General features: G+C 46.6%; 2 protein-coding genes across 2 annotated transcripts; one reads left to right on the top strand and one right to left on the bottom strand.

The window, feature by feature from the left end:
- The first annotated feature begins 18,986 nt into the window (after positions 1-18,986).
- LOC148222975 (TOG array regulator of axonemal microtubules protein 2-like) lies at positions 18,987-32,119 on the top strand. Its single transcript, XM_088168644.1, has 10 exons — positions 18,987-19,174; positions 20,844-20,949; positions 21,682-21,917; positions 23,415-23,567; positions 24,768-24,885; positions 25,846-25,949; positions 27,302-27,506; positions 28,083-28,299; positions 29,383-29,469; positions 31,656-32,119. Exons 1-10 carry the CDS (start codon positions 18,987-18,989, stop codon positions 31,889-31,891), a joined length of 1,650 nt encoding a protein of 549 aa, XP_088024770.1. The 3' UTR covers positions 31,892-32,119.
- A 6,495-nt stretch (positions 32,120-38,614) lies between these two features.
- LOC148222976 (TOG array regulator of axonemal microtubules protein 2-like) lies at positions 38,615-42,924 on the bottom strand. Its single transcript, XM_088168775.1, has 3 exons — positions 42,726-42,924; positions 40,097-40,549; positions 38,615-39,638 (listed from the first exon to the last, which is right to left on the bottom strand). The coding sequence occupies exons 1-2, from the start codon at positions 42,829-42,831 to the stop codon at positions 40,314-40,316; spliced, it is 342 nt and encodes a 113-aa protein (XP_088024901.1). The 5' UTR covers positions 42,832-42,924; the 3' UTR covers positions 38,615-39,638; positions 40,097-40,313.
- Positions 42,925-70,653: the final 27,729 nt, after the last annotated feature.

A 70,653-nucleotide genomic window follows, 5' to 3' on the forward strand; every position in this document is an offset into this window, starting at 1 on the left:
CATGTCTAAGTCTTGGTTTTGGTTTGCTGTGTCTGGTTGGGATGGAAAAATGTGTTTGCTGGAAGAGGCAGTCCTGCAAAGTCAGTTTCAGGTTGTCTCAGCTTCTGAGTTGTGCAGCCATGGCCTTGTGCACAGTTGTCTCTGATGCTGTTTCTAGAGTTCATCAGCTTCTGGGCAGCTGTGTGCTCTGGCACGGCTTTGTCCAGAGGGAAGGGATGGGAGGTGGCCATGGGGAGAGCAGCCCAGAGCCCAAACACACGATTGCCTTTGCAGCAGGACCAGCACCTGCAGTTGTTTTGGGTTTGCCGTGGGGTGCAGGAGGATGCAGATGAGCAACAGCTTTGGTAAACAGAATGTCCAATCAAAGGCTTGTGTACTTGAATTTACCTTTCCTGAGAAAGGGCTCAGTCTATCCCTGGCAGGACCTGATCCTTTCATAGGAGTTTGAACAGGTCCTGATTTGGCTCTTTAGCTGTGCCAGAAAGGATGGGATACTAAGGAAGAGTGTGCATCTGCCCCCTCTGCCTCCACCTCCCTTCCTGGCCAAGGCAAGGGGGCCCTGGAGCAGCTTGGGCAGGCAGAGACCTTCCAGAGAGCAGCAGGGTAGGGAGCTGTGCTGAACTTCCTGAATGCCAGTGAGCTTGAGATGATGGAGGTGTGGGAGCTGGAGAGCTCTGAGCATCCTGAGAGTTCAGCAGCTCCTGGGCTGAAAGGCTGCTGGGGAACTGTAAGAGGGAAGGGCAGCAGCAGAAGAAATGAGGGGCTTGAGAAAAGCAGGTTTTGACATCCTGCAGAATGGCTTTGTGGAGACATAGAAGGAGATGAGCAGTGGCTTTGAGGTGCCTAAGGGACAGGGAGACAAAAGTGATCTAAACCCATTCCCATACCATCGAAAAGGCCAGTGGACGCATTGGCGCCCCTGAACATCTTGATGCCAAACATGTGGATTCCACCCAGGAATCTAGCCACACTTGTAGGAAAGTGGGCATGAGGCAAATCTGGGACATGGCCTCTCCTTCACCACTTCACGTTCCTAGGCCAACTTTGCTCATTCCCTGGCCAGGCTGCTCCATCAGTCTGCCTCGTCTTTTCCTGCAAGGTCCCAGCTAAAAGCATGGCTAAATGTCTTGAGCCATGAATGAAGGCAAGGCTGGATGCTATCTCTGAGCACTGTGTTCTACTTTTTCCAGGCTTCCTTGCTGTATCCCAGTGGTGGGGATATGAAGAAGGCGTCATTGGGACTGCCTTTGATCCCCCCTATACACAAGGCAGCAAGTCCTCATCTTGGCAGTGCTGCAGGGTCTCTGCTCAGCTCTGTGCAGCTGGATGTGCAAGACTCCCAGGAGATGAGGTAAGCCAAGGTGTCTGCTGCTCCACATTGCTGTTCTGCTTGCACTTCCCATCTCATGAGGTTGTTTTGCACAATCAGCTCTCCCATGTATTTAAGCGAACCTCTGTGTAGTCATCATTTTGCCATCTTTGATGATCCAGATCCATGTCAAAACCCACACCAATATGTCCCAGGAACAGAGGTGGTGGGGGAAAGAGGAGACAGGGCTTAGAAGCATCTCAAGACAGGTCTCTGCTGGACTTGTTGATTGATTCCCTCTGTAATGTTTGTGGTGTCATTTGGGAACTCTGTTGCATGGGTCTGGATCCAGCACATCATTGAATACTGTGATCCTTGACTGTCACCTTCAGCATACACAAGAATATGTTTGGACAAATATTGGCTACTGGAGAGGTGTCTGCAAATTCTCTTGCTGCTTCTTTTAATTTTACCATAGGGTGCCGTCGTTTATGTGCCAACATTTCCTTTATTGTAAGGAGAGATATTAACAACAGACCAAACCCAACCTAAAACAGAGCGGTGTAGTTGTAGGTTTGGGGTATTAACCCTTTAGATGTGGTGGAAATAAGACACAGCTACAGAGTGGGAGTGAGAGAAGCAAAAGCAGCTTTGGAAAGCAATGACTTCCTGGATGTAATTGTCCAATTCTGGAGATCACTGTGGGTTGCCAATTGCTTGGAAGGAAAGGGATCCCCAAGTAAATGTCAGGCGTAACTTCTCTGTGCCTGGGCCTCCACTCTGAAATGAGATCCCATCAGTTTTGGGGTATAGATATATAATCAGATGGATATTTAATTTTTAGATTTGGGATTAAAATCAAAGAGGGCAAGGTGCAAGGGAAGAGTTATAGCTCTGTAGATGATGGGCAGATGTTGGCTTGGATATGTGTGAGAAAATGTAGCTGTCAAGATTATCTGAGTGATAACAATAAAGAACGATTCACAGAAGTATTATTCCAATTGAAAAGCTTAGGTAGGTCTTTTAAAGTGCAATCTTGATATCCTTGCCTAGCAGCTGAGTTGGAAAAAGCCTCTTTCTTCTAGATAGAGTAAGGAGGTGGAATATCCTCAGAACACAGCAGTGCTCTGACCACATGCAGTACAAGACTGACACCAGTGTCAGGCACGAGCAGGCAAAGTCAAGCTTTCTCAGCAGTACCAGAGAAGCTGCCCTCCATACAGACTCGTGTCTCAGCTTAGCAGCTCTTGCTGCTGCAGAAAGCCTGTAGGAGCCCCTTGGCTCCAAAAGGAGAGACAGCAGAATTGGGGAGTTGGGATGCAAGTTCGAGAATGAGTGCTGTGTTTCAGATGAAGCTTGGCGAGCTCTGTCTGACTGCAGCAACTGAAAGCTTAAGGACAATTAATCAGCTTTGCATCTTGTTGGGTTTCTATGTTACATTTCCTCCTTCATCAGAGTGACCAAACTAGGAAGGTTTGCCTCCTTTCATGCTACACCTCTTGTATCACTCTCTTTCTCCATTCTCATATGTTCTTTTTTCCTTCATTTTCTCAAGGCCAAGATCCAGCAGCAGAAGCAGAGAGAACTCAGAGCATGCCGGTAGGTACAGGGCATGTCTGTCCTAAAATGACCATTGGAATCTTGAATCAGAGGTGACATTTTGAAGGATAGCTTAAAAAACATTTTTTCAAAAACATCTGTAAATTCATTTCAATTTCTTGATGGGCTCAATGGACTCTCCCAGAGCCCAGTCACTGCCAGTGTGCTCCGGTGGTGCAGTAAAAATTCCTCCAGTGTAAAGTGCTGAGTGGCAGGAGCTGGAGTGGGACCTTGGGGCCTTGGATAGGCAGCGCAGGCAAAGGATGTATTCCTCTCCATCCCACACATGCCTTTTATTTCTCTGCAGCCTTTCTAGTGTCAGAATTACTATAGAATAAGAAGGCAGTTAGCATGAAATGAGAACGGTTCCCACTACTTCCTCCTACTTTTGAAGGAGAACACCTTTCTTTGGGGCAGCTTCTGAGCTGAACTCTTTCAGATCTGAAGGAAATTGCCTGGTTTTTCACTGGGAGAAATAGGGAAACCTCCTGTGACAGAAAGACCTTATGAATTTTCCAATTAAGGAGAAGCAGACTTCCAAATGGATGCAGCCTATGCAGGGTCTGAGTTTGTCATCCTCTGACAGCACAAGCCCAAAGCCACCTATGGCAGATTGACGATGACAAATCTCTTGCCTGACTCTCTCTGTCTGTGTCAGTGTTGCAGGCTGAGGCTGGGGGAGGAGATGCCTTCTGCCTTGTCCCCCCATCCCTGCCTTGGCTGATCCCTGAGAAGTAGAATTGTGGCAGACAAAATGGGGTCTCTGGTGCATCTGTGTCAGCCAATGCTTTCGAGTTGAAAGCCTCCATGAAATTTTGTTGTCATTCCTTTGCCATCTCTTGGCAAGTAATGATAGAAGAGATGAAATTTGAAGAAATAATTTTGCTGATACAGAAAAAAAGGTATCAGATCCCCTGGTCCCTTTGCTCAGGGTTAGTTCTATCAAATCCTGGGTATAGCCCCTTTGGGATGACTCCTTAATTGCTGATACACAGCTGGAATACTTTATGCAGCTAGAGAGAAGTATTGCTCCGTAAGGAAGGTGACATTTTTGCTGGACTCATTCTGGACTAGAAATGTCCTGTCACACTAGACCTTTCCTTTCTGTTTTTTATTACTGACTGGACAATTCTACAGGAGAAAATAACCCAGTTTTCAGACCGTTATTCCTCTCTTACTGCTTGGCTGAGTTACAGTTTTATCCTGTGCAATGCCATGTGAAGAATGAGTAGTTCTCCGAGTTTTAACACCTCACTTGAAGAGTATTTCAAAATGACCTGCCCTCTGCTATTTCCATTAAGAAAATTTGGTATTTTAGGTATTCGCCAAGATCAGAAATCTTCTGAGGCAGATGATGTTTATCTTGGGTTTGGATATCTCTGTAGAAGAGGAAGCAGGCAGTAAAGCGATGGAGGAATGAAGCAGAGCAAAAGTGTCAATTTGCAATTGGATGGTCAATTTGTTCCCTGCAGATTTGGGCTCCTTGAATACTGGGGATTTGTAATGGGCAGTGCAAAGATTCTTTTCCTTCTAACACGGGATGCCAATGTTTATGTGTCAGCACCTCCGTGTTGAGGTGACCAACTAAAGGCAACCCAGAACTAAGTGGGAGTTAGAGATAGAAAGGCCGTGAAAACTAGTGTTGGAAAGCAATTCTTTCCTAGTTGTAATTGTCAAATTTAGGAGACCACTGTGGGTTGCCAGTTGCTTGGAAGGAAAGGGATCCCAAAGTAGTGGATGGGTAATGAGCAACACATAAGCAAATAAGTAGAAGCTCTGTCTACTGGCTTGCCAGCTCCAGATTGCTCAGAGGAATTAGAGTGGTGGTTGTTTCATGAAAAATAAAAACAAAGCGATTTTCTGAATAATTCGAAACCCCCTTGGATTCCTCACCCATTAGATGGGTTGATTGTAAAGGTTTGAGTTCAGCTAATTCACTTGTTCCCTTATGAGCATGGCTCAGCCTCACACAGAGATAAGGTGGGAGCTGGGCCGCTCTCTGGCAGGAGGAAGGCTCTTGTGCCAGCCTGGAAAGCCTGTGCACATTGCCAGGGAACAGTCCTGCCCTGCAGGTGCCCCCTGCCATCAGCTCTGCTGCTCCCAGTGCCGCGTGGAGCTGTAGGGCTGCTGAGCTGTGGGGCAGGGAGAGGAGCAGGAGGCTGCATGTGCAGCTGAGCCATTGCTGGAAAGCACAGGGCTCTGGGCTCCCTGCTGTCCCAGGGCATCCCAGAGGCCAGGGTGTTCCCCTAGGAGCTCTGTGCAAGGGGGGTCAGGGTGTGCCCCTGTCCTGCCTCAAGTGACTGCTGGCAGGAGCATGTTTCCATGTGCAGCTATGTAGAAGTTTCCAGGAAATGTCTTCCATGCAATATGGAGCTTCAGATGCTTTAGGTTTGCACTGTGGCCTCTGTTCCATTTTGTGTCTCTACTTTGCAGGTCTGACTGGCTACAGTATTGCCAAGAATCTTTCCAGGTCACCTCCCCCTCTGCTCCTAACATCCAAGCCCTTGCCTCCCATCCCGAAGAGCTCTCCTTCCTGCAAGCCAAGCACAATGTGCAGTGGAGAGGAAGAGGGAGGGAAGAATGTCATCGGCTACAAAGATACCAGTAATAACAAACAGGAGCTGAGTTCAGAGGGAAAAGGGAGTAAGGTAAGGAGACCAAGCTAAGTCCTCTGTGATAGATTGACACTTTATGAACTCTAGTAATTCCTAGAGAGGATGGTCTGGAACAGAGACTAGACAGAATTAAATAAATACAGTAGATATTTCTTAAGAAGCTTTCAAAGGATACACCGTGGGCAGTTCAAGAGCTTGGCCAGGATACACTCAGGATAGATCCAAGATGGATCCCACCCACGAATTTTCACATTTTTATAAGTTTTGGTCCATTTACATATTGTAGATCAATTGTCCAATTACAGCTTCATGTCACGAAGTTCCATCCTCCAGGTCCATTTTGTTCACTTTGCTGTTGTTTATGCTTTTTCTGGTAATGGTAGTCCTTGATTCTGAAGCTGGAAAAGCATTTTTGTGATAAACTCCCCTGTGAAGAGAACCTAACAAGACTTAATATGAAGTTCAGAGTCTCAGCAAAAAAAATCAGCACAGAATCTGAGAAATGTGAAGCCTTAAACTTAAGGCATCAATAGAGAAGGACTCTGGGAACTTTTCCAGTGGTGTGAGCCCAGGGAAGCAGCTGATCCGAGGAAGAGCTCAGCTGGACACCGTGCTTCAGGCTGTCTTTGCAATGGGTGTGCAGTGCAGACTGCACATCCTCAGAGTGTAACAAGAGCAGGAGAGGTCTTTGAATGGTTTGTGTGCTCAGCTGTGGTTCTTCCTCTGTCTTTTGGCTGAGAAAACCCCAACAAGCTGTCACAGCTGCTAAAGTTGTCCAATCTGGCCAAGCAATCCTTCTACATTTAGTAACCTATGGATATCTGTGAACCATGTCTAAGTCTTGGTTTTGGTTTGCTGTGTCTGGTTGGGATGGAAAAATGTGTTTGCTGGAAGAGGCAGTCCTGCAAAGTCAGTTTCAGGTTGTCTCAGCTTCTGAGTTGTGCAGCCATGGCCTTGTGCACAGTTGTCTCTGATGCTGTTTCTAGAGTTCATCAGCTTCTGGGCAGCTGTGTGCTCTGGCACGGCTTTGTCCAGAGGGAAGGGATGGGAGGTGGCCATGGGGAGAGCAGCCCAGAGCCCAAACACACGATTGCCTTTGCAGCAGGACCAGCACCTGCAGTTGTTTTGGGTTTGCCGTGGGGTGCAGGAGGATGCAGATGAGCAACAGCTTTGGTAAACAGAATGTCCAATCAAAGGCTTGTGTACTTGAATTTACCTTTCCTGAGAAAGGGCTCAGTCTATCCCTGGCAGGACCTGATCCTTTCATAGGAGTTTGAACAGGTCCTGATTTGGCTCTTTAGCTGTGCCAGAAAGGATGGGATACTAAGGAAGAGTGTGCATCTGCCCCCTCTGCCTCCACCTCCCTTCCTGGCCAAGGCAAGGGGGCCCTGGAGCAGCTTGGGCAGGCAGAGACCTTCCAGAGAGCAGCAGGGTAGGGAGCTGTGCTGAACTTCCTGAATGCCAGTGAGCTTGAGATGATGGAGGTGTGGGAGCTGGAGAGCTCTGAGCATCCTGAGAGTTCAGCAGCTCCTGGGCTGAAAGGCTGCTGGGGAACTGTAAGAGGGAAGGGCAGCAGCAGAAGAAATGAGGGGCTTGAGAAAAGCAGGTTTTGACATCCTGCAGAATGGCTTTGTGGAGACATAGAAGGAGATGAGCAGTGGCTTTGAGGTGCCTAAGGGACAGGGAGACAAAAGTGATCTAAACCCATTCCCATACCATCGAAAAGGCCAGTGGACGCATTGGCGCCCCTGAACATCTTGATGCCAAACATGTGGATTCCACCCAGGAATCTAGCCACACTTGTAGGAAAGTGGGCATGAGGCAAATCTGGGACATGGCCTCTCCTTCACCACTTCACGTTCCTAGGCCAACTTTGCTCATTCCCTGGCCAGGCTGCTCCATCAGTCTGCCTCGTCTTTTCCTGCAAGGTCCCAGCTAAAAGCATGGCTAAATGTCTTGAGCCATGAATGAAGGCAAGGCTGGATGCTATCTCTGAGCACTGTGTTCTACTTTTTCCAGGCTTCCTTGCTGTATCCCAGTGGTGGGGATATGAAGAAGGCGTCATTGGGACTGCCTTTGATCCCCCCTATACACAAGGCAGCAAGTCCTCATCTTGGCAGTGCTGCAGGGTCTCTGCTCAGCTCTGTGCAGCTGGATGTGCAAGACTCCCAGGAGATGAGGTAAGCCAAGGTGTCTGCTGCTCCACATTGCTGTTCTGCTTGCACTTCCCATCTCGTGAGGTTGTTTTGCACAATCAGCTCTCCCATGTATTTAAGCGAACCTCTGTGTAGTCATCATTTTGCCATCTTTGATGATCCAGATCCATGTCAAAACCCACACCAATATGTCCCAGGAACAGAGGTGGTGGGGGAAAGAGGAGACAGGGCTTAGAAGCATCTCAAGACAGGTCCTCTGCTGGACTTGTTGATTGATTCCCTCTGTAATGTTTGTGGTGTCATTTGGGAACTCTGTTGCGTGGGTCTGGATCCAGCACATCATTGAATACTGTGATCCTTGACTGTCACCTTCAGCATACACAAGAATATGTTTGGACAAATATTGGCTACTGGAGAGGTGTCTGCAAATTCTCTTGCTGCTTCTTTTAATTTTACCATAGGGTGCCGTCGTTTATGTGCCAACATTTCCTTTGTAGGAAACAGAAATATAAACAACTAAACCCAGCCCAGAACTCAGTGGTAGTTAGAAAAACAAAACTAGCCATGAAAACTAGCTTTGGAAAGCAATGACTTCCTGGGTGTAATTGTCAAATTCAGGAGACCACTGTGGGTTATCAATTGCTTGGAAGGAAAGGGATCCCCAAGTAAATGTCAGGTGTAAATTCTCTGTGCCTGGGCCTCCACTCTGAAATAAAATCCCAGATAGATTTGGGGTATAGATGTTTAATCCAATCGATGTTTAATATTAAGGCATGAGCTAAAAAAACAAGAGGGCAAAGTGCTAGAGAAGATTTATAGGACTGTAGCTGATGCACAGATATTGGCTTGGATATGTGTGAGAAAATGTAGCTGCCAAGCTTATCTGAGTGATAACAACAAAGAAGGAGTGACAGAAGTATCATTCCAATTGAAAGGCTTAGTTAAGGCATTTAATGTGCCGTTTGAATATCCTTGTGTAGTGAGTCTAGTGCTGGCTAAATGTCAGTATACCCTCTGGAATATATTTACTCATTTTTCTGCTGTGAGATAAGCAATTTGGAGGAGGTTAAAACAGGTACAAAATTTAAAGAGTGTAAAGAAAAACTTCATTAACAGAAAAAGGATAAGAAAAATCAGAATAAACTTCCAGAACACTTCTTCTAACCCCCATCTATTTTTCTTTCCCACTGACAATGGACAGACACAAATCAGTCAGTTTATCATCTCTAAAATAGTTTTTCTCCAGTTCACTCAGGGAGGAGTTTCTCTTGCTGTGCTAGGGATACTTCTCCACAAGAAATAGTTCTCTCCTGGCTTTAATGTCACAGCGAATCAGCTGCCCAGGAAAGGAAAATCTTCTCACAATGTGAGAAGTCTCTCCCATACCTCACAGCTATCCCACACCTGCTTTCATGGGCCATGGTAATTTACCGGGCTGCTATTTTAAGAATGAGCTGTTCTAGTATCGAACGAAAGTTCTCTTCGTTCACTTCTGGGAACAGAGATTTTTCTACTGCTGTCACTGGGGCAAGGTTTCTCATCTCTCTCTCCGTTCAAATTTCTCATTGAATCCAAATTACTTCAACATCTGCTCACTTCAGCCCTGTTGCCTCTGTTCATACATGTGGTTAGAACGCTACATTCTCTCAATGTATTTTCATGGGTTACCCAGAAAAAATGGTTTGATGTATCAATTATACCTTCTCTATAGCCTTGCAAGAGGATTTCAGCTTCAGACTGAGGCATCTCCTCAAATTCCCCCATCTCGAATTTTACTCCCTCTTCACTGACTTCAGTGTCCATGTTGTTGTCTCTGTGTCCTCACCATTCCTTTTTCTGATTCGGGAGACAATGGATGTTCAGAGGTTTGTTGGTTCTCAAGCTGTATCAATTGAAACAGTTTTACAGAGTCCTGCAGCGCTGGAAGGTTGATCTCATGCCGGCTGTGCAGCGGAGAGATCGCTGGCCGTGCCTGTGGCTGCTGCTCAAGGGACTCCCTCCGGCACTGCGCAAAGCCACGCTGGCTGCCGGCGCCAGCCCTGCGCCTTTCCTTCATGCCGGGGCCGAGAAACAAGAAAAGCCGCTGCTGCCGCTCTTGTCCTGCTGTTCTCTGCAGGGCTGCTAAAAGCGGCTAAACGAGCCAAGTTCATTGCGAGCCCTGCCGAGGCAGCCACGGCCATGCAGTCCCGGCCGTTCCTGTCGCCCGCGGAGGCTGGATGTTCCCGGTGGCCTGGACATTCCCGGTGTCACGGCCCCGCGGCGGCAGAAATCTCAGCCGAGCCGAGTTCTGACCTGGCCGCGCATCCATGTCGGGACTGGCCAGTTACCTCCTCAGAGGGCAGCCAAGAAGCTTTCCTGGGCTTCCTTAGTTTTTAAATGTGCTTTTCCACAGGGATGTGCATAGCTCTTTCAAGTGGTCTAACCAGATGCCAATCCCCAAACTTAGCCAGCTCAATGGCCCTTCTAAAGCAGTCAGTACTTTGGCTCAGGCATGTCCTAACAGGGAGTCACCCCCGACGCTCTACTGAAAACCAGTCTTTCATTAAATCACGACAACCTGCTTAGCAGCTGAGTTGGAAAAAGCATTTTTCTTCTAGAAAGAGCAAGGAGGTGGAATATCCTTCTCAGGACACAGCAGTGCTCTGACCACATGCAGCACAAGACTGACACCAGTGTCAGGCACGAGCAGGCAAAGTCAAGCTTTCACAGCAGTACCAGAGAAGCTGCCCTCCATACAGACTCGTGTCTCAGTTTAGCAGCTCTTGCTGCTGCAGAAAGCCTGTAGGAGCCCCTTGGTTCCAAAAGAAGAGACAGCAGAATTGGGGAGTTAGGATGCAAGTTGAAGAATGAGTGCTGTGTTTCAGCTGAAGCTTGGCCAGCTCTGTCTGACTGCAGCAACTGAAAGCTTAAGGACAATTAATCAGCTTTGCATCTTGTTGGGTTTATGTGCTGCATTTCCTCCTTCATCAGAGTGACCAAACTAGGAAGGTTTGCCTCCTTTCATGCTACACTGCTTCTCTTTCTCCATCCTCATATGTTCTTTTTTCCTCCATTTTCTCAAGGCCAAGATCCAGCAGCAGAGACAGAGAGAGGAAATCTGAACATGCCGGTAGGTACAGGGCATGTCTGTCCTAAAATGACCATTGGAATCTTGAATCAGAGGTGACATTTTGAAAGCTTGTCTAATACCATTCTTTCAAAAATTTCTTTAATTTCCTTTCAATTCCTTGCTGGGCTCAGTGGACTCTCCCAGGACCCAGTCACTGAGAGTGTGCTGCAGTGGTGCAGTGGAAATTCTGCCAGTGTGAAGTGCTGAGTGGCAGGAGCTGGAGCGTGAACTTGGGTTCTTGGAAATGCATTGCAGGAAGAGGAAACATTCCTCTCCATCCTGCAAATGCCTTTTACCTCCCTGCAGTCTTTCTAGTGTTACAATTAGTAAAGAAAAAGAAGGCATTTAGCATAAAATGAGAAATGCTCCCACTCCTTCCCCCTGTCCTTGAAGGACAATTGGGGCAATTTCTGAGGTGAACCCTTTGAGATAAGAAGGAGATACATTTACACTACTTGGTTTTGCTCTGGGAAAAATAGGGAAAACTCCTATAACAGAAAGTCCTTTTAAATTTTTCGGTTAAGGAGAAGGAGATTTCCAAATGGATGCAGCCTATGCAGGGTCTGAGTTTGTCATCCTCTGACAGCACAAGCCCAAAGCCACCTATGGCAGATTGACGATGACAAATCTCTTGCCTGACTCTCTCTGTCTGTGTCAGTGTTGCAGGCTGAGGCTGGGGAAGGAGATGCCTTCTGCCTTGTCCCCCCATCCCTGCCTTGGCTGATCCCTGAGAAGTAGAATTGTGGCAGACAAAATGGGGTCTCTGGTGCATCTGTGTCAGCCAATGCTTTCGAGTTGAAAGCCTCAAAGTCTGTTGTTATTGTTTTGCGTTCACTGGGCATGTAATGATAGAAGAGATGAAATTTGAAGGGATAATTTTGTTGATGCAGCAAAAGGGATCAGATCTCCTGGTCCCTTTGCTCTGGGTTATTTCTCCCAAATCCTGGCTACAGCCCCTTTGGAATGACTCTTTAATTGCTGATATGCAGCTGGAATGCTTAATGCAGCTAGGGAGAAGTATTTCTCCCTAAGTAAGGGGACATTTTTGCTGGATTCATTCTGGACTAGAAATGTCCTATCTCACTAAACCTTACCTCTCTCTTTTTTTACTGACCGGAATATTCTACAGGAGAAAAGAATCCAGTTTGGAGCTCGTTATTCCTCTCGTACTGCATGGCTGCAATATGATTTTAAACTTTGTGAGGCCATGTACAGAATTAGTTCCCTTATTTCAAACAGCTCTCTTGGAGAATATTTCAAAATGACTTGCCCTCTGCTACTTCCCTTTAGAAAAAATTTGGTTTTTCAGTATCAGCCATGATCAGCAATCTTTTGAGGCATGTCATATTCCTGTTGCATTTGAATGTTTCTGTAGGAAAGAAGGCAGGGATTAAGCCCTTGAAACAGTGAAGTAGAGCAAAGATGAAACTTGTGGATGACCACTTTATTCCCTACAACTGCAGGCTTGCAGATTACTGGGGACATTGAATGGGGAAAGCAAAGTTTCTTTTGCATCTAACACGTGGCGCCATTATTTGCGTGCCCGTAATTCCTTTGTTGTAAGGAGAAATAAAAATTCTCTCAAAAGTGCAACACCCAATGTAGAAATGAGTGGGAGTTACAGAAACAATGGTCTTGAAAACTACTTTTGAAAACAATCACTTCCTAGACAGTGTCAAATTCTAGAGCCCACTCTGAGTTTCCAACCCTTTGGAAGAAATGGGATCCTGTAGTAGTGGGGAGGCAATGGGCAACACATCAAGTCATAGAACCCTTCTCTCTTGGTTTGCCAGCTCCACATTGTTCAGAGAAATTCAACTGATGCTAGTTTCATGAAAAATGAAAAACCAACCAATCTTTTCAGTAACTGCATTTGCTTTAAATTCCACACCCATTAGCTGGGTTGATTGAAAAGGCATGAGTTCAATTAACCCACTTCTTCTCTTGTACCTGATCTACAGCTTCTTCTGAGTCTACTACACAAACCCAGATGACGAAGAGAAAGAGCCGTTGGTGTGTAATAGGGCCTGGGATGCCTCTGTTCCCAAGGAAACTTGCTGACCTCTTCGGCATGGAGGCCGATGTGCGGAATCCCAGCCTTAGGAATGGAGGTCTGGGCTCCCGGGCGGCTCAGGGGGCCTTGGGCCAGGAGCCCCAGCAGAGGCAGCTGAACGGCGCTGCCCTCAGGGTCAGTGCCAGGGACGAGGACAAGGGGAAAACCCAGCATGGCTCAGCCTCGCACAGAGGTAAGGTGGGAGCTGGGTTGCTCTCTGGCAGGAGGAAGGCTCTTGTGCCAGCCTGGAAAGCCTGTGCACATTGCCAGGGAACAGTTCTGCCCTGCAGCTGCCCCCTGCCATCAGCTCTGCTGCTCCCAGTGCCGCGTGGAGCTGTAGGGCTGCTGAGCTGTGGGGTAGGGAGAGGAGCAGGAGGCTGCATGTGCAGCTGATCCATTGCTGGAAAGCACAGGGCTCTGGGTTCCCTGCTGTCCCAGGGCATCCCAGAGGCCAGGGTGTTCGCGTGGGAGCTTTGTGCAAGTGGGTCAGGGTGTGCCCCTGTCCTGCCTCAAGTGGCTGCTGGCAGGAGCATGTTTCCATGTACAGCTATTTAGAAGTTTCCAGGAAATGTGTCTCTTGATATATGGAGCTTCAGATGCTTAAAAATTGCATTGCAAACTCTGTTATATTTTGTGTGTCCATTTTTCAGACTTGACTGGCTGCCATGTTCCCAAGTAGTTTACCCTGGGGTCAGGAGTTTCCCTGCCAACTTCCCAGATGCCCTTATTTCCCAAGACCTCGCCTTCCACCCAAATTGCCCTCCTTCCTCATGAAGCCCATATCTAACTCCCTCTTCTGATTAAGCTGGCCAATCTGCACAATGAAATAGTATTGATTTAGAACACTGGTTTTCTTACACTTTGCAGCCACTTGATTTCAAGTTCTTAAATGTTAAAAGATGTTGTATAGAATGAATAATGGTATGAATTTTAACAGTTGTTTTGGAGAGTATTTCAGAATGAGCTACATTGTTCTACTTACAATAAGAAAATCAACCTTTAGTCAGGCTGGCCCGAAAGTAGCCCAAGCTCATAGAGTTTAGAAAGAAAATCCTTGGAAGAACTAATTATCTCGTGTCAAGAAAACAATTTATGTTTGGGTAACACTCCTGCAATCCTAAGTTTTTCCTTTCATGTCCTCTAAAACATTCCAACAAAGTCAAGAAGATGTTGATCTAAATGCATAAGGTATTAGAATCTGGGAGTTCTTTTAGGAAACGGAAAGAAGATGTTTACTAAAATCAGCATAAGGGCAAATAAGAATATTTGTCAAGAGCAATCTCCATCTCTGCCCTTCCCTATCAAACACAGAGGCTCTCCAGCATTGGGGCGCTGAGGCCTTCATCATGTAGCAGGTTTCAGTCTGCTGGCCAACACAGTAATGTCATGTCTGCTGCCAGTAGCCCATCCACTGGGATAGGGTCCAGGCATATGTACCTTGCTGATCTCATGCACCATCTCAGTGTCTTATGAGAGCTCTGCAATCTGAAACCTGTCTTGCCTGTTGCCCAGCATGATGTTTTTGAGGGCTTGAGTCTGCCAGAGATTTACAGGAACCTTTGCTTCCAGTAGCAGGCCTCCCACTGAGCCAGGCCAAGGAGATGGATCATCCCACGAGTCCTGGTCTTACAAGTGACAAAGACCTGAGGGACGGCTTTGGAAAGGTAAGGGATAAGCACAGGGATGAGCAGAGTTCCTTTCCAGTGGCTGTTTAGTGCTTGGCCCAAAATGTCACTGCAAATCATCATCTTCCACTCTTGAAGGATGGGGATTTTCTTGGGAATGTATTTGACTGCTACAGAGCAATGAATGGCTTGGCTGTTTCCAGTGGTGCCAAAGTCACTGGTTTGGAGATGGTGCTAAGGTCATGGCTGAAGCATTCTTTATGTGCAAAGGCCATTTTAGAGAAGTGCTGAATGGCTGAGCAAGCTGCACATCAGTGAAGGTGGGCAAAGGGCACCCTGAGAAGCAGAGAAGCAAAGATTCTAATGCTGAATATAAGCAATGCTGCAAAATAAAATGGGAGCATTTGTTTTTCCTGGTTACCTTTCTGGCTGTATCTCACAGCTCTCTCATTGTCAAATTTTCTGCTCATCAGTATCAGTGGTCCTGCACCTTGTTTTCACATGTTCCTTCCTTTTGGTCTCCTGGTCTCAGAGACCAAGTCATTCAGAGTCCTTTGGAGCTGAGTCCTTCAGAAGCCAGGAAGTGAGAAACAGCTGCAATTCCTGGCCAGGAGTGTTAAGCAACACCCAATTACTCCTTCTTGCTGCATATTGCACATGGTTTTTATTCTCCTGCCATGGTATGTAGGAACTGAACTGTCTGCTCACTGGTCATGGGAGCTCTTCATTTGTCTTGGAGCATTCCTATGATTTTCATGCATCAAGCAGGGCTTCCTATCATAGATGGCATTTGGAGCAGTGTAAGGTTGTGGCACCAAAGTGTTCCATCTCACTGTGTGTAATTGTCATAGTGAGGATGGGAGATATTCTCCTCAAACTGTTGGAAAGTGTATGGAGCTGGATTCAAGACTATGGCACTCTATGGACTCTGTGCTCCTGATGAGATGTTGTGCCTGGTTTGTTAGTCTCTGCTTACAGGCTGTGATGTATTTCCATTGCAACTAGATCCGTGCTGCACTGTGCATGTTGGCTGAAAAGAACTTAGAGCCAAAGGATGTGGAGCATTTTGAGGAAGAGATGAAGAAAAGAAGAGAGGAGAAAAAATCCTTGCAGCTGCCTCCACAGAGAGTTGAGCCCAGGGAGGCAGCTGAAGCAAGTAAGTGGTGCCTACACTTATGGTCCTTTTTGACCCCTTGCTTGCCCTTTGCAGTGTTGCAATCAGACTGGGTGGCTATTCCACTTGCATCTGAGTGGAAGCTTGCATGGATTGATTTCCATTGTCCAAAGAAAAATCCAGAGGCATGAAGTGTCTTGCCCATGGCCTCACAGAGTCAGGAACAGAATATCAGCTTCCCACCTTCACCTCTAAAGTCTGTCAGAATGGAGAATTCTCTCTTGCAAAGTCGCCAGGGTCTTCAGTCTCTCTCTTGGAAAGAGGCATGGAGAGACTTGGGCTTCCAGGGAAGGTGAGTCCAGGAGAATGCTTTTCAGCCAAGGTGCAACCTGGAAGAAACCAAATTCAATTCCCTCTAATGAAAACACCAGAGATCCTTCTCCCGCCACTCCCTGCCAAGGAGCTGGCGCTGTAGAGCTGTGCTGAAGCCCCGAGCCAGTGCTTCTGTTGTAGTCCCAGGAGCAAGCAGCGTTCCCGAGTGAATCCCGGCTGAGGGGCTCTGGCTGCAGTGCTGTTTGCTCTGCCCCGGGGGCGGCAGCAGGAACCTTGGGGGCAGCACTCAGCCCGAGGGCATCACACAAGGTTATCTGCACTTTCTTTTGGGAGCTTCTCCAGGCTGCCTCTGAATCAGGAAAGCAAAAGAAAGTAAAGCAATACTGGGTTTTCCTTGTTTCTTAGGGGAAGTATCACTGCAGTTTGAATTTAAACTAGAAGAGGGTAGATTTACATTAGATATTAGAGAGTATTTTTTATAATGAAGAGGATGCAATGCTGGAAGGTTTTGCCCGGAGAATCTGTTGTTGCTCCATCCTTGAAGGTGTTCAAGGCCAGTTGACATGGGCCTGTGAGGAACCTGATCTTGATGAAAATGTCCCTGCTCCCAGGGGTTGGACTAGATGGTGGTTAAAGGGGCCTTCCAACCCAAACGTCTCTGTGATTCTGTGATGCTTGTCCCATGTTAGTGTGCCAGTGTAGAACTTGAAGTTCTTTGGCATAACAAAGAGATGTTAGCCAGCTCCAGCCAGTTTTCTGGCCATTTCCATAGTCACCCTCTCGAGCACCCTCCACTTACAAGCTCCTCTTTGGTCCCTGCAGGCTTTAGCCTACCACCTGTCAATGGCACAGCTTCCAGTGTGCAGAGAAAACACCCTGGTAATGCCTTGAAGAAGAAGGTCTTGAGGAAGCAGGACAAGGTGCCCTCAGTGGCCAGTATGCCCATCATCCAGGAGGAAGGCAGTGTCCCATGCAACTCCTCAGGTAGGCCTGCTCCATGGCAGCTCTTTCCCATACGGATTTTTCTTTGCACAAGGAGCACAAACTGCCTCCTGCCTCAGCCAGCACAGCTGGGCTCTTTGGTCCATAACCTGTCCTGAGAATGAACAGTAAATCTACTTTGCAGTTACTCCAGCTTGGTAGTACATCAGCAGTTGGTTCTTAGAGACCCATTGGAAAGCTGAGCTGAATAAAATAGTGGTAAAGGCCTAAGCTCTGGCTTTTGCCCATCCTGATAGTCAAAAGTACAGCGCTGGTGCCAGGAGGCAGCTGTAACTGCAGGGATGAGGTGCGGAGCAGTGTGCCAGGGTGTGCTCACTGTGCACCTACGAGTGCCACCACCATCACTTGTCCACTGACCATCTGGGCCCTCTGCCTGTGCTGCTGTCCGGCTCTGCAGCCAGCTTTTCTGCTATCCCAGCAAGGCTTGTCTCTGTATGGCAGGCAGTGGCTTGGTGCAGTCGTGCTGCAGCTGCCACGAGTGTGCAATGGCTCGTGGCTGCTGCCATCCCATGGCCTGCAATGCCAAGAGGGAACAAGCAGCGCCTCCTGTGTCACAACACCCAAATAGAGTGGCTGTGTGTAGCAGATGACAGCCAAGAGGGGCTGCCTGGTGCTCCCAGGCTGTTTGCTGCCTGCAGCAAATGCACAGCACATTGTCCCTGGTGGCTCTTATCTCTCTTTTCTGCGTAGTCTGCCTGTGCTATGATCCCAAGTACGGTGAGATAAGAAGAAGGGATCTAGGAATGACACTTGGAATGCTCTTTTCTAGTGATGCTACTTCCACATTCAGAATTGGCCAGAACGAGCCTTACATGGCTCTCCACTCTTATAGAATCTAGATGTGTATGTCTACATACTTCTGTAGGGACATCACTTAAGTCAGTGACAGGGGTACATCACTGATACCCAGATTAGCTCTCGTCTGAATATTTTTGATATTACAGTTTCCCTCACAAGTTTTGAGATCATGCAAAGTAGCACAAAAACCGTACTGATTCTCGACTACTTCATCTAGATTCTGTGCCATATTTATACTCCATCATTTTTGAAAGCTCAGATGTCTTCATCTACACATTAGAAAATGAGCTTTGGAGTGCATGACATGAAATTTTTGATTGACAATGCTTTTGATGACAAATGGGTTTCATAAGAAATGCATGTATCATCTGATTTTGCTCACACCTTGTAATTTTTTTTCCTAACAAAAAAACCTTAATTACAGTAAACCCAGGACAACATATTATCAAGAGAGTGCATCTGTCACCAATTTACATCTCTATTTGAATGTTTTTATCTTCAGTTTGCATTTGGAAAGCTTTTGTATGTATTATCTAGACTGGAAATTACATTTTTCCACAAAAGAAAGCTTAGGCATTGCAGAGTATGCACACACGTCCATTTGACGGCAAATAAATTTCACCTCAGCTGTTTGAAATACAGCCAGTGTGTACCTTGGAGACTGTAAAGATTCCCGATGTTAGGAAAGAACAAAATCTATAAACTCCTTCTTTCCCAATAGTAGGCTAACATGTGTGGGCACTCAGCTACCTGCTGTCTAGAATATTTGAAGTCAATGGGAGCAGAGGTGCTGTCAGGTGTGAAGGGTCAGGTATGGCTGTTCCCTGGGAGTTGTTCCATGAGGATTCAGCCGGGCCCAGCAGGGCTGGGTTGTTCACGCTTGGCTTGGTGCTGCCACGAGGCAGCTGCAGGTCTTCCTCAGGGAATTGCAGAGTGCCTCTGTCCTCAGGGCTGGAGGCAATCAAGGTGCTGGGACAAGAGAGGCTCCTGGGGGTTCCCTCCTGGGGTAGCCAGTCCCGCTGGAGGGCACAGTGTGGCAGGGAGTGGGAGCTCTGCTGCCTCAGGAACTGCTGCTGGCTGTGCTACCTGTGGCACTTGGGAGCTGGCAATTGCTGTGTGGGCAATTGTCAGGTTTAGCCTGGAGCTGTGCCCAGCTGGGGCGGCTGTCAGAAAGCAAGGAGCCCAAGGTGGCAGAGTGCAGGGAAGTGTGTGAGCCAGTGCCAGTGTGCAACACATGGAATCGTGTGTGGGAGCTGGGGCTGCAGGCCGCTCCATGGCGGGTGCCTTGCCCGGGGCTGCAGCGCTCAGGGCTGACCCTCTCCTTACAGTGACCTCGCAGACGGCCACTGGTGCCGAGCGCCGAGAGGAGCTGCTCTGTGGCAACGGGCACAAGGACACAGCCTCTCCTGATCCACAGCAGTCCTTGCGGGAGGCACTCTCCCTGCTCGACAGCGATGACTGGTAAGAAAGGCCCCGGTCACTCTGTCTCCCTCTTAGCGTTAAGGGAGGTTAGAAGTGAATCTTGCTAGTGCCTCTGAGCCCTGACAGCCCAGAAGGCCAAAGGGCACTTGTGAAACCACCTCAGAGCTGTGAGGGGATAAAGACTGGAGTGTTGCCTTTTCTTGGCCTTGGAATGCAGCTGTGCTCCAGCTGCAGCAGGTCTGTGCTGTTTCCTTGCTTTGCCTGCTGGTCTGTGGAGTTGCAAAGGACATCTTGAGGGAAGAGAGGAAGCTGTGGGACGAGATGATTTGCTAACTGAAGGCAGAAGCAGGATGGCAGCAGTTCTGATTGTAGAGATTTGGGAGCCTTGAGGCACTGGCCCAGTGGGACTGAGTCAGATTTCTCTCTGCTCCCACTGATGACAGCAATGTCAGGTCACAGGGTCTCCCTGTGACCTATTGCATGTGGATCTCAGAAGCAGCTGCAGGGAGTTGCTGTTTCTGAGAAATAGACTGATCTGTGCTTTCTTGTCTCACAGCCTGTCATTGATCCTGAATGGGTCATGGCAGAAGAGAAGGAGAAAGAAATGAAATCGTCTAGGAATCTTGCACTTTTAGAATTGAACTTCCTTCTCACTGCTTCATATGGGCCTAGGATGTTTTGTCAATACTCACCATGTGTCCCAAAAGTAGACAGAATGAAGCCCAGATGTGATAAGCCTACAAATGTTAGGTGATGCTGTCTTTTTGATGTCGAGTTTAGCATCCACTCACTGGTGGATGCTTCATTCACTCAGGGGTAAAGACTCCATTCACACTGGGATAAGCAAGAAAAATCTGCCACATCTGCCACATCCTTGTGCAGAGTCATTTCCTTTGCTTTGTCTTCCCCATTTCTGTTTGGTGGCCTGTGAGGTGCAGTGAGCTTCTGCAGGTGTGGGGGGGTCCAGGTGACATTCAGGACTGCCTGTGGGATCTGTCACCAGCCCTGTGCAGCAGCCCTGATGCCTCACACACCTTTCTGTAGCTCCAGGCCTGCACAGCGCAAGAGTTGAGAGACAGAGTTGTCTGCACCTTTTAAATGACATGTGTCTGTAGTGTGGATTGTTTTAGGTAGAGGATTTTGGGAAAAGGCAGACTTTTGACTATTCTTGCCCAGGTGTGGAATCTTCTGGGACATTCTGATGCTGTTTGCGAATGTGGAGGTGGAGTGGAAGGGAGTGGGTGACAGACAGGCCTAGATTGTAGAGTGGAAATTCAGCTCCAGAGTGCCAGTGCAGACTCTCACAGCTGAACTGCCTGCAGGGGCTGGCAAAGAAGGAAAATGTCCCAGTGACAGCCCGATGAGATTTTGTCTTAGGTACAGGTAGAGGGATGAGACAAAAAAACCCAGCATGGGCCAGTCTCACAGCTTGTAGGAAGCCATGCAATAGGAGCTAGAGATTACTGAAAGGCTGTCTTCTAAAACAGCCGTAAATGAAGACTCTGAAGTTCCTGTATTTGCCTCTTGGATTTGTGTATGCTTTTGAATGCCACAGCATCCTGTGGAAATGAGATCCACGATTTTATTAAGTACTCCTTGAAAAGCACCTCCCATTGTTTGACTGAGCTGCCAGCCTGGTAATTGCAGGGGTTGCTTCCTAGTTCTCAGTTGGAGAGAAAAATAAATCTTTTTGGTACTTGCCTTTCAGGGAGACGAAGGAGAAGGGACTGGGCATCATCAAACACCTGGCTGGGTCCCATTCAGAGGTCCTGCTTTCAAGACTTCGTGAGATTTGCTTGGCTGTTACCAGTGAGGTGAGGACACTGTTCTGAATTGTCCCCTGTGCTTCATACACGATGTGTAGGGTAGATATGTGCTTGTTCATCTCCATGTGTGCTCAGGGACTACCTTCATTTCTGTTTTTCTACCTTCTATTTCTAATGTCTGTCAGCTATCTGTAGGATCTGTGTGTACATGTAGCTGTATTTACCGGTAGGTTGGCTATCTGACACTCATCTTTGAGTGAGCTGCCATTAGAATGAAATGTGCAAATGCAGAAACAGATCCACTAATTATGTTATTTGCCAGCGTTCTAAGCTCTGCCCGAGCTGCAATTCAACACTGCAAATTATTAGACCTGAGTCTGTGTTTTCTGTTTCCTGGCTGAGTGCTTCACCTGCTGGTGTAGCTTTTTTGAACAGGTGCACGTGACTCTTTTATCCTTATGACTTGTGCCTTTGTGATTTGAACGCAGCACTTGCTTTCATTTGGTTCTTTGTTTATCACATAAAAGAGCCTAAAATCAAAGCACATGTTATTATAGAAGGGTTAAGTAGAACATTTCAGTGAAATGGGGTTTCTTTTATGCCTGAAGTAAGCAGGTGCCAGAGGAAATGCCTTTCTGTGCCTGTGCTCTTCTGCTCATTGGGTGTTCTCATGTTCCTCTGTACACAGTGGGACATGTTGTCATTTCCTGGGACTTTTGTCGAAGGCCACTGGTTTTCTATTCAAGGTGATTCTTCTGTTTCCCCTCATGACTTCCCTAGGTGGCCAACCTCCGGTCTAAGGTGTCCCACTCGGCCATTGTCACTCTGGGAGAGTTTTTTATGACCTTGAAGGAGGACATGGACTCTGAGGTGGATGAGGTTGCTCGGGTCCTTCTCAAGGCAGTGTGTAACTGCCCAGAGTTTGTTGAGAAAGCAGCCAGTCAGACCCTGGGGATCATGGTGGACAATGTGACTCCTGCACGAGCAATCACGGCTCTTGTGGACAGTGGAGTCAGGTAGGTTCTTCTTCTTTCAGTGATGTTTTTCAGCTTCCTGTGTGCAGGTGGAGAAGGGATGAGAGAAAGAATAGGAATAGTGGGAGGGAAGGGTCCTGTATCCTTCATCTTCTGTCAACTCAGTGTCTGGATTCTCTAATCCAACTCCATCCTTTCCTCTTGTCCCCAGTTTTGGCCCTCCTGCCGCCTATGAGTTCTCAGAATCACAGAACTGTAGATTATGGGGAATTGGAAGGCACCCATCAGGATCATTTAGTCCAGCACAGAACACCTCGAGGGTCACACAATGTGCCTGAGATTGTTGTCCAAATGCTTCTTGAACTCTGTCAGGCTTGGTGCTGTGACCACTGGCCTGGGGAGCCTGTTCCAGTGCCCAACCACCCTCTGAGTGAAAAACCTTTTCCTGATCTCCAACCTAAACCTCCTCTGACTCTGCTTCCTGCTGCTTCCTGGAGTTCTCCCAGTCTGTCAGAGTTGTCTAAATGTGATGAATGGTGGGGAAGAGAAAATGGCTGCAAAGGCTAAGGATTTGCTCTTTTGTGCTTTTGTGGGAAGAGGAACAATTGCAATTGCAGGTGTGATCACTCTTTAATAATTCAGAGCACTAAGCACAGAGGCCTTGGGAAAAACCATGCATCCTCATTATTGCATTAACTTGAGAACTAGGGAGGGGACTTGATGGAGCATGGAGTATATGGGGGACAATGTGCTGCATGTGGCACAGGCTGCACAGCAGGTACAGCTCCTGCCAGAAGGAGGCTTGTATGACTGTCCTGGCCATAGAGCTCTATTTTCTATTCAAACTGATATTTCGTGTTAGCCTTGAGATGATGAATCACTTTACAGGCGCCTTCACAGGCCGACTGCCAGGAGACAGCTGAAGCAAATGCTGCCTTAAGTGTTTGTGCTGGGCCTGGTAATTGCCACTCTCTAGAACCAGTCTAAAATGACTGCCACTCATTCATCAGCTTTGCAATATATTAAAACGTTCAGATGTATCCCTTGCCAAGCCTCAGAGAAGAAACAGGCTGTATAGCTGTATTTTCTGCAACTTCAGAGCCACCAGCATGTTTTCTATTCATTTGTTGTTTTGCAAAGCTCTGCAAATTTGGAGATTAATGGCTGGACGGAGCGTCAGTCCTTCTTCAGTGCTGTGTAGTGGGTACCCTCTGATGGGTCAACAGGAATTGTCTTACATTTCTAAAGAAGTCATATGTAATCTCTTTCTTTAATCTTTCTCAGAGTAAATATTGGGAAAGCAATTGAGTATCAGATAGTGCAGGGAGACTGCATTCCTTGTTCTTCCTTGCAGACAGTCCTTCTGTCCAATGCTAACTTTGAGTTTGTCTGAGGACAGAACCTTCTACGGGTGTCTAAAGTGTCAGGGCGAGCCCAGGCCTCCTTCCCCCAGCAAGGACAGGGAGCACGCTCTGGCCAAGACCTGTGCTGCTCTTGCTCCTTCTCCCTGTGCCCCAGTGTTTGCTCTCCTGTTCCCAGGAGCCGCCACGTCCAGGTGCGGAAGTGTGCGGCCAAACTGCTCCTGTCCCTGATGGAGAAAATTGGAGTCACGAAGCTCCCAGGCACAGCCAGGGCGGAGAGGCTGGCGCACGCTGCAGGGACGCTTGCTCAGGACTGTCACAAGGACACAAGGTAATGATCTTCATTTCACCTCCTGAGACAGGAAAACTCTTTTGTGTCTGTCTATAAAGCTAAAACCACAAAAGAGTGGAAACTGAAGAAAATATAAAATTACCTCACTGTGTGCATAAAGGCCAAACTCTCAGAGAATATGGTGAGTGGTATGGGACCCATAAGGGTTATTGATTCCAGCTCCTGGCCATGTGCAGGACTTGCCAAGAGTCACTCCATGTGCCCAAGAGCATTGTCCAAATGCTTCTCGAGCTCTGTCAGGCTTGGTGTTGTGACCACTGCTCTGGCTTGCCTGGGGAAATGACTGTACTGGGTGTCCAATATAAATTAGTATTGCCAACTTCCTGTGACTTGAAGGACTCTTTCCTGAGATCAGAAGAGCTCCGATTAGCCACTCAAATAGTTTTGTTTGGTCTTAGGTGCACAACACAAAGCCAAAGTCTTAGCTAATATTCATCACTGGAGGATCCCAAACATCTATTTCTCATTAACTTGAGACTTTCCTAGAAACATTTCAGAGCTCTTTAGCTAATATATTTAGGCTTTCTAAACTTTTTCTGCAGATTTCTCTAATGCTGTCTTCTGAGGTTTAATGACCTCTAAATTTCTTCTTGAAGAGAAATGTGTGTTCCTAGTGGCAAAATCAACCAAAGCCACCAAATTCCCCTTACTGTGATGATTAAATTCCCATTAATAGCATCCAAGAACGAAGAGGAACTAGCTGCCCCTGTGCATACATATAGTATAGAATTACCAATAGGAAGCATGAGGTGTTTTGTTCTGGCTTCCCTGTTAGTTCAAGAAAGGCAAATACTGTTATTGTATTGCCATTGCAAATGGCAGGAAGGTGCTGCTAAGAGGATCTGATAAGAAAGCAGACGTGTTATGCTTGCTCCCTGGGATCCTTTGATCCCACAGAAGCACACCCGCAGTTTCAGAGTTAAATGGTATTTTTCTGTTGCCTCACGTTCTCCTCTTGCCTCTTCTGTTCAGCTGACAGCACTGCAGAGTGACAAGTAGTGGTAAAGCTCTCTCTTTGCTGAGTAGGTAATGCCTTCTCATGCAAGGATTGCACCTGATGAGTTTAATGCATCAGCCTCTTCTGCTAACCGTCTCCCTTTCTTTGTTCCTTTTTTTTTCCTTTTCCTTCCTTCCTTCCTTCCTTCCTGCATTCCTGCCTTCCTTTTCATCTTTCCATAGGCATTATGGACAGGAGATGGTGAAGATGTTGCTGAATGACCAAAACTGTAAAAAGCTTTTGGAACGATCCGTTCCGCCCTGTGACCTGGAAGATATTCTGAGAAGAATGAAGAAGAAAGTAAGTGCTAGGCAGGAGAAATGTCTCCTTTGTGCAGGTGTTGCCACTGCTAATAGGAGATCAAACATACCTAGTCTGTCTATCTCATTCCTCTTCTGCTGAATCATTTTGCTCCTGGGAATGAGCTGTGGATCCCCACCCTCTTCATCTGCAGTCCACAAAGGAACTGATATTATTAGTTAAAAAAGTGGGGTTTTGAATATTTTGAATAATGGTCACAAACAGGAAAGCAGTAGAGGAGAAAATGAGTTTACATTTGGGTGTAACTCCCCCACTGCGCTCTCCCTACTCTGCCCCCAGTAAAGCAATTAAAAGACAATAGTGCTTCTGAAGAGAATTAAGTCTTTGCAAAAGACACTGGAAGTAGTAGTGCCAAGACAATTTCCAAAAATGCAAATTTGTCCAAGTCAATCCTAATTATTACAATTACTGTCTGTCTTTTGGGAATATTGCTTGCTGTCAAACCTTGTGGAGCTGGTAGAAGCTTGGTGAATTCAGCAGCATTCAGTAGAAAATGATTTGTTTGTTTGGAGGGAAATTTTATTCTTTTTTATCTACCTTATAGAAGGGATTGTGCCTTTGAGCGGGAAAAGGGAGAGCCAGGTTGAACCAAATCACCATCCAACATAATGGGACCACTCCCCAAAGAGTCCAAATTTTTCTGCTGCTTCCTTTATGAACATTCGTTGCCAACCAGTTTGCATTCTTCCCATTTATAGTCAAGACTCATGCATTTGGGTTTTAGACTGCTGCTCAGTATTTCATCACCCATAACCTGCCTTGAGCTATTGCAAACAGAGTGTTGGCATCACTGATTCTCTGGCCTGTTTCCTTCTGTCAGTTAGGAAATGTTTCCCTAAGCCTTGCTAGAAGTGATCCTGGTTCTAACTTGTGTTTTAAACGGGCAATTTCCTATTTAATATTCTAAAGATTGATGGGGCTTTCTCTATGTCTTTGTAGGGGATGGAAGAGCAGAAGGGTGAATGCCCAACTGTCAAGAGCCCAGTGAAGAAGAGGAGCGATGGCTCCAAGAAGCCCCAGGCCACATTGCCTTCTAGTCAAAGGTACTGAGCACTTTTGTTAGATGAGACAAAGCACATGACAAGCTGGACATGTCTCTTCCTCAGGAAAATCTTTCTAGCAGTGATGGCCTGTGCCAGAGATTGTTTCCTTTCCCTACAAATGCTCTATGGCACGAAATGTCTACTTCTGCATTGCACTGAACAAACTTCTCTGGAGAGAGAACATTAGGCGACAAAAGGAACCCATTGGTTGCAGCTCAGACAATTCAGTGCAGTGTTGAGGGCAGTGTTGTTGTGGTTAGGAGAGGGCTATATTTCCACTGCCTGACTTGGGACAAGTCAATTCAACCAGGGTTTTTTTACATCTGAGTGGAGTTTTTTCAGATGGGTGTTTTGATGAGATCTCCCAGCCTAGAAAGCATGATGCCATTCCCTAAACCAACCATTCCCGTACAAATGGTTTGGCCTGGCTGAACCATGCTTTTCTTACCCTCCAACATTACCAAGTTTGAGTAGTAAGTAGCAAGGCAAATCCTGAGCAACTTTGGCCAACAGTGGTCTCAATGGGGACTTTTTGTCTTGATAATTCTGTCCTTCATATAGTTTGCTTGATGGACAGCATGTTTGGTTGATTTCCCACTGTGCTGCAATCTGCATTGAAGAAAGGAATTTGGTCCTTGCTGTGTCTTCATGACAGTGGCAGAGCTACTTGTACCTGTTCTGCCCTGACTACAGAGGGGATTTATTTAGCTCTGTCATGCTCAGTGGTGGCAGCAAAGGACCACATGCTTCAGTAGCATAGCTAGGAGCTTCCCATGCTCATGGAAGAGACAGGTTGATCCAGGAGAATTGTTCCCAGTGGGTTTATGAAGCTGTGGATCTAGTCTCTAGGAATGCAAACTTAATGTGAGTGTTGTGCTGGGATGTCTGTCTTCTGTTTTTATCTGTGTTACTGATTTTCTGGATGCTTCAGATATGCCCCTGTTCATCTGCTCAGATGCATGTGAGCTCCTGTTCTAGATTGTCATGCCTGTGTAGAGACATTTCTCCAGAGTGATGAGTTTACTTATTAGAAGACTCACATCTCCCATAAGAGGAGGCATTTAAACTTGGCAGTAGAGTTTCTCTTTCCCCACAAAGCAATGTGTGCCTGGGAAGCCATCTGAAGATAGATGAGATGCATCTCATCCTTGGTTTTGCTGAGTGAGCACTGGCGAGGATGTTACTTACAGATTGACTCCCATAAGGATTGTCATGAGGTCCATGTGGTTTTTCAGAGCCTCATGATTTTCTAGCTTGAAATCACATCATTAGGAAAGCTCCCATAGATGTTTTGCTCACAATTATCTGTAGGTATTGTCACCAACAAGTTGTAATTTCGTTTGATTTTCCAGGGTGAATTCGACCTCTGAAGGACGCCTCCTCCACCGTCCAAAAGCCCAGATCACGTTACCTCCAGCTAGGGATGAAACGGAGATGCTCCAGAATCTTTACAATCTCCTGGAAGCCAAGGGGTTTGAGGCACGGCTGGAAGGAGTGGCACTCCTCCTAGAGCTGTGCAAAAACCACCCCAAGCTCGTCACCACTCACATTGTCCAGGTATGTAGGGTATCTTCACTGTTCCTTCCCTTTAGCTCCTCTCCCAAGCCTGTAGCAGTAAAGTTAATTCAGTGTGTCTTGGCACTGCCTCCTGGCTGTTTGGGACAGGCTGGTCCCTTTGACCCAGACCAATTTAATGGAGGTCCAGGCTTCAGGACAAGTTCTTTCAGTCCAGCTGCATTTGTCTGGCAGGTGCCTATTGATGCTGTTCATCAGAAGATGCCAGAATTTTCCATTGGTGTAACTTCTGCTGTCTCCTAGTCGCAGTTGGGTTAAGTGAAGGGAATCCAGCCACTGAAAGCATGGCAATTATTCTCTAGACAAAAAATGGGTTTGGATGGGGAAGACAAGTATCAGGCTGAGTTGGTTTAAACCAAATATTTTTAAAAGGATACTTCTGTAATGTCCATCCTGTTTGCACAGGCAAAACACGGGCTACTTCTTTCAATCCGAGTCTCTATTCCACTTGGTAAAGATGGTGTTTACCCTTCTTGGATACTGAATGCTCATTTCTACATCCCTTCTTCAAACTAGAACATTATAATCCAGCTTTCATACTGTTTGTTCTCTTCACAGATTTTTGATTATTTTCTCCTGAGAGTATCTGACACACACAAGAAAGTGAAGCAGATGGCGCTGGACGTGCTGGCAGAAATCATTGCCATCCTGGAAGATGCCTTGAACCCGGTGATCGTCCTTTTGGTGGAAGGAATCCTGAAGAACCTGAACTCAAAGGACCCTGGGGTTCATGCCACAGCTGTGAATGCGCTGGAAGCATCCATTGCTCATTTAGGTAAGGCTGAGCCCTGACATGGACTCTCGCCCACTGTGTCTCTGCCTCTGACACAAGAGAACACTGAGTGCCTTGAGAGCTCTTGGTGCCTGTGGAACACTCCAGGTGACATCCACTAGAAGCTGTGGGGGTGCAGTCCTTATGCACCAGATCCCAACAGGCTTGAATGGTCATCAGCATTTCCCAAAAGTGCCAGGAGCCCTTGGGTCTGTGCTGCTTGTCTGGAGAGGAGATCCTGGACAACAGCTTTTCTGCAATTCAGAGGCAAAGGAGGTTTTGGAGTTTGCTTGGATTCCATTTGATTTCCCAGATGAAGAGCTTTGCTGTTGGCATGAAGGGACACTGGCCCATCAGAGCTTCTGCAGAGCAGCCTCCTGGAAGGCTCCACATTATAGGCATGAGCTGCCTATTTTCCACCTTTCTTCTTTGTCTTCCTTTTTTCAGCGGGGAAGTTATGATTCACCAATTTCATTTCTTTGAAACTAACAGATAGAAATCCAGCTGTCAGTTATACATTCTTACACATGTTGTTTTGCATGGGGCAGGATGGCTGCAGCAAATACCTACACAGGCAAGGGCTGCTCTAAATTCCTTTGTTGCAGAGATTTATGTCAGCTCTGAAAATGATGCACTGTGGAAATATGCCTGAAAAATGGAGAGTTGAAGATGCAGATCTTCAAGGGCAGTTTCTACTTTCTCCACCTCAGCTGCTCTGTGACCTCATGGACTACCTGATTCAGTGCCTTTCTGTATCCCAAGTCCGGGCTTCTTCCTGCTTACTCTGCAATGCAAAACCGTTTCACTGCTTACTTGTGATTGAAGTCTTGAGGTCCGTGATGGGAAACGTTTAACATAGCTCCTGGTACAGCAGAGAATGTTGCATTTACAAATGTGAAAGGAGAGATTTTCTTTGGGAATTTAAACCCCTCCCAGGTAGGCTGGAAGGAAAGAAGAAAAGGATTCAAACATCAACAGAAATTTACTTGATTTTATAAGCTGAGGCTGCCCTTGCCCTTTCCCTCCCCACTCTCTTTTCTCCTATGACCTCAGAAGAGTGAGCAGAAATGTGTGTTTCTCTTGTAGATAAAGTATCACTGATGAAAGAGTTTAGCAACCAGTGGAGTCAACTGAGTGGCCAAGCTCTGCTGGAGGTCACAGTGCGTATCACAGGTATGGCCTCCCCTTGTAAGTCAAGAGGTCTTCCCAGGGAATATTTACAGGGAACTCCTGTGAATAGAGAGTAGAGTAGCTGCTCCAACTGGGGAGGTGCTGAGCTTGTCCCTGCTGCCCAATCCCCATGGCAGGTGTGTTTGGCAGGTTTTCCCTGGCTGCTGCAGAGGTGTGCAGCACCTGAGATGGGGGCGGCGCTCGGCCTGGGGGCTGAGCTCTCCCTGGGGTATCTCAGAAGCCACGTGCAGGAAAGGGAAGGGCTAAAAATACCCGAACTGGCTCCTCTCTTGGAAGCTCAGGGACATCTGTGATTCTTCAGGGAAAATGGTGGCAAGTGCTGTTGCAGGAGATCCATTTCTTTTGTCCTCATGGGATTGTTGTTTTGCTCTTGGAAAGTTTTGAGGCTGAACCCTGCAGTGCCTGGGGTCACAGCTTAGGTCAAAACTCAACACACATATTAGAGGCACAGATTTGGTGCAAGGCAGCCTTTGGGGGCAGAGGGGCAGAAGCAGAGTGCTGAGGCTCCCTGTCTGTGCTGTCCAAGTGGCACTGGACTGAGCATTTCAAGGTGTGCAAACAGTGTCTTCCTGTGTCACTGCTGTCCAAAATGCTACAATTGCAGCTGATAATTGATCCCTCAGAGGAGCTTGCTATGTCAGCAATAGCCAAGGAATGGGAAAATGATAATCTTAATATATAGTAGAGAAGATTTATAGCCTTGCTTGAACTGGGGCTAAATCCACTAAGTGAGGCAGCATCTTGAAATGCAAGGTTTGATACACTTTGTGTCTTCATTTGGAATCTCAGAAGGACAATGTTCAGTGATTAGAAATGTCAAAGGCCCTTTGAAGAGCATTTGAATCGAGTAGATCTCCATGAAGAGGGAATTTATTTTTGGAGTTATTTTGATCTCCTTTTCAAAGAAAGGAATGAAACATAAAATAGGACTACTTTAGAAAGAGCAGTTGTTCTCTCTGAGATTAGTCTGAACAGATAGTGGTTTCTCAAGTACCGTGTTGACCACTGTCTTTAATTGCATTTAAACTGAAATTGACTCCCATTTTGAAATGGGTACCATAACCCTTTTTCTACTTAGCAGAATTGGTTTTGGGTACTTTCTGGAGCTGTTTAAATGTGGATGACTGCTGGTGGATTAACAGCATAGAAAAAGTAAAGTCTCTTCCACTACAGAATAAGAAGTGGCTGCTATAAAACACTTTGCCTGTGCACAAATTAAGAATGGTCCGCAGAGCATTTTAGAGTTTGATCTCTCAGCTAAATCTGCCATGCAAGAAGCCTATTGGTAGGAAATTTAAGTCTGTATTTGATATAGTTCAGTTCAGGAAATGAGCAGGGAACAGGCTTCAGAGAGAACGTAAGAAAACACTCGTGCTTTGGTTAAATTTTAGTCCACGGTGTAGCATTTTTTTTCTCTCTATTCTGCTATTTCAGTGCACATTATAAGAAAAAATGTGATTAACAATGGAAGAGGAAATGCCATTAACATATGGAAACGGACAAATGCCACGACAATGGGGTCTGGGTAGTTATCTAAGACACCCTGAGGTTTGAACAGGTGTTTGTTGGAAGCCACAAAAGCATTCTGCCAAAGACACCAGCTGGCCACTAATGTTTCTAATCCAACTGTCAAGCAGCACCCATCTCTGGTGGGCTGGAGTTTGGAAGTGTAGTCCAATACTGTCCTTTGGTATTTGCCACTGAGCAAAGGGAAGAGCCAGATTAGACTTTGGCACTTGATATCAACGGTGACAAAAATGGAATTATCCATTACATTAGAAATCTCTCAACTGTCTCTGTACAGTGCACTTCCAAATCTTCAGTGTGGGCTTAAAGAACTTCCTAATGGAAATAACAGGCAAGTTGACATTTCAGTCATTAATCTGCTCACTGCATCAGTCTTTTGATGCAGAAGCAGATAATGAAGTGATCTAGTAAAGGTACAAATCCTGCCACAGCTACAAGGCTCTGTTTGGAGAAATTAGTCCTGAGAGGCTGGTGGTTCTGTGTTGGGGAGGCTCAGCTGCTTTGTCCATTTCTGGATCGTGGTGCTCTGTGTGCTATTTTGTTGCTCTTAGGCAGAGAGGCCTCCAAGAAGCAAAACCAGAGGTAGATCCTGGTTTGCCTTGAGCTTGGTGGTTAAGGAGCTTGTGTCTCTGTCCTGGCAGTGCTTGTGGAAGGCGTTTATGGCAGGAGCCCTGAGGTCGTCCAGCGCTACGCCCTGCCCGTGCTCTGGTCCTTGCTGGAGAACAAGGCGCTGCCTGTCCGAAGCGCCAATGTCCGCACTGTGGTCACCAGGCTTGCCTCTGCCCTCCACGAGGTGATGGGCACCCAGCTGCAGAAGCGTGCTGCCAGCCAGCCTCCACATGTGCGGAAAAACCTCTCCAGCATTTTGGGCTGGTGAAGGATGGATGTTCTCCAGAAAGTTGACCAAGTGCTGAGATGGACACCTCCGGATTTGACATTTTAGCTGTGCCAAAACCGACAAAATACTAAAGAAGGGCGTGCATCTGCCCCTGCTCTCTCCACTGCCCTTCACAGTCATGGCATGCTCAGGGGGCTGAAACAACTGCAGACTGAGGACAAGGGGAAGGCTGAGCAAGGCTCAGCCTCACACAGAGGTAAGGTGGGAGCTGGGCGGCTGTCTGGCAGGAGGAAGGGTCTTGTGCCAGCCTGGAGAGCCTGTGCACATTGCCAGGGAACAGTTCTGTCCTGCAGCTGTCCCCTGCCCTGAGCTCTGCTGCTCCCAGTGCCCTATGGAGCTGTAGGGTTGCTGAGCTGTGGGGCAGGGAGAGGAGCATGTGCAGCTGAGCCATTGCTAGAAAGCACAGGGCTCTGGGTTCCGTGCTGTCCCAGGGCATCCCAGAGGCCAGGGTGTTCCCCTGGGAGCTTTGTGCAAGTGGGTCAGGGTGTGCTCCTGTCCTGCCTCAAGTGGCTGCTGGCAGGAGCATGTTTCCCTGTGCAGCTATTTAGAAGTTTCCAGGATATGTGTTCCATGAAATATAGAGCTTCAGATGCTTTAGGTTTTCACTGCAGCCTCTGTGTTACATTTTGTGTCTCCATTTTGCAGACCTCACTGGCTCCACTCTTGCACAGAAGTTTTCCCTGGACACTTCCTTTCTTCCCTGAGCCGCAAAGTCCTTACCTCCCATCCAGAAGAGTTCTATTTCCTCTGGGTACAGAAAGAAGCTGCTGCCTCTCCAAAGAGTGATTGAAGAGGGGGATTTATTCATTACTCTTTATACTTATAGACGTACATATAACTAGGTGTAGGTTTGAATGAACGTGTTTTTATTGTATCTATTAAATTTTGAGGTTATCGTTTTAATTGTAAGTAGTTTGATTATTTTTTCTTAATAGTTTAAATAAAATTATTTAAAAAAAAGCAAGAAGAGATTGTGCGTCCATGATCTACTAGTGTAGAGGCTATCAGAGTGCAGCTCACTCGATGTACCCGTGTTTCATTATATTCTTTCTTCACTTGCTTCTCCTCTTCCTCTTTGGCCTTGTTATCTTGGTGTCATTTGTTTCTTACTGCTGTTTATTTCTTGGAATTACAAGGGGGGCACCCACTGACATGTTTGAGGGACAACGGACCCAAAATATCCTCTATAGTCTAAAGTTTGCTAGTTAGATTTATTCTGCGCTCTGAGGAAAGAAACAGAGAGACGTGTGCCCAAATCCCAAAGCTTTGCTCCTTTGCAATCTCCCTCAGATCTGGCCCTGAGGTGTCTTCAATCACAATTTCATAGGTAAGAAGAGGACATGGGAAAAGATGCACTGCTTTGGAAAAGACGTTTGTATGTATATTTACCCAGCACAGCAGACCAACAGCGCTGTTTGGAACATGTATGCAGAAGGATGAATGGGCTGTGAGGTCAAAAACATTTGTCAACTGTTCCTCAAATCGATTCCACAGCCTGGAATCCATTCAGCCCAGGGGTATTGGATCATTTCTTACCATGGATCAGTGCTTACAGGGTAATGAATTCCTGAATAGCTGGAACAAGCACTTCTGGATTCAGCTCCAGCTTTTGGTGGGCTGCATGATCATTGAGAATGCTGCCTTTCCAGTAATTATTTTGCAGTTTCCTGTCATCGTCATTTGAATCTTTTAAACTTTCAAACATTTCAATTTGCTTTGCCTTTGGGAAAAACAGTTTTGAGCCCAGTGCAAACTGTAACCTTTTGACAGCCAAGTCCTCACAGTTGCCAGCTTCAGATGTTACAGAAGAAAATGAATGTGACAGTGCTAATTAGGTTTTCTGAAGGAAAAACTCTCTGTCAAACTCTTATGTGTTTGCTTAGCTATGGGTCTAGTCCTGGCCTAGTAAAGCCCAGGCAGGGTGGCAGGTGTCAGGGAAAACTAGTCTGTGAGCTTATAGGATTGCCATCACCAGCAGAGGGATTCCTCTGGAGACAAAATTAGGGACCCTCTCCATGTCCCAATATTCTCTTCGAACTTTCCCAAATATCTAAGAAAAGGCAGTGCAACTTCACATCTCCTTGCACACCTACTGTTTGAATAGGGGCATTTTTGTCCCTCCTCAAAGTCATTGCTCTTGCACACTAGAAACATGAACATCCACAAAGGGGAATGATGCCTGGTCCTCCTGCTGGTGCTTCAGAGTCCTGGTACGTGAAGATCTGAGTAGCTTCCAATATTAACACTTAACAGGCATTTCATGCTCCTTCAAGATATCCAGATGTCAGGGCTTTTTGTTTCAAAGCAGCAGCTGTAGCATCACTCTCTGGCGAAAAACAGTAAATGGGAAACAGCGATTGCCAGCATTGGAAGAGTGGGGAAAAACCTCAAGTGTCTTTGTCAAAAGAAAAAAGGGAAGAGTGTAATTGCCAAAGTCAAATGTTCATTGGATCAGTTCCTTACTGCATGCTTGCAAGAAGATCATTTGGGACCATCTTTTTGAATCTCATGCAGGAAAGGAGCTCTTAATAATACCATGCTACTTAAACCCACATTGGGCTGTAGCTCTGTAGTGGCCCACAATGAAGCAGATTGCCTGCTTTGTCACTGCCAGCCCTGTTGATCCTGAAAGTCACCGTAGCGTATCCCATGCCTGTTTTGCCTCCACGAAAATCTTGGCATCCCTTATTAGTGTGTGAAATAAATAAGGAGTAATAAAATGGACAATTACCTGGTCACTTTGGAGGATATGATCATGCTTTCGCATGTCAGCCCTGTACCTCATGCTCCCAAGGCGTGTTACTCATCATGAAATATTTTAAGAATAACTCTCAGCTCTCATGTTCCATCAGAATAAAGTTGCATCAGATCATGGAGAATTCTGCTGGCAGGAACAGGACAAAACCCTTCCAAGACTCACTTGCAGTTGTCCTGGATTTCTGCAGCCCTGTGTGGAAAGCTGCTGTAGGCAGAGTGTTTGGAGTTGGTTGGATGGCCTTTATGAAAGATGAGTGGAACAGCATGCAGGGCTCTCCTGGCAGAAAACTGTTTGTCCAAGAGCAGGCACATGGTGCTGGCAGAAGTGGAGCGGCCCCGCTCCCAGCGCAAGAGTCTGTGAGCTGAGCCGTGCCAGGGAGAAAAGACACCGAGGGGCTCCAGCCCAGCTGCTTCACCTGCCGGGACCGTTCCATGGAGCTGTGCCATTGGGAGAAAGTTGGCACCGGACGAGCCACCGAGCTTTCATCTGCTGCTCGAACTGCTCCGTGACAGCTCCTGTTTTTCCTGAGAGAGAACCCGGCACATCTTGTAACGCACGTCATGGGGGGATTTTCCTCTGGCATTTTGGGTCTTTGTTCAAGTGGGGAGGACAGTGAGGTCTGACTGTTTGATATCCAGGAGTTACTGACTTGTTTTTCCTTGCTTTGTAGGCATTCTGTTTGTTAATAATCTGTTGTTTTTTTCCTACTTTCATCTGTTAGTTTTGATTTCCTATTGCTGGAAAAGAATTTTTGGAACATGTTGGATGAGACAACTTATTCCATAGTGTCCTGTTTTAAGGTGTCTCAAACTGTGTTAGATAGATGGCTTCACATAGGAACATCCCCAAGGCTGCTGAGGGGAAGGCAGAGAGGAAGACAAACCTGGTATTTCTGAGGGAAATTCCTTGGCACCAAACCAACCTGAGTCATCTAACAGCTGATCTGACATCTTTAGAAATGGGCCAAAAGGGAAACCTTTCAGTGTGTTTGGTCAAGGCCAGGTTATGCTCAAGGCAAAGTTGTGTAAGTGCACTTGGCTCCTTCTCTCCTTATTGTGTCTGGCACACACAGGAGCCCACAGCTCCTGCAGAAACCATCACAGCACTCAGTGGGAGCAAACTTGCGTCCAGTCCTCACACAGAGCTGGGGTATCCAGCACTCCACCTCATTGGAATGAAGAACTGTTCCAACCCTCTTGGTAGGAGCTGAGAGGTTTGGCCTTCAGATCAGCTTCTTGCCAGCTCTTGATTTGCTGCCCTGGCTAAGCTGCTGCTTGTGCCAACATTTTTTCCACGGCTGACAGCCCTGCTCTGCTGGCAAGAGGCCCCTGCAGGAGCTTGTGCTGGTGCCATTCAATCTTTCAGATCTTCCAAAGGAAAGCTCAGGGCAGAACTTGTCAAAAGAGCTTTGCCAGGTCAATGCTTTTAACGTTAAATCTTTCCTCTGTACTCCATGTCATGCTCAGTAAATGTTTGAGGAAGCAATTTTGCTGCTCCAGAAATTCCACAAATCATGCAGTTAAACCTTAAGAGAACATGATTTGGGACATGTAATCACACTTGAATTCATTGTGCAGAAAACTACAGGAGCACTTCTTGCGAGCTCTGTGTCTAAGCTAAGTGACCTTGCCACCAAGAACTTGGAAAAGTGGGGAGAGATGGAATCAGTAGCACATTGTGATTCTCCCACATCACGTGCCTGAGTGACACAGTGACCAGAGCTGTGCTCACTTTGCCACTACGGTCCCTTGCCCAGAGTGGGTCACACTGCGGGAACAGGAGGCCTTAGATGTGGCTCAAGCTATGGCTCCATGGCCTTTTGGCTGTCAGATTGCATTTGAAGGAGGCAAGGAAGATGGGGAGTACTTTTGCACAAGATAAAAAGGATTTATTACTTTGGGCAATCCTCGGGACAAAAGACAGAAATGGCAAAGCTGCAGCAACTTAAATATGGGGAAGGTTCAAGGGGAAGGTATAACTTCTTATCAAATTGGAGAAATTCTGAGGAGGGATAAAGGGTAGAGTTTACAAAGGCATTGTCCAATGAGAAATGTATGGGGGAAAACTGGGCCACATGGACTAAAGAGATGTTGAGTTTTAGGGGATTTCCAAAGAGGAATTCTAAGCAGGAGGCAGGCACAAAGCAGGATTGACAGGTAGTTTAAGATAGATTGACAAGGTGGGTGAGAGGGTATAATTTTGGACTAAACCACAAGATTAGACAATGACAAAACCTACCATTAACAAGAAACACATTGCAACACATGAGGAACTGTCTGACTTCCACTGCGGCAAGGCCTTTTTACCCTACCTCAAAACTTCATGCTTCAGATAGTGGTGGTGAATCCCCCGTGGCCTTGTCAGGCCACACCGTGATCTCAGAAAAGCTTGTTAGGCCTCGGCCTTGCTGAACAGCGCCTGGGCTCAGCTCCTCTGGAGCTGATCACAAACACGGAGTGCTCCCAGGAACTTGTGCTGCCTAACGAGCTCCTAGGCTTTCCCATGAGCAACCTTGGAAACTGCTTTTCTTGCCTGGATGGAACAAGATGCTTCCTCTCATGCTTTCAAAGGCAGGCTGCTGCCCCAAAGTGCGGCCATGACAAAGCATTTTATGGCTGAGGCCACTCTCTTGTGGCCCATCAACAGTGCTCCAAAAGGAGCCCTTGGAGCTCTCCTAGACCACAGCGGCTGCCAGCAGCAACCTCCCTTGCAGTGGGGCCTCTCGGAGCCAGCGAGCTCTCCAGTTTGCTGCACTCGCAGGATCGCCCATCAACAATGGATCCTGGGCCCATCCCCCCTCTCCTGGAGGCTCCAGTTTAACTTCTGTTAAGCTTGAGTGAGTGCTGCTAAGCTTTTAGGCCGCATTCCTTTTTATCCTTGTCCTTTCTGTCCCTTTGTCTAATGCACCTAAAAGCACATACACACACACACCAACACACACTCACACACATGCACACAGTTCTCAGTTCATTTCTGGTTTGATTGACTCCAATTTGTTTGTTGCTTTTTTTCCCCTTGTTTGTGCCTCAACTGACTAGCAAGTACTAAAGTGAATGTTGTCAACAAATTCTGTAGAGCTCTTGATTAATATTCAATCTGTTTTTCCTGATAAAGCTGCCTGTGAATTTTTAAGCAATATCAAACACTTGTAACAAAGCCTGGGAGTATGAGGTAGAGGCTTGACACTGGAAAGCAGAAGAGTAACTCTAAAGTGATGAGTTTAATTCTCCATTTGATTACTCTTCTATTTATTTCACTCTAAGAAGCCAAGCCTAGCTTTTCTTGGAGGCAGAATGTGTGTGGGATGCACTAGGGTATTATGCCATTGCCCTGAGCTGATTGCCACTCAGGAGTATAAATAGATTTGAGGAAACCTTGTCACTTTTTGTTGGCCTCACAATCCACTCATCCTTCCGCAATCAAGTTGCCAACAACACTGTTGAACTGCTGTGCTCTGTAAATCTTCATACAAATGTCTTTTCTAAAGCAGTGCATCTTTTCCCACGACATCTTCTTACCTATGAAATGGTGATTGAAGACACCTCTGAGCCAGATCTGGGTGAGATTGCAAAGGAGCAAAGCTTTGGGATTTTCGAACACTTCTCTTTGTTTCTTTGCTCAGGTCTTTTGTGAGCACAGAATACATCCAGGTGAAAAACTTTTGAATACACAGATTCTCTTGGATCCAGTGTCCCCAAAACATGTCAATATGTGGCCCCATTGTAATGCCAAGTCACAAATGGCAGCCGAAATGTCACAAAGAAAACATGTCAAAAGAGGAAGAGGAGAGGCCCAGCGAGGAAAGGTACAGTGAGACGTGGCACACCAAGTGAGCTGCACTCCCATAAACACAGCACATTTCCCCCAGGCTAGCAGGTGATGGTTGTGGATTCTCTGCTTGTTTTTGAAAAAATTTCGTTTATTTATAATTAATAACACCCATAAGCATTTAATCAAAATAAAATATATACAATTAAAAATATATCATCAAAATATTGAAGATACAATCAAATGTTGAGATTGTCATTGGTTTAGGTCTTCTAAAGAGCAGAGAAGTTGTTGGTTGCTGTAAAGTTGTTTATTGTAAAGGCACATCAGTTTCAAAAGAGCAAGAGTCCCACGAGTTAAAGTCTATGCTAAAAGGTTTTGAAGTAGAGTCCTGATGAGAAGCAGAAGCTGCAGCCTGGTACAGAGTCCTGAGCAGAGGTGGAAGCTGTGGCCTGGCACGGACTCTCAAGCAGAGACAGAAGTTGCAGCTCCAATCTTCTTCCGGACAGTGATGACGGTGGTGAGGAGAGAGGGGGAGAGAGAGTCTCTCCCTAGTGCATGGATTCTTATTTACAAATTACCCAAGGAGCTAAAAACATGAATCTGAAGCATTTCTACTAAACCTATTAGAATTCTAGTTCTATAATATGCAAGGTTACATATAGAGCCTATCTGTTTTATCTGAAGAATGTGAGCAGTACTCTTACTGTATTTTTATTATGTCTAGAACAGTTTTTGAGCTCTTACTAAAGCTTTTTTTAGAAGCTTGTTTTTTACACTAGATCCTAAGGCATTTGCTCTTTAAGGCACGTAAAATACATTCTCATTTATTTACTCAAAAGTTAATCTTGCATCTCTATTTCATGTACCAGTGGCTGAGTATATTTTACATAAATGTCTAAAGGTTTTAATTCAATTCCTGCATTCTAATCTCTCTCTGAGAGAAACCCCTGTTTTACACATTCCTACAATCGAAACCTCTTTCTTCAAACCTACAGCTACCGATCATAACATATGTACATCTGTAACTCTAAAGGCTAATGTATGAACCCTCTCTTTCAATCAGTTCTCAGACAGGTGGCAGCTCCTTCCTGATCTTGGAGGAAAGAGCCCTTCTGGAGTGGAGGCAAGGACTTCGTGGATTAAAGCACATAGGAACGTCCAGACAAAATGTCCTGGTAACACTGTAGCAGGCAAGATCTGCAAAGTGGAGACACAAAGTATTAACACAGGCCACAAAGTAAAACTAAAGACTCTACAGCTCCACATTTATTGGGACATATTTCCCGGAAACTTCTACATAGCTGCACAGGGAAACATGCTCCTGCAAGCAGCCACTTGAGGCAGGACAGGGGCACACCCTGACCCACTTGCACAAAGCTCCCAGGGGAACACCCTGGCCTCTGGGATACCTTGGTACAGCAGGGAACCCAGAGCCCTGTGCTTTCCAGCAATGGCTCTGTTGTACATGCAGCCTCCTGCTCCTCTCCCTGTCCCAAAGCTCAGCAGCCCTACAGTTCCATAGGGCACTGGGAGCAGCAGAGCTCAGGGCAGGGGACAGCTGCAGGACAGAACTGTTCCCTGGCAATGTGCACAGGCTCTCCAGGCTGGCACAAGACCCTTCCGCCTGCCAGACAGCCGCCCAGCTCCCACCTTACCTCTGTGTGAGGCTGAGCCTTGCTCAGCCTTCCCCTTGTCCTCAGTCTGCAGTTGTTTCAGCCCCCTGAGCATGCCATGACTGTGAAGGGCAGTGGAGAGAGCAGGGGCAGATGCACGCCCTTCTTTAGTATTTTGTCGGTTTTGGCACAGCTAAAATGTCAAATCCGGAGGTGTCCATCTCAGCACTTGGTCAACTTTCTGGAGAACATCCATCCTTCACCAGCCCAAAATGCTGGAGAGGTTTTTCCGCACATGTGGAGGCTGGCTGGCAGCACGCTTCTGCAGCTGGGTGCCCATCACCTCGTGGAGGGCAGAGGCAAGCCTGGTGACCACAGTGCGGACATTGGCGCTTCGGACAGGCAGCGCCTTGTTCTCCAGCAAGGACCAGAGCACGGGCAGGGCGTAGCGCTGGACGACCTCAGGGCTCCTGCCATAAACGCCTTCCACAAGCACTGCCAGGACAGAGACACAAGCTCCTTAACCACCAAGCTCAAGGCAAACCAGGATCTACCTCTGGTTTTGCTTCTCAGAAACCCCTCTGGCTAAGATCAGTGCAACAGCACTCAGAGCCCCATGATCCAGAACGGCCAAAGCAGCTGATGCTCCCTAAAACAGAACCACCAACCTCTCAGGACTAATTTCTCCAAACAGAACCTTATATATTTTTGAGAATTTCTACCTGTACTAGATCACTTCATTATCTGCTTCTGCATCAACAGACTGATGCAGTGAGCAGATTAATGACTGAAATGTCAGCTTGCCTGTTATTTCCATTAGGAAGTTCTTTAAGCCCACACTGAAGATTTGGAAGTGCACTGTACAGAGGCAATTGAGAGATTTCTAATATAAAGGATGATACCATTTTTGTGACTCTTGATATCAAGTGCCAAAGTCTAATCTGGCTCTTCCCTTTGCTCAGTGACAGACAGCAAAGGATAGTATTGGACTACACTTCCAAACTCCAGCCCACCAGAGATGGGTGCTGCTTGACAGATGGATTAGAAACATCAGTGACCAGCTGGTGTCTTTGGCAGAATGCTTTTGTGGCTTCCAACAAATACCTGTTCAAACGTCAGGTTGTCTTAGATAACTACCCAGACCCCATTGTCGTGGCATTTGTGCATCTCCACATTTTAATAGCCTTTCCCCTTCCAATGTTGATGGCATATTTTCTTGCAATGTCTACTGAAACAGCAGAATAGAGAGAAAAAATAATACACAGGGGACTGAATTTTAACCAGATCACGAGGGTTTTTTCATATTCTCTCTGAATCCTGTTCCCTGCTCACTTCCTGAACTGAACTATATCAAACACACACTAAAATTTCCTACCAATAGGCTCCTTACATGGCAGATTTGGCTGAGAGATCAAACCCTGAAATGCTCGGCAGTACATTCTTATTTTATGCACAGGCCAAAAGTTGTATAGCAGCCACTTCTTATTCTGTAGTGGAAGAGACTTCATTTTTTCTAGGCTGTTAATCCCCCAGCAGTCATCAACATTTAAACAGCTCCTGAAAGCAACCAAACCCAATTCTGCTAAGTAGAAAAAGGGTTATGGTACCCATTTCAAAATGGGAGTTAATTTGATTTTAAAAGTATTTAAAGACATCAGTCAATATAGGACTTGATAAACCACTGTCTCTTCCGACTAAATCTCAGAGAGAACATCTGCTCTTTCTAAAGTAGTCCTAATTTATGTTTCATTCCTTTCTTTGAAAAGGAGATCAAAATAACTCCAAAAATAAATTCCATCCTGATGGAGATTCCCTTTGTACAGATGCCCTTTAAAGGGCCTTTGACATTCCTATTCACTGAACATTGTCCTTCTGAGATTCCAAATGAAGACACAAAGTGTATCAAACCTTGCATTTCAAGATGCTGCCTCACTTAGCAGTGGATTTAGCCTCAGTTCAAGCAAGGCGATAAATCTTCTTCTCTACTATATATTAAGATTATCATTTTCCCATTCCTTGCCTACTGCTGACATAGCAAGCTCCTCTGAGGGATCAATTATCAGCTGCAATTGTAGCATTTTGGACAGCAGTGACACAGGAAGACATGAAATGCTCAGTCCAATGCCACTTGGACAGCACAGACAGGGAGCCTCAGCACTCTGCTTCTGCCCCTCTGCCCCCAAAGGCTGCCTTGCACCAAATCCATGCCTCTAATATGTGTGTTGCGTTTTGACCTAAGCTGTGACCCCAGGCACTGCAGGGTTCAGCCTCAAAACTTTCCAAGAGCAAAACGACAATCCCATGAGGACAAAAGAAACGGATCCCCTGCAACAGCACTTGCCACCATTTTCCCTGAAGAATCACAGATGTCCCTGAGCTTCCAAGAGAGGAGCCAGTTCGGGTATTTTTAGCCCTTCCCTTTCCTGCACGTGGCTTCTGAGATGCCCCAGGGAGAGCTCAGCCCCCAGGCCGAGCGCCGCCCCCATCTCAGGTGCTGCACACCTCTGCAGCAGCCAGGGAAAACCTGCCAAACACACCTGCCATGGGGATTGGGCAGCAGGGACAAGCTCAGCACCTCCCCAGTTGGAGCAGCTACTCTACTCTCTATTCACAGGAATTCCCTGTAAATATTCCCTGGGAAGACCTCTTGACTTACAAGGGGAGGCCATACCTGTGATACGCACTGTGACCTCCAGCAGAGCTTGGCCACTCAGTTGACTCCACTGGTTGCTAAACTCTTTCATCAGTGATACTTTATCTACAAGAGAAACACACATTTCTGCTCACTCTTCTGAGGTCATAGGAGAAAAGAGAGTGGGGAGGGAAAGGGCAAGGGCAGCCTCAGCTTATAAAATCAAGTAAATTTCTGTTGATGTTTGAATCCTTTTCTTCTTTCCTTCCAGCCTATCCTTTCACATTTGTAAATGAAAAGTTTTCTGCCGGAGCTATGTTAGACATTTCACATCGCAGATCACGATAGTTCAATCACAAGTAAGCAGTGAAACGGTTTTGCATTGCAGAGTAAGCAGGAAGAAGCCCAGACTTGGGATACAGGAAGGCACTGAATCAGGTAGTCCATGAGGTCACAGAGCAGCTGAGGTGGAGAAAGTAGAAACTGCCCTTGAAGATCTGCATCTTCAACTCTCCATTTTTCAGGCCTATTTCCCTTGAGCAGCATTTTCAGAGCTGACATAAATCTCGGCAGCAAAGGAATTTAGAGCAGCCCTTGCCTGTGTAGCTATTTCCTACAGCCATCCTGCCCCATGGATATCAGCTGGAGCATTCCACAGGCACCAAGAGCTCTCAAGGAACTCAGTGTTCTCTTGTGTCAGAGAGGCAGAGACACAGTGGGCGAGAGTCCATGTCAGGGCTCATCCTTACCTAAATGAGCAATGGATGCTTCCAGCGCATTCACAGCTGTGGCACAAACCCCAGGGTCCTTTGAGTTCAGGTTCTTTAGGATTCTTTCCACCAGACGGATGATCACCGGGTTCAAGGCATCTTCCAGGACAGTGATCATTTCTGCCAGCACGTCCAGCGCCATCTGCTTCACTTTCTTTTGTGTGTCAGATATTCTCAGGACAAAAGAATCAAAAATCCGTGAAGAGAACAAAGAGCATGGAAGCTGGATTAAAACGTCAATGTCTGAAGAATGGATGTAGAAATGAGCATTCAGCAATGTTAAAGATGAATGTGATCCTTTCTGTCAGGTCAGCAAATGCTTGCACAATTCCACTCTTTTCCTGTGGGCCACTCACTGGAATGGCTGCTCAACCTCATTCTGGAGTAAAGGTTTTCATCTCTTTTAAGAGGTTTGCATGAGGACAGAATAGTTCCTATGGTGTCTCTCTTCACCTATAAATCATTAAATTAATTGCATTTATTCATTCAAAAGACTACCTTTGCTTTACAAGTGTGGAAGCAGATATTTAAAATGCCCATTTTTCTATATAGTTGCCTCAAGTACTGAGAGCAATTCATGATTTTGCAAAACTATGGCCAGACGACATCTAAGTTTTATTTTGTCTATCTCAGAACCTGTCTGCAGAAATGCAGGCCTCTGATCAACTCTTCCAGAATCCAGACAATTTGTCTAACAAACAGGTAGACTTCTGAAATTTAATGTGCTGTACAGCTCTCATTAGAGCAGGTTCAGTCCCTTGACAGCCACATCTGGATTCAATGATCTTGAAGGTCTCTTCCAATCTAGTGATTCTGTGATTATTAGGCACCATTTTCTAGAAAAAGGGGGAAAGCAGCTTCTGGGAGGAGAAGGACGAGACCTGTCCTTGGCCATTTTCCTCCTTTTCCAAAGAGAAAAATAAAAACAACTAGGATGAGCACCATCATTACCAAGTGGAATGGAGACAAGAATGGAAAGAAATAGCCAGAGTTTTGACTGTGCAAGACAAGATGGAGTTTACAAAAGTACCCTTGGTTTAAATTAGCCCAGCCTAACACTTCCCCATCCAAATCCATTTTTTGTCTAGAGAATAATTGCCATGCTTTCAGTGGCTGGATTCCCTTCACTTAACCCAACTGGGACTAGGAGACAGCAGAAGTTACACCAATGGAAAATTCTGGCATCATCTGATGAACAGCATCAATAGGCACCTGCCAGACAAATGCAGCTGGACTGAAAGAACTTGTGCTGAAGCCTGGACCTCCATTAAATTGGTCTGGGTCAAAGGGACCAGCCTGTCCCAAACAGCCAGGAGGCAGTGCCAAGACACACTGAATTAACTTTACTGCTACAGGCTTGGGAGAGGAGCTAACGGGAAGGAACAGTGAAGATACCCTACATACCTGGACAATGTGAGTGGTGATGAGCTTGGGGAGGTTTTTGCACAGCTCTAGGAGGAGTGCCACTCCTTCCAGCCGTGCCTCAAACCCCTTGGCTTCCAGGAGATTGTAGAGCTTCTGGAGCAGCTCGATTTCATCCGTAGCTGGAGGTAATGTGACCTGGGTTTTTGGATGGTGGAGGAGGCGTCCATCAGAGGTTGACTTCACCCTGGAAAATCAAACGAAATTACAATTTGTTGGTGACAATACCTGCAGATAATTGTGAGCAAAACATCTACAGGAGCTTTCCTAATGATGTGATTTCAAGCTAGAAAATCATGATGCTCTGAAAAATTACATGGACCTCATGACAATCCTTATGGGAGTCAATCTGTAAGTAACATCCTCGCCAGTGCTCACTCAGCAAAACCAAGGATGAGATGCATCTCATCTATCTTCAGATGGCTTCCCAGGCACACATTGCTTTGTGGGGAAAGAGAAACTCTACTGCCAAGTTTAAATGCCTCCTCTTATGGGAGATGTGAGTCTTCTAATAAGTAAACTCATCACTCTGGAGAAATGTCTCTACACCAATAACAATTGTAACAGAATGACAATATGGAACAGGAGCTCACATGCATCTGAGCAGATGAACAGGGGCATATCTGAAGCATCCAGAAAATCAGTAACACAGATAAAAACAGAAGACAGACATCCCAGCACAACACTCACATTAAGTTTGCATTCCTAGAGACTAGATCCACAGCTTCATAAACCCACTGGGAACAATTCTCCTGGATCAACCTGTCTCTTCCATGAGCATGGGAAGCTCCTAGCTATGCTACTGAAGCATGTGGTCCTTTGCTGCCACCGCTGAGCATGACAGAGCTAAATAAATCCCCTCTCTAATCAGGGGAGAACAGGTACAAGTAGCTCTGCCACTGTCATGAAGACACAGCAAGGACCAAATTCCTTTCTTCAATGCAGATTGCAGCACAGTGGGAAATCAACCAAACATGCTGTCCATCAAGCAAACTATATGAAGGACAGAATTGTCAAGACAAAAAGTCCCCATTGAGACCACTGTTGGCCAAAGTTGCTCAGGATTTGCCTTGCTACTTACTACTCAGACTTGGTAATGTTGGAGGGTAAGAAAAGCATGGTTCAGCCAGGGCAAACCATTTGTACGGGAATGGCTGGTTTAGGGAATGGCATCATGCTTCTAGGCTGGGAGTTCTCATCAAAACACCCATCTGAAAAAACTCCACTCAGATGTAAAAAAACCCTGGTTGAATTGACTTGTCCCAAGTCAGGCAGTGGAAATATAGCCCTCTCCTAACCACAACAACACTGCCCTCAACACTGCACTGAATTGTCTGAGCTGCAACCAATGGGTGCCTTTTGTTGCCTAATTTTTGTGGAAACCTCTCCAGAGAAGTTTGTTCAGTGCAATGCAGAAGTAGACATTTCGTGCCACAGAGCATTTGTAGGGAAAGGAAACAATCTCTGGCACAGGCCATCACTGCTAGAAAGATTTTCCTGAGGAAGAGATATGTCCAGCTTGTCATGTGCTTTGTCTCATCTAACAAAAGTGCTCAGTACCTTTGACTAGAAGGCAATGTGTCCTGAGGTTGCTTGGAGCCATCGCTCCTCTTCTTCACTGGGCTCTTGACAGAAGGGCGTTCACCATTTTGCTCTTCCATCCCCTACAAAGACATAGAGAAAGCCCCATCAATCTTTAGAATATTAAATAGGAAATTGCCTGTTTAAAACACAAGTTAGAACCAGGATCACTTCTAGCAAGGCTTAGGGAAACATTTCCTAACTGACAGAAGGAAACAGGCCAGACAATCAGTGATGCCAACACTCTGTTTGCAATAGCTCAAGGCAGGTTATGGGTGCTGCCATACTGAGCAGCAGTCTAAAACCCAAATTCATGAGTCTTGACTATAAATGGGAAGAATGCAAACTGGTTGGCAACGAATGTTCATAAAGGAAGCAGCAGAAAAATTTGGACTCTTTGGGGAGTGGTCCCATTATGTTGGATGGTGATTTGGTTCAACCTGGCTCTCCCTTTTCCCGCTCAAAGGCACAATCCCTTTTATAATGTAGATAAAAGAATAAAATTTCCCCCCAAACAAACAAATCATTTTCTACTGAATGCTGCTGAATTCACCAAGCTTCTACCAGCTCCACAAGGTTTGACAGCAAGCAATATTCCCAAAAGACAGACAGTAATTGCAGTAATTAGGATTGACTTGGACAAATTTGCATTTTTGGAAATTGTCTTGGCACTACTACTTCCGTTGTCTTTTGCAAGGACTCTGTTCTCTTCAGAAGCACTATTCTCATTTAATTGCTTTTCTGGGGTGTTTGGGGTTGAATTGTTCCCTTTTCTTTCTGTGGCATTTCTCCCATTGTTATGCTAAGTATTTGTGGCTACACCTTAATAGCTATAGTGCTCTCTCGCAGGGGGGTGGGGGGATGGGGGGAGCCCGGAAAAGGAAAAGGTGGGAGAGGGTTCTGGAGCGGGCTCTCGCTCTCACTTGGCTCGTGGAGTGAACGGAGGACGGCCCGGGCTCTGATCTGGCATCTCCCCTGCCATCCCAGCGCCGAGATCCACGCTCCCTGCTGTTGGACATCGCTCTGCTGCTTTCCCACCTCATCCTACTACCTCTGGACACTCTGCCGAACACCACGACGGACACCGTGAGGGGAGAGTCTCTCCCCCATCCCTCTCAACCCTGGGCTGCTGCCGCCATCACTCAGCCCTCTTTGACTGCGTGGGACCTGCCCTGCCCACAGCACCGGTAACTGAGCACAGAGGGAGAGGGCCTGTGGCCAAAAAAGAGACTGGAACTGAGCTATACTGTTCTGTTTTGTTGTCAATTTTTATAGCTGTTGTTATTTCTGCTATTTTGCCTTGTTAGATATCAGTAAAGAACTGTTATTCCTATCCCCATATCTCCTGCCTGACAGCCTCTGACTTGAAACTAAAATAATTAGAAGGGAGGGGGTGGCACTCTGCATCTCAGGAAAGGGGTTCTCGCCTTTTCTTAGAAAAATACATATCTTTCAAACCAAGACATGGGGGCAGAGTAGGGAGAGCGTGCTGGGGGAGTTACACCCAAATGTAAACTCATTTTCTCCTCTTCCCCTTTCCTGTTTGTGACCATTATTCAAAATATTCAAAACCCCACTTTTTTAACTAATAATATCAGTTCCTTATTGGACTGCAGATGAACAGGGTGGGGATTAACAGCTCATTCCCAGGAGCAAAATGATTCAGCACGAGAGGAATGAGATAGACAGACTAGGTATGTTTGATCTCCTATTAGCAGTGGCAACACCTGCACAAAGGAGACATTTCTCCTGCCTAGCACTTACTTTCTTCTTCATTCTTCTCAGAATATCTTCCAGGTCACAGGGCGAAACGGATCGTTCCAAAAGCATTTTACAATTTTGGTCATTCATCAACATCTTCACCATCTCCTGTCCATAATGCCTATGTGTCACGATCTGCTATTAATGCAGAACGGGGGTCGTGATGGTTCTTTTGATCTCAAAGGTGCAAACAGGCAAAATGCAGGGGACAAAATCAGTTTATTCAACAGCAGAAAATCAGTTTAATCAACAACAGCAATGCATTTCATCAAATGCCAACAATTCAGTTACGGTAAAGGGGAGAGGTATAGGATAGGGAAAGGGGAAGGAAAGGAAGGGATGGGAGAATAGCTACCAACAGACGAGACGGGCGTCCTCACGGGTCATCCGATAGACGAGTCTTCATCCATGGGGAGATCTCAGGGGTTTTCTCCAGGGGGTCTTCATCAGTGGAGAGATCTCAAAGGGTCTTTTCCAGAGGGTCGCTCTTTTATAGTCCTTCTCCAAAGCGAGTGGCTTCTGGCCAAAAGGTGGGAAGATTTATGGACCATTGTGTGGTGCTGCAGGAGACAGGTACAGACAAGCAGTCCTCAGTTGATACAACACAGTCTCTGGTTGGTGCCACAACAGCACAGTCCAGTGAACACAATACACCAGCACACAGTCACGAGCATCCACCTGGCCTGGCCAGTAAACCATTGTTCGGAGTCAGCCTGGGTGGGGTCCTCAAGGTCTCCTTGCGACAGTCGGGAGGCAAAATCGAGGGGAACTTCGGACCGACCCTTACACCACCCTGTGACTCACGATCATCGTCAAGAGTGCCCCTTTGTAGAGTTGTAGTAAAGCCTTCAGGACTCGTCCAAGTTGGTAGCATATCCCGGAAAACAGAGACAGGAGAGTAGGAAAAAGATAAGGGACAGGATAAGGAAAAGGAGAAAGGGGAAACAAAACAGATTAATTATGTTCAATTTTGTTGATTGCTAACGACTTCAAATGATTTGTTCAATTCTTTAAATTTTTCAATTTTGATTAGAAATAAATCAATTTTTTTAAAGCAAGTTTTTGATTAAACAATTCTAATTGAAATTAGAAGATAATTCTAGTTATTTTATCTTATTTGAAACCTTGTGTCAGTAACCCTAGGGATGTCAACAGTAGCCGATCTGGGTACATCTGTCACAGATGCCAATTGTGTTAATCGTTTCGTTATTCTCCAAGTCATGATGTATAGAATTGCTGATAAAACAAAACCAATTAAAACTAGAATCAAAAGAACAATGGTGGGATGACACAATTTGTTCAGGACACCTGTAGCAGTAGGTGACCACCCAAATAGAGTATCCCACCACCTGTGTTCAGCATCTGTCTTTACCCTTTCTAAAACACGATGCATTTTTTCCACATTGTGATGAACAGCTATTAGAGTTTTCTGTCCGTTTTTCTTGATCTTCTCCAAAATTTGGATCAGATCTTGGTGTAGCAACAATTGCTTCACCAGAGAGAGGTTCATTCCAATTGGAGTGGGCAATAGATGGTGGATCAGTGTGTAATTTGACTGCAAAAGGTGGTGAGAAGTAACTGGGGCTACATAGGAAAAATCACATCCTGAAATCCTAGTAAAATTACAGACACAAAAGTTTGAATGATTTTTAGTATTCAGTACCAAATTTTCTATAAAAACACTATCACAAGGAGTTCTAAAGCATGCACATCCATTGCCTATATATACCAGTACAGTTTCAGAAATCTCATTTGGATGGATTTCAAAGTTACAAACATTCTGTTCTGTGTCCAAGCAGATATCTTGAGCTCTGATTGCATTACTTTCACAGATAAACCCTTGCTGTTCCCAGACAATGCAAGTTTCCAAATTGACAGTTTGCCACCTCCCACCAATTTGACAGGCCCATTCCCTATGCTCGAAAGGATGGAGAATAGCTCCATCATGGTTCAACCCCAATGCAATAATGGGGAATATTGAATGCACTGAAGCATTACGAATTGTCAGTACAAAGGCTGTGGCAGTGTTTGTGCTGGGATCATAGGTAAAATTTACTAAGTTCCACCAGGACTGGAATTCTTTTTCAAAATCAGTGGCACTGTCCCAGACTATTTTTCGGATTTCAGTGGGAAAAGTGCCTTCCTCACCTTCTCTTATAATTAAAGCAGCAACTGACTGCATCCACAACTGGGCCTGGATACAACTGAGAGCCAAAGAGATGTTATTTTGAGTAGCACCAAGTGCATCGATCATCAATTTGTGGTCATTTACGTTTACCTTTTCCCAACTTGGTAATATGTTTCATAACAACCATTGTTGGGTCCCCAAAGCTGTTAAGGTTGTTTGCAGGGGCCGTTGTAATTTGGTTACATCTCCAGCTGTGGTAGCCAATTTATTCATTAGTACTTCCGAATCGATGCTATTCAAAATTCCCAATCCTGTTCCCACAACACCGGTTATGTCTCTTGCCATTTGTTTTTTAGCAGGATTTCGTTTCCGCAGCCAGGTTGTCCATCCCTCAAAAGAAGTCTGTAGAAAGGGTGAACAAGCTGGTTGGACTTCTGAGACATTATTTTGCATCAATAATTTGATTTGTTTGAGAGACCATGCCGGATTAAACAATATTTGTTGTTGGCCAGTTTTTCTAATTACATAAGGTCCAAATTGAAAAATTGTAGGGCTTAGCACAACCGGTGGTTGGGTAGTAGGTGTTACAACATTAACATCAAGTTCTCCCCAGTATTTTGTATCATTTTTTCCACACATGATTTTATAGGAAAATTGTACAGCAGTTAGGTTTAGCCAACAGTCTTGATTTTGGGTTCTACAATATAAAGTCTGGCCATGAGATCCTATGCCCCAACTGTATGCAGGTTCGGTGAGGGATCCAGTCGCTAATTTACAAGTTATTGCGACATCATCACCTTGTGTCACCAAGAAAGGGGGGAAAACCTTGTTTTTGTCATCCAACACTAGGGGGGTACTTACACCACGGTATATAACTACGGCGGTTAGTGTGGGGTTTTCTATAGCATTTATTCTGAATCTATAGGTCAGGCCTTTCAAGCTGGACTCATCTGTTGTGTTATTCTGCCAGGAGCATGTTACATAGGTTGGTCTGGTTAAAGTAAAGTTATGCCAACAGTCAGTAAATTCATCCACACAAAGCTTTGTAACTTCAACGTTGTTGGTGTCAGGGTCCAGGGTATAGTTACCAACCTTCCTTTGGCGACAGCACAGTATTAGGGGAGCTTGTTTTTTACATGCCCATACTGTTGTGGGGCAGAGACTCGCCGTGATGTTAGGGTGCAAACTACTAGTTATATCTGATTTTAAGTAATTCCCGGCGATTGTAATGGTGGTGGCTTTCTCATGAAGTGATTTTTCCACTTTTCTGCATCCTACCCTGATTTCTTCACCAACTATTCCTGTTAGTACCCTAGCCCAGTCTTTTTTGTCCCAACCCCAGTCACTTGAACGGTATACCTCAGAATCGTGCAGTACTACGGTCGCAAGGCTTGGGTGACGATCTCTGGGGTAGGGTCCTAGAGCACTGGTATACCTGATGGAAGCTTCAGACCATGGCCATTCGGGCGAGTTTTGGCCATGGTGTGGTGGTAGGATACAGAAAAATATCAAAAAGGTGATCATGGTTCGTCCAGTCCCCATGTCCCTCGGTGGTCTTCTGTGAAAGCAAACACAGCAGAGTCTGCCACCAAAAGGCAGGAGGTCAAAATGATGGAACAATCCAACGGGTACTTATCCGATGCTCTTTTCCCAGAGCATTGGTGGCTACCCATGCATATTTATTAAGAGGAGTTTTTAGTACTAGTGGTACTTCTCCTACAGTAGGGAGGTTTACTAAAACAGGTTGCCCAGGATAATGGACTGGATTTTTAGAATCATTAGGTCCCTGTAGTGCAGGAATGATGCTTGGGGCTTTTAGACAAAAAGCAGTTATTTTGGGACACCCGTTTACCCCCCATCTATCATTTATACCTTTTACAGCTTGCCATAATCAAAGATCCCAACCTCCCTCATGTGGCTTTAGGAGTCACTTTAGAAGACCATTGGTCCTTTCTACAATCCCGTTGGCTTGAGGATAATAGGGGGTGTGAAAAGTCCACTTTATTCCTTCCTCCCTTGCCCATTCCTGTACTACTTTAGCAGTAAAGTGAGACCCATTGTCAGATTGAATCTCCTGTGGCTTTGGAAATGTTCCAAACCATTCTCGCAATGCCTTAACAGTATTTTCTCCTGTAGCTCTATTAAAGGCTTCAGCTTGAACTAACCCTGAAATTATTTCCACTCCCACCAGCACGAAGTGTTTACCACCAGACTTCTTAAAGGGGCCGATATAGTCTACCTGCCATGCATCCCATAGGCCTTTACCTTTCCTTAAGTGCAAAGGGTCATCTTCCAAAGGATGTCTTTCTAGTCGTCTGCGGCATTGCTCACAAGCTGATATGCATGTTTTACACATTTCCCTGGTGACAGGCCAGCCACGAGCAAGGGCTTCTTTGTATAAATCTTTGGCACCTGTGTGTTGTCTTTTTATATGCAACCATTCTAACAGGTGTTCCCAATCTTCTGTAATTTGTTCCTTTTTCAGGGGACTTAGTCTTGCTAACTCATCAGCGGCATTATTCCATTCACCAGCTAAATTTCCATCTGTCTGATGAGAAGCCACCCACCCCACAGCAAAGTTCCCGTGACTAGCTATATCTAGAATTTCTTGCCATTTTTCCTTGTGCCATACTGGGATTCTGTTGACTTCCCAATCATTTTGCTGCCAGAAAGGAAGCCACTCTGTACATCCTTTAAACACAGCATAGGAGTCAGTGTAAATACAAACAAGAGAGGTATTATGTGCCTCCTGCTTGAAAACACTCCAAACGGCAATTAATTCACCAACCTGAGCACTGCCTTCTCCCTCAGTAATAATTCGTTCACCAGATGAAGTATGAAGAGCTACTGCCCTGTATTTCCACACTTTTCCCTCTCGTTTAGCAGAGGCATCAGTAAACCAGGAATTCACTGATTGTTCAGGGGAGAAAGGAGGGGCCACTTTAATTACTGAGGCAGGTTTATCGTGGCTGTTAGCCAAATTCTCAGTTTCTTGTATAGCCAGATTTTTTACAGCTCCTTATGTTACAGAGAAGATGTTACAGTAATGTTCTATCTGGGCATACCACTTCCTGACTGAGGATCTCTGGGCCACCCCGTCAGGGGGAGGGGTCCCGCTGGTGACTGCTTTAATAACTTTGAAGGGGCCTCTTAATACAATTGGTTGTTGACATGTAATTTTCTCCACTTCTATGAGAGCTATACTAACAACAAAAAGCCCCTTCTCCCAGGTAGTGTATCTTTTTTCAGCATCTTTAAAACCACGAGAATAAAAACCAACCGGCCTTGTAGGACCTTCTGGGCCCCTTTGCCATATGTGCACTGATAGTCCCGAGGTAGCAAATCCCCATTCTACCTGGAAAGGATCTGTGGGATGGATAGGGCCTAGGGCTTGATGTGCAGTTGCTTCAAAAATCAGAAGTCGTAGTGCTTCCTCCTGAGAAGGGGTCCAATCCCATTTTACTCTTTTCCTCAGCAAGTGTCTTGGTTTGAAAGACAGGTATGGTCTAAGGAAAGGCAGGAGCCCCTTTCCTGCGATGCAGAGTGCAACCCCCCTACCTTTTAATTATTTTAGGTCCAATTCAGACACCTTCAGGCAGGAGATATGGGGATAAGAATAACAGTTTTTTACTGGTATCTAACAAAGCAGAAAAACAACAACAGCTATAAAAATTGGCAACAGAAACAGTCTAGCTCCGCTCCAGTCCCTTCTGGCCGCAGGCCGTCTCCCTGTGCTGTTACCGGTGCTGTGGGGGCAGGGCAGGTCCCGCACAGTTGAAGAGGGCTGGAGTGATGGCGGCCGCGGCCCAGGGGAGAGAGGGGATGGGGAAAGTGACTCCCCCCTCACGGTGTCGGTCGTGGTGCTCAGCAGAGTGTCCGGAGGTAGTAGGGTGAGCTAGGAGAGCAGCAGAGCGATGTCCAAAGGCAGGGAGCGTGGATCTCAGTGCTGGGATGGCAGGGGAAGATGCCAGAGCAGAGCCCAGGTTGTCTTCCCACTCCACGAGCCAAGCGAAAGAGAGAGGGCCCAGCTCCAGACCCCCCCCGTCCCACCTTTCCTTTTCCGGTTCCCCCCCCCTCCCCCTCCAGCCACCCCCCTACGAGAGAACATTATCTGTCGTTTTAAGGTGTAGCCACAATTACTTAGCATAACAATGGGAGAAAATTCCACTGAAAGAAAAGGGCTTAATTCAACCTCCAACATTATCCACCCCTGAATTTCTCCCATACTAATATGCTATATCAAATTAAACTGTTACATTATATATACATACATGCAGTTAGAGACATAGGCACAGTACTATAGGTATTTCACCCTAAAACAAGGTCTCCTTGGGGTATGCATCTGGTCTCTCCATTCTTTTGCATCACCCACCAGGTGCAACCCGGTCCTTGAGCGAATACAACTCCATGGATGGGATTGTCTTTGCTGGAGGCAGGATTCACACAGTTTTTCCTAGCATACCTCTCATGTGTACCACTGGAACCTTATCTCCATTTGATATTCCCAAGGGCTCAGATTGGGCAGGGCCTGCTCGGTTAGTGGAACCTCGGGTGTTTACTAACCAGGTGGCCTTTGGTAGATTAATCTCCCAGTTCTTGAAAGTTCCCCCACCCAGTGCCTTCAAGGTGGTTTTAAGCAGGCCATTGCACCGTTCAACTTTCCCTGCAGCTGGTGCATGGTAGGGGATATGGTACACCCACTCAATGCCGTGTTCTCTAGCCCAGGTGTTTATAAGGCTGTTCTTGAAATGAGTCCCATTGTCTGACTCAATTCTCTCAGGGGTACCATGCCTCCAAAGAACTTGTTTTTCCAGGCCCAGGATGGTGTTCCGAGCAGTGGCATGAGGCACAGGATAGGTCTCCAACCATCCAGTGGTGGCTTCCACCATGGTCAGTACATAGCGCTTGCCCTGGCGGGTTTGAGGCAGTGTGATGTAGTCAATCTGCCAGGCCTCTCCATACTTATATTTGGACCATCGCCCCCCATACCAGAGGGGCTTCACCCGCTTGGCTTGCTTGATGGCAGCACACGTCTCACAGTCATGGATAACTTGAGAAATACTGTCCATGGTTAGATCCACCCCTCGGTCTCGTGCCCACTTATAGGTGGCATCTCTGCCCTGATGACCTGAGGCATCATGGGCCCATCGAGCCAGGAACAACTCTCCCTTGTGCTGCCAGTCTAAATCTATCTTCGACACCTCTATCTGTGCCGCCTGATCTACCTGCTCATTGTGTCGGTGTTCCTCATTAGCCTGACTCTTGGGGACATGGGCATCTACGTGACGGACTTTCACAGGCAGCTTCTCTACCCGGGTGGCAATGTCTTTCCATTCATTGGCAGCCCAGATTGGTTTTCCCCTACGTTGCCAGTTAGCCTTTTTCCACCTTTCCAGCCATCCCCACAGAGCATTGGCTACCATCCATGAATCAGTGTAAAGGTAGAGTTTTGGCCACTTCTCTCTTTCAGCAATGTCCAGGGCCAGCTGAACAGCTTTGAGTTCAGTAAGTTGACTCGATCCACCTTCTCCTTCGGTAGCTTGTGCGACCTGTCGTGTGGGGCTCCATACGGCTGCTTTCCACTTCCAGTTCATCCCCACGATGCGGCAGGAACCATCAGTGAAAAGAGCATAGCATGTTTCATCTGCTGGCAGTTGGTTATATGGTGGGGCTTCTTCGGCCCGGGTCACCTGTTCCTGTTCCTCTTCATCAGCAAGACCAAAGTCTTCCCCTTCCGGCCAGTTGGTAATTATCTCCAAAATCCCAGGGCGATTCGGGTTTCCAATACGGGCACGTTGTGTGATGAGGGCAATCCATTTACTCCATGTGGCGTCAGTGGCATGGTGGGTTGAGGGAACCTTTCCTTTAAACATCCACCCCAGCACTGGCAGTCGGGGTGCCAGGAGGAGTTGTGTTTCCGTGCCAACCACCTCTGAGGCAGCTTGGACCCCTTCATAGGCGGCCAAGATCTCCCTCTCCGTCGGAGTGTAGTTGGCCTCGGACCCTCTGTAGCTTCGGCTCCAGAACCCCAGTGGTCGGCCTCGCGTCTCACCAGGCACCTTCTGCCAAAGGCTCCAGGACAGACCATGGTTCCCGGCTGCAGAGTAGAGCACGTTCTTCACATCTGGTCCCGTCCTGACTGGGCCAAGGGCTACTGCATGAGCAATCTCCTGCTTGATCTGGGCAAAGGCTTGCTGCTGCTCAGGGCCCCAGTGGAAATTGTTCTTCTTGCGGGTGACCAGGTAAAGAGGGCTCACAATCTGGCTGTACTCAGGAATGTGCATTCTCCAAAAGCCTATGGCACCTAGGAAGGCTTGTGTTTCCTTCTTGCTGGTTGGTGGAGACATTGCAGTGATCTTATTGATGACCTCACTGGGGATCTGGCGCCGTCCATCTTGCCACTTTACTCCCAGGAACTGGATCTCTTGGGCAGGCCCTTTGACTTTGCTCTTTTTAATGGCGAAGCCGGCTCCCAGCAGAATCTCAATGATCTTTTCTCCTTTCTGAAATACTTCCATTGCCGTATCCCCCCACACAATGATGTCATCAATGTACTGCAGATGTTCTGGAGCTCCACCCTTCTCCAGTGTAGCCTGGATCAGCCCATGACAGATGGTGGGGCTGTGTTTCCACCCCTGGGGCAGTCGGTTCCACATGTATTGCACACCCCTCCAGGTGAAAGCGAACTGAGGCCTGCACTCTGCTGCCAGAGGAATGGAGAAGAATGCATTGGCGATGTCAATGGTGGCGTACCACTTTGCTGCCTTGGACTCCAGCTCGTACTGCAGTTCCAGCATGTCCGGCACGGCAGCGCTCAGTGGTGGAGTCACCTCATTCAATGCACGATAGTCCACTGTTAATCTCCATTCTCCTTCAGATTTACGCACAGGCCAGATGGGGCTGTTGAAGGGTGAGTGGGTTTTGCTGACCACCCCTTGGCTCTCCAGCTCACGGATCATCTTGTGTATGGGGATCACGGCATCTCGATTCGTCCGGTACTGCCGGCGGTGCACTGTTGAGGTAGCAATTGGCACCTGTTGCTCTTTCACTCTGAGGAGTCCCACTGCAGATGGGTTTTCTGATAGCCCAGGCAGGGTGTTCAACTGCTTAATGCCCTCTGCTGCCACAGCAGCTATTCCAAAAGCCCACCTGAGTCCCTTTGGGTCTTTGTAATAGCCATTCCTGAGGAAGTCTATGCCTAGGATACATGGTGCCTCTGGGCCAGTCACAATTGGATGTTTCTGCCACTCTTTCCCAGTCAGGCTCACCTCAGCCTCCAGCAGAGTCTATTCCTGAGATCCCCCTGTAACCCCAGCAATTGAAACAGGTTCCTTCCCGACATGTCCTGATGGTATTAATGTACATTGTGAACCAGTGTCAACCAATGCTCTGTGTTCCTGTGGCTCTGATGTGCCAGGCCATTGGATCCACACCGTCCAAAAGATCCGGTTTTCCCATGCCTCTCCCTGGCTAGAGGCAGGGCCCCTCTAGCCTGGTTATTATTTCTCTCCTGGGCATACATACTGGAGGTTCCTTCAAGGGGATCTGAGAGATCATCCTCCCTTCTGTAATACCCTGCACCTCCATGGGAGGCTGAGGCTACCCTCACTTTAGTGGAGTTCCCTCTGTTGGTGTTCCCCTCCCTGAGTTGGCGCACCCGTGCTGCCAGGACAGAAGTGGGTTTCCCATCCCACCTTCTCATGTCTTCCCCGTGGTCACGTAGAAAAAACCACAGGTCAGCACGTGGGGTGTACCCTCTCTCCCTAGCTGGGGGGCGTTGGGCTCTACTTTTGGGGTCCATGACTCGCACTGGTGCTGCACTGATCTTCCTCACCTCTTCCCTTATCTCCTTCATCTCCTCCTTAAACTCCTCTCTGAGGTCCTTAGCCACAGCAGAGACATGAGCCTGCACTGGGCCAGCCATCATACTTTGATAATTCCTGAGTCTGTTGGCAACAGAGCCCACTGTCACTTGGTTGGTATCAGCATCAATCATTGCAATAAAGGGGGTATATTGAGATGGGCCCAGGTTTGCCAGATTCCACAACATCTGCCCTGTGCACCTGACCTTGTCAGGGTCATTGTCATGCTGTCCATCCCTCCCAAAGAGCACCTCCAGTACTGCCACTTCTCTCAGCTTTTGGATCCCTTCCTCAAGGGTATTCCAACGTGTTCTCTGGTGGTACTCCTGCATTCTTTCCCTGTGGACAAATCTCTCTCTCACACTCATTAAAAGTCGCTCCCAGAGGGAAAGGAGACCTGTCTCCCTTACAAATACCTGGTCCACACCTGAGTCCTGGGTCAAGGCTCCCAAATTCCTTGCCTCAGTACCATCCAGTTGCACACCTGTACCCATAAGGTCCCAGACCCGCAGTAACCAGGTTGTAAAAGCCTCACGGCCCCGTCGTACAATGTCTTTTTGCAGGTTACGGAGACTCTCATATGACAGGGACTTGGTGATGATCTCAACTTCTGGCTCCCCTGCTGGTTGTGAGGGGCCCCCTTCCTGACCCTTATTATCTAGGAGCCTTGTTTTCATCTTAGACTTCCTAGTTTCCACAGGGGCAACTGCTGCTGGCTGTGAGTGCCCTTGCAGTTCAGCTGGAACCTGGACAGATGTAACATCTGTGGGTCCCACTGCTGCACCATCAGAGTCTCCCTCTTTAAGGCAGGGGGAGGGTTTCTCACCAGCTGGGGAGAGGTACTCCTTCAGCATCTGGCCCATCTCACGTATCTCCTTTGCTAGCACCCCCACCCATTCTGGGTGGTTCCTTTCCGAGGTGGGCTGTGGAGCAGGGTCAAACTCTGGGGTAACCTCCCTAGTCTCTGGGATAGGATCAGGCTCTGGGGTAACATCACTAATCCCTGGGGTAGGTATCAGGGTTGTTATCCAAGTCAATCTTCCCTTATCTCTGAATGTTAGATAGAACAGGTTTAACAGGGATATAAGCAACACTAGCCACAATATAATGTCATTAGCATTTAAAGTGGATTGAAACCCCTTGAAGACTGGTGGGGTGAACTTCAAAAACCCTGTGATGGGTTGAGAAAAAATTTCACCTGCTGCCACTTCCTCACAGTAAGTACCATTATTGAAGTAGCCCCAGAAACACACACTTAGAGTGTGATAGCTCTGAATCCATGTGGCCATCTTCCAGAGAAAATTAAAAATCCATGAATTCCTCAACTGATCAACCCACATAATAAACTGGATAATAGCCACAGTAACCTTGGTTATGAAACTCATGTTTAGAAAAGGGCTTGCAAATGGGAGAGATATAGCAGTGACCACATGGAGGCCAATCCAGGGTAAGCTGGACAGCATGGTGTCACCTACCACAAGCTGGGGTAATTTAAGAACTGTTATCCCCTTTTCTACCCCTCTCTCAATGCCCTCAGGCAATGCCCCACGTTGGGCGCCAAAAGCTGTCTTGGTTTGAAAGACAGGTATGGTCTAAGGAAAGGCAGGAGCCCCTTTTCTGCGATGCAGAGTGCAACCCCCCTCCCTTTTAATTATTTTAGGTCCAATTCAGACACCTTCAGGCAGGAGATATGGGGATAAGAATAACAGTTTTTTACTGGTATCTAACAAAGCAGAAAAACAACAACAGCTATAAAAATTGGCAACAGAAACAGTCTAGCTCCGCTCCAGTCCCTTCTGGCCGCAGGCCGTCTCCCTGTGCTGTTACCGGTGCTGTGGGGGCAGGGCAGGTCCCGCACAGTTGAAGAGGGCTGGAGTGATGGCGGCCGCGGCCCAGGGGAGAGAGGGGATGGGGAAAGTGACTTCCCCCTCACGGTGTCGGTCGTGGTGCTCAGCAGAGTGTCCGGAGGTAGTAGGGTGAGCTAGGAGAGCAGCAGAGCGATGTCCAAAGGCAGGGAGCGTGGATCTCAGTGCTGGGATGGCAGGGGAAGATGCCAGATCAGAGCCCAGGTTGTCTTCCCACTCCACGAGCCAAGCGAGAGAGAGAGGGCCCAGCTCCAGACCCCCCCGTCCAGCCACCCTCCTACGAGAGAACATTATCTGTCGTTTTAAGGTGTAGCCACAATTACTTAGCATAACAATGGGAGAAAATTCCACTGAAAGAAAAGGGCTTAATTCAACCTCCAACAGCAAGTCATAAAGGGGTCTGGCAATAATTGAAAAATCGGGGATGTGTTTTCTCCAAAACACTAATAATCCCAGAGCTTGCTGAAGCTCTTTCCTGGATCCGGGCATTTTAATTTGATCCAGGGAAGTTAGGGTATCAGGTGGAATACATGTCATACCTCCTTTCCACCAAATCCCTAAAAACTTCACTTCCTGTGACGGTTTTTGAATTTTTTCTGGGGGAATTTGTAAGTCAAGGCTTTCCAGATGAGAGATTATTTTCTGTTGGGTATCCCCCACTACTTCTATTTCATCCCCTCCCACCAGAATATCATCAATGTATTGATAGACGGCTACATTGTCAGGTTTGGGTATTTTTTCTAATTCCTGTGCTAAAGCATGGTGGGCTAGAGTAGGGGAGTGTTTATAGCCTTGAGGAAGCCTAGTGAAGGTGTATTGCTGTCCTTCCCAGGTGAAGGCAAAACGGTCCATGTCCTCTGGCTGTATAGGTATCATAAAGAACATGTCTTTGACATCTATAGTTGCCATGATTGTATGAGCCTTTTCCTGAATTGAAGTTATAAGTACAGCTAAATTTGGGACAGCTGCTGTGAGAGGATCTGTGTTTGCATTTAGTCTGCGAAAATCTACTGTCAGCCTCCACTTTCCGTTAGGTTTACGGACTGGCCACACTGGAGAGTTAAAGGGAGAATGAGTGTCAATTATCACTCCCTGATTTCTCAGGTCCTGAATAACTGGCTTGATTCCTTCTTTGGCACCAGTGGGAAGTGGGTATTGTTTCACATTAGTAATTTTACTGAAAGGTAAGGAGGGTGCGGTTTGGAGCAGACTAATATTAAAACGTGGTGTGCCAAAAGACCAGAGACAACCCTCCTCATCTTCCCACTGTCTCCCAGCAAGGACATCCATTCCTAATAAATCATTTGGAATATCTCCAATTACAATTTTAATAAGTAACAAATTCTCTTCTCCAGGTAGTAAGATTTTTATCAGAGCTATATCCATAGCTTCTGTGGTCCCCAAGGCATTAAGGACAAAGCATTGTCTCCTCGTTGGAACAACTCCACATTTCTGTGCAGCTTTTCTTGTTAGTGCAGAAATTTGGGCTCCAGTGTCAACCACAAAGGTGACAGGTGACCTTCTAGGACCAACTATTGCTGTTATCAGGAGGTCCCCAGTTTTGGGATTTCTGGTGAGCGTTCTAAGAAATAACCAGTTTCCCCCCCCATCCCTCGGCCCACCCACGAGAGATGGGGTTTCTAGTTTCCCTGCTTCTGAAACCGTTTCAGTTCCATTCCCAAAGACTGAGAAGGAGGAAACTCTGACTCAGCTCTCAGAACCTGTAGAGGACATTGATTTGGCTCACTGCCCAGAATCTGTGGAGGGGTTAAGTTTGACTCACTCCACGTGGTGGAAGAGGGGGTGCACTAGGCTGAACAGTAGGAGAGTTTGATGTAAGGATCTTAGGGCAATGCCAATTCACAACAATTTTTATCAACTTGTCAAGTGGTAAGCCATCCATAACATCTTTAGGAATTTGTTTCTTTAACCCCAACGACCACCAGTACTGACAAGAAGTATTCAACTTCCCCTTTTCTGGCTTATCACTACTAGGAGAAATGATGTGTCTAACACCTTTGGTTTTCTCCACTTTATCCTCTGGGATTTTTACGGGTTGTGATAGGTTGACTTAGGAAGAAGAAACTCAGAAGAGATTCTTCCTAAGGGAATTTCCTCTGTGGGGGTTGGGATACCTGCAACAGCCAATTAGAGAAAGTTAGTTCGCTCCGTGAACACACATTTTGAGGAAGGTAATCCGGAACTGACCCTCTTTGTCTTCCGGCGGCTGAGCAGGTAACATCAACCCGGGCTTCCCCCTCCCCCATGCGGGGGGGGGGGAGGCTCGGGAGGCCGCTTGGGCCCCGTTTGCCAACGAGGGGGACCCGATGGCCAGAGGGAGAAAAAGTTGTGTGATAAGACCTTCACAGCTTCTTCCTCCACGAGCCTGCAGCTCTGGCGTGGGGGGAGGCCGACTCTTGCTGCTGCCGGCCGGGCCGGGCCTGCCCGGGTGGCCATGAGCAGTGTGGGGCTGCAGCCCAGCCCCAGAAAGGCTGATTGACACCTCAGCTGCCCCTCCAGCACGGCCTAAGCCTGGCCCAACTCTTGTAGTTGTGTTAAACTTTAACTCTTTAGTGCTCAGATAAGATTTGCAAAGCCTCCAGCCTTTCCTTTGAATATGAAAGGAAATAAGAAGATTTCTGAAGTCAGTGATGTAAGAGCTAAGTTTTTAATATGGAAGGAGAATGAGAAGATGTTGAAATGGCTGAAAATCTTTTTGTGAAATTGTAGAAATGAACTGATGTACCGAATATTCCTATAAACCATGGAAAGAGACATGGGGGGATGGAAATGTTCCATTTAATAGATGATTTGACTAAAGAGCACCTGTGTTGAGAATTTCTGTCCTGAGAAAAGAAAGGGATTTTGGTTATCTGAAGATAAAGCCTGAGCAGAGAAAAAGGAGACAGAGAGAATCTTGGCTGTCGAACATTTCATTCTTAAAAGTAATACCCCATGAGACAGACATGGCCCACATCTACAGCTTTGGGACGTTTGTAGAGTTGGGAGGAGCGTCACGGTTGCAGGTTCCCGGGCGGATGCAAATCGTGAAAGATAAAACCACAAGAGAACTGTTTTTTTCCTTCTTGTGGGAAAAATCCCTACAACTTCAACAAGAAGAAGCTTCTCTCTCCAGAAGTGAACTGAGAAAGACTAAATTGGGCACTGACCGAAGTATTTGTTATATGTTTGTTTTGTTGTTATGAAGATTGGGAGAGGGAGGGAAGGAGTGATCTAAAAAATCTTATTCTGAAATTTTTTTTTCCCTCTCTTTTTGTTTGTGTAGTTAATAAATTTCCTTTTATACTCTCTCAAGTTTTAGGCCTGCCTTGCTCTTTTGCTCCTGGTTCTGTCTCACAACAAGAAAAGTAAGTTTATTCAAATTGGCAACTCAAACTCAAGATATTAATTTGGTGTGTTGGCTGGGAAAGTCAAAATTAAACCAAGACACGGGTCCATATTTCCTACTGAAATTCAGCAATTCCTCCGCAACTTCGCTCCATGTCCAAATTTTACGGTTATTGTCCGGAGACTCTGGAGTCCGTCTAGGAGGGGTTTCATAGGGAGGGAAAGAGTCCACGGAACCAGATCGCTCACGTGAGTTTCCAAGAAATCTATCTAATCTTTCTACAGGTGTCATGGATGCGATAGTTTTTTGAAGGAGAATTGCGGTAGATTTGAGTGTTTCTGGGAGACCACGGATTAAAGGGGTCATGATTTCAGGCATTACAGGTGATTGCATAGGTGATTCATAGGTGGTAGTCAGTTTTCTCTCATGTATCATTTGCAAGCAAGCAGCTTTGTGAATGTTTTCCAAAAGTTGGTCGGGAGTACCGACTAAAGCTATAGGGTCTCCCCTTTCCAGGGGGTTAAGCCCCCCGGCCCAGAAAGCTGCACGTTGGGTCAAGGACCACGGGTAGCTCTTATCTCCGGTTGTTAAGAAAACTCCATGTCCCCAATACCCACTAGCTTCGCTTTCTGATAATTTAATCTGATCTCCCCCAGTAAGAGACACTCAAAATACATATTCAGTCTCTGTTTCATGAGGGAGTCGCCCATATTCTTTTTTCAGTTTTGCTAATTCAGTGGCAGAATATGGGATTTCTTTTGTAGATATGTTTGGTTCAAAATCATCAGGACCAAGATAAGTATATTGTGTTTTAACCATAGGTCTCAATTTTGGACAGCAGTTTTCCCCAAGATTTTTCATTACAGTTAGCTCCTTTTGGGGATAAATTTGATTAACGTGAACAATTTCCTTCTCCTCTGTTTCTGTGTGTGTTTCATTCTGCTTTAATTTTTTGGTACATTCTTCTCTTAGGGCAGCCTGTAGCATATGATTTTCATCTCGCAACAAGTGGTTCTCATTTTGCAGAATTTGAACAAGATTTTGCAAAGAATCTATAATTGTGCTTTCTTCACTCACTCGCTTAGAGCGAGTTTCTATGGCTGCCGTAAGACAAGCTCCCAAAACTGAGCAGAGTATGGTTTTATTTTTGCCCAGTTTGAACCTTGACTCATGTTGCAAAGAATATATTCTATCAATCACATTCTCCAGATTAAACCAATTATTGTTCGCCCATTCCTCCCCACCTTGGGACGGTCTGGCGCTATACTTAGCTAATAGAGCATAAAATGCAGCTTTATCTGTTACAGTGGAATTCTCAGTCATTTTGTGAAAGGACAAGTAAAAACCACAACAGGGAGGTCTATTGCTTAAGTTACCACACACAACGAAACAGCTTCCGCTGTGTGCCCCCCTTTGCTTCCCTGTGTGGGTGAAGAGACCAAACTACTTGGGAGGTACTCCTTAGTTACAAAACACCAGGTTGTCTCTTCACTGCACCAAGTAGTCAAACATCATAAAAAACAACAACAACAACAACAACAACAACAACAGTGTCCCGCCTTTTGCACCAGTAGATCTTTTGTGAAATTCTGACGACAGAACCCTCAAGCGAGTCTGGGGATGCTCCACACCAAGGTGTCTGCAGTCTGCGGGAAATCAGAAAAACCCCCCTTGCTTTCTAGACAGGCTCACCCATCCAAGGTGGCCAGCTAGGTGCGGCTGGAGTAAGACTTCCTTCCCCTGATACAGACTACAGACAACCTTGCATCCCTTCTGTCTGCCAGAAAATCCTATCTGTCACGCCAATTTAATGTCACGATCCGCTATTAATGCAGAGCGGGGGTCGTGATGGTTCTTTTGATCTCAAAGGTGCAAACAGGCAAAATGCAGGGGACAAAATCAGTTTATTCAACAGCAGAAAATCAGTTTAATCAACAACAGCAATGCATTTCATCAAATGCCAACAATTCAGTTACGGTAAAGGGGAGAGGTATAGGATAGGGAAAGGGGAAGGAAAGGAAGGGATGGGAGAATAGCTACCAACAGACGAGACGGGCGTCCTCACGGGTCATCCGATAGACGAGTCTTCATCCGTGGGGAGATCTCAGGGGTTTTCTCCAGGGGGTCTTCATCAGTGGAGAGATCTCAAAGGGTCTTTTCCAGAGGGTCGCTCTTTTATAGTCCTTCTCCAAAGCGAGTGGCTTCTGGCCAAAAGGTGGGAAGATTTATGGACCATTGTGTGGTGCTGCAGGAGACAGGTACAGACAAGCAGTCCTCAGTTGATACAACACAGTCTCTGGTTGGTGCCACAACAGCACAGTCCAGTGAACACAATACACCAGCACACAGTCACGAGCATCCACCTGGCCCGGCCAGTAAACCATTGTTCCGAGTCAGCCTGGGTGGGGTTCTCAAGGTCTCCTTGCGACGGTCGGGAGGCAAAATCGAGGGGAACTTCGGACCGACCCTTACACTATGGAAAGAAGAAAAGGAAGGCAGGAATGCAGGAAGGAAGGAAGGAAGGAAGGAAAAGGGAAAAAAAGGAACAAAGAAAGGGAGACAGTTAGCAGAAGAGGCTGATGCATTAAACTCATCAGGTGCAATCCTTGCATGAGAAGGCATTACCTACTCAGCAAAGAGAGAGCTTTACCACTACTTGTCACTCTGCAGTGCTGTCAGCTGAACAGAAGAGGCAAGAGGAGAACGTGAGGCAACAGAAAAATACCATTTAACTCTGAAACTGCGGGTGTGCTTCTGTGGGATCAAAGGATCTCAGGGAGATAGCATAACACATCTGCTTTCTTATCAGATCCTCTTAGCAGCACCTTCCTGCCATTTGCAATGGCAATACAATAACAGTATTTGCCTTTCTTGAACTAACAGGGAAGCCAGAACAAAACACCTCATGCTTCCTATTGGTAATTCTATACTATATGTATGCACAGGGGCAGCTAGTTCATCTTGTGTTCTTGGATGCTATTAGTGGGAATTTAATCATCACAGTAAGGGGAATTTGGTGGCTTTGGTTGATTTTGCCACTAGGAAATCACAGTTCTCTTCAGGAAGAAATTTGGAGGTCATTAAGCCTCAGAAAACAGCATTTGAGTAATCTCCAGAAGAAGTTTAGGAAGCCTAAATATATTAGCTAAAGACCTCTGAAATGCTTCTAGCAAAGTCTTAAGTTAATGAGAAATAGATGTTTGGGATTCTCCAGTGATGAATATTAGCCAACTCTTTGGCTTTGTATTGTGCACCTAAGACCAAACAAAACTGTTTCACTGGATAATCGGAGCTCTTTTGATCTCAGGGAAGAAGCCTTTAAGCCACAGGAAGTTTACAATACTCATTCCTATTGGACAACCTCAGGATACCCAGTACAGTCATTTCCCCAGGCAAGCCAGGGCAGTGGTCACAGCACCAAGCCTGACAGAGCTCGAGAAGCGTTTGGACAATGCTCTTGGGCACATGGAGTGACTCTTGGCATGTCCTGCACATGGCTAGGAGCTGGAATCAATAACCCTTATGGGTCCCATACAACTCTGTGCATTCTATGATGCTTTGGATTTCATCCACACATTGAGGTAATTTAATATTTTCTTCAGTTTCCACTCTTTTGTGGTTTTAGCTTTATAGACAGACACAAAAGAGTTTTCCTGTCTCAGGAGGTGAAATGAAGATCATTACCTTGTGTCCTTGTGACAGTCCTGAGCAAGCGTCCCTGCTGCGTGCGCCAGCCTCTCAGCCCTGGCTGTGCCTGGGAGCTTCGTGACTCCAATTTTCTCCATCAGGGACAGGAGCAGTTTGGCCGCACACTTCCACACCTGGACGTGGCGGCTCCTGGGAACAGGAGAGCAAACACTGGGGCACAGGGAGAAGGAGCAAGAGCAGCACAGGCCTTGGCCAGAGCGTGCTCCCTGTCCTTGCTGGAGGAAGGAGGCCTGGGCTCTCCCTGACACTTTAGACACCCGTAGAAGCTTTTGTCCTCAGACAAACTCAAGAAGGACTGCCTGCAAGGAAGAGGGAGGAATTCAGTCTCCCTGCACTATCTGATACTCAATTGCTTTCTCAATATTTACTCTGAGAAAGATTAAAGAAAGAGATTACATATGACTTCTTTAGAAATGTAAGACAATTCCTGCTGACCCATCAGAGGGTACCCACTACACAGCACTGAAGAAGGACTGATGCTCCGTCCAGCCATTAATCTCCAAATCTGCAGAGCTTTGCAAAACAACAAATGAATAGAACACATGCTGTGAGCTGTGAAGTTGCAAAATATACAGCAATACAGCCTGTTTCTTCTCTGAGGCTTGGCAAAGGATACATCTGAACGTTTTAAGCTATTGCAAAGCTGATGAATGAGTGGCAGTCATTTTAGACTGGTTCTAGAGAGTGGCAATTACCAGGCCCAGCACAAACACTTAAGGCATCATTTGCTTCAGCTGTCTCATGGCAGTCGGCATGTGAAGGTGCCTGTAAAGTGATTCATCATCTCAAGGCTAACATGAAATATCAGTTTGAATAGAAAATAGAGCTCTATGGCCAGGACAGTCATACAAGCCTCCTTCTGGCAGGAGCTGCACCTGCTGTGCAGCCTGTGCCACATGCAGCATATTCTCCCCCATATACTACATGCTCCATCAAGTCCCCTCCCTAGTTCTCAAGTTAATGCAATAATGAGGATGCATGGTTTTTCCCAAGGCTTCTGTGCTTAGTGCTCTGAATTATTAAAGAGTGATCACACCTGCAATTGCAATTGTTCCTCTTCCCACAAAAGCACAAAAGAACAAATCCTTAGCCTTTGCAGGCACTTTCTCTTCCCCACCATTCACCACATTTAGGCAACTCTGACAGACTGGGAGAACTCCAGGAAGCAGCAGGAAGCAGAGACAGAGGAGGTTTAGGTTGGAGATCAGGAAAAGATTTTTCACCCAGAGGGTGGTTGGGCACTGGGACAGGGTCCCCAGACCTGTGGTCACAGCACCAGCCTGACAGAGTTCAAGAAGCATTTGGACAACAATCTCAGGCACATGGTGACCCTTGGCGTGTTCTGTGCAATGTCGGGAGCTGGACTAAATGATCCTGATGGGTGCCTTCCAACTCCCCATATTCTACAGTTCTGTGATTCTGAAAACTCATTGGCTGCAGGAGGGCAGAAACTGGGGACAAGAGGAAAGAAATGAGGTGGATTGGAGAATCCAGTCACTGAGTTGACAGAAGATGCAGGATACAGGACGCTTCCCTCCCACTATTCCCATTCTTCCTCTCATCCCTTCTCCCACCTGCACACAAGAAGCTGAAGAATATCACAGACAGAAGAAGAACCTACCTGACTCCACTGTCCACGAGAGCTGTCATTGCTTATGTAGGAGTCACATTGTCCACCATGATCCCCAGGGTCTGACTGGCTGCTTTCTCAACAAACTCTGGGCAGTTACACACTGCCTTGAGAAGGACCCGAGCAACCTCATCCACCTCAGAGTCCATGTCCTCCTTCAAGGTCATAAAAAACTCTCCCAGAGTGATAATGGCCGAGTGGGACACCTTAGACCGGAGGTTGGCCACTTGGGGAAGTCATGAGGGGCAACATAAGAATCACCTTGAATAGAAAACCAGTGGCCTTCGACAAAAGTCCCAGGAAATGACAACATGTCCCACTGTGTACAGAGGAACATGAGAGCACCCAATGAGCAGAAGAGCACAAGCACAGAAAGGCACTTCCTCTGGCACCAATTTCTGGCCTCAGTCCTCCTTTTAGCTGGCCTAAAAGAAGCCCCATTTCACTGAAATGTTCTACTTAACCCTTCTATATTGACATGTGCTTTGCTTTTAGCCTGTTTTATTTGAAAAACAAAGAACCAAATGAAAGCAAGTGCTGCGTTCAAACCGTAAAGGCACAAGACATAACGATAAAAGAGTCACGTGCTCCTGTTTGAAAAAGCAACACAGAACACCAGCAGGTGAAGCACGCAGCCAGGACACAGAAAACACAGACTCAGGTCTACAGACTAATTTGCAGTATTGAATTGCAGCTCGGGCAGAGCTTAGAACGCTGGCAAATAACATAACTAGTGGATCTGTTTCTGCATTTGCACATTTCATTCTAATGGCAGCTCACTCAAAGATGAGTGTCAGATAGCCAACCTACCAGTAAATACAGCTCCATGTACACATAGATCCTATAGATAGCTGACAGACATTAGAAACAGAAGGTCTAAAAACAGAAATGAATGTAGTCCCTGAGCACACATGGAGATGAACAAGCACATATCTACCCTACACATCGTGTAGGAAGTACAGGGGACAATTCAGAACAGTGTCCTCACCTCACTGGTAACAGCCAAGCAAATCTCACGAAGTCTTGAAAGCAGGACCTCTGAATGGGACCCAGCCAGGTGTTTGATGATGCCCAAGTCCCTTCTCCTTCGTCTCCCTGAAAGGCAAGTACCAAAAGGATTTATTTTTCTCTCCAACTGAGAACTAGGAAGCAACCCCTGCAATTACCAGGCTGGCAGCTCAGTCGAACAATGGGAGGTGCTTTTCAAGGAGTACTTAATGCAATGGATCTCATTTCCACAGGATGCTGTGACATTCAAAAGCTTCCACAAATCCAAGAGGCAAATACAGGACCTTCAGAGTCTTCATTTGTGGATATTTTAGAAGACAACATTTCTGTAATCTCTGGCCCCTATGGCATTGCTTCCTACAAGCTGCGAGAGTGGCCCATGCAGCTGGTTTTTGTCACCTCCCTGTACCTGTACCTAAGACACAATCCAATTGGAAAATGTCCCACTGAGACGTTTTCCTTCTTTGCCAGCCCCTGCAGGCAGTTCAGCTGTGAGAGTCTGCACTGGCACTCTGGAGCTGAATTTCCACTCTACAGTCTAGGCCTATCTCTCACCCACTCCCTTCCACTCCAACTCCACATTCCCCAAACAGCAGCAGAATGTCCCAGAAGATTCCACACTTGGGCAAGAATAGTCAAAATTCTGCCTTTTCCCAAAATCCTCTACCTAAAACAATCCACACTACAGACACATGTCATTTAAAAGGTGCAGACAACTCTGTCTCTCAGCTCTTCCTCTGTGCAGGCCCAGAGCTACAGGAAGGTGTGGGAGGCATCAGGGCTGCTGCACAGGGCTAGTGACTGATCCCACAGGCAGTCCTGAATGTCACCTGCACCCTCCCACACCTGCAGAAGCTCTCTGCAACTCACAGGGCAACAAAGA

This window comes from Sturnus vulgaris, chromosome 8, assembly GCF_052056855.1.
Source record: "Sturnus vulgaris isolate bStuVul1 chromosome 8, bStuVul1.hap1, whole genome shotgun sequence".
In the NCBI taxonomy this organism is placed as follows: domain Eukaryota; kingdom Metazoa; phylum Chordata; class Aves; order Passeriformes; family Sturnidae; genus Sturnus; species Sturnus vulgaris.

Excerpts from the sequence above, each read along its gene's own strand:
- LOC148222975 (XM_088168644.1), top strand. The coding sequence starts at position 18,987 with ATGGCGGGTGCCTTGCCCGGGGCTGCAGCGCTCAGGGCTGACCCTCTC. Across the intron at positions 19,175-20,843 it reads CTGCTCGACAGCGATGACTG|GGAGACGAAGGAGAAGGGAC; the intron begins GTAAGAAAGGCC and ends CTTGCCTTTCAG. Across the intron at positions 27,507-28,082 it reads TCACCACTCACATTGTCCAG|ATTTTTGATTATTTTCTCCT; the intron begins GTATGTAGGGTA and ends TTCTCTTCACAG.
- LOC148222976 (XM_088168775.1), bottom strand. The coding sequence starts at position 42,831 with ATGTGTGTTTCTCTTGTAGATAAAGTATCACTGATGAAAGAGTTTAGC. Across the intron at positions 40,550-42,725 it reads GGTCACAGTGCGTATCACAG|TGCTTGTGGAAGGCGTTTAT; the intron begins GTATGGCCTCCC and ends CTGTCCTGGCAG.